Source organism: Tasmannia lanceolata, unplaced genomic scaffold, assembly GCF_043159265.1.
Source record: "Tasmannia lanceolata isolate RefF3 unplaced genomic scaffold, GAP_Taslan_0.1 ptg000006l, whole genome shotgun sequence".
Classification (NCBI taxonomy): domain Eukaryota; kingdom Viridiplantae; phylum Streptophyta; class Magnoliopsida; order Canellales; family Winteraceae; genus Tasmannia; species Tasmannia lanceolata.
The window spans coordinates 45,601,097-45,668,761 of record NW_027518683.1 but is presented as its reverse complement, the minus strand read 5'-3'; the positions used below and the strand labels follow the sequence as shown (position 1 = coordinate 45,668,761).

The 67,665-nt window shown below is 40.5% G+C and overlaps 2 protein-coding genes across 4 annotated transcripts; both read right to left on the bottom strand.

The window, feature by feature from the left end:
- Nucleotides 1-16,410: 16,410 nt before the first annotated feature.
- Nucleotides 16,411-29,825, bottom strand: LOC143880364 (uncharacterized). 3 transcript variants are annotated; one of them, XM_077383282.1, is made up of 7 exons: nucleotides 26,470-29,825; nucleotides 21,502-21,590; nucleotides 17,319-17,554; nucleotides 17,189-17,234; nucleotides 17,035-17,110; nucleotides 16,751-16,823; nucleotides 16,411-16,647 (listed from the first exon to the last, which is right to left on the bottom strand). In XM_077383282.1, exon 1 carries the CDS (start codon nucleotides 29,814-29,816, stop codon nucleotides 26,661-26,663), a length of 3,156 nt encoding a protein of 1,051 aa, XP_077239397.1. In that variant the 5' UTR covers nucleotides 29,817-29,825; the 3' UTR covers nucleotides 16,411-16,647; nucleotides 16,751-16,823; nucleotides 17,035-17,110; nucleotides 17,189-17,234; nucleotides 17,319-17,554; nucleotides 21,502-21,590; nucleotides 26,470-26,660. The 3 variants fall into 3 exon arrangements, with proteins under 3 accessions (XP_077239397.1, XP_077239396.1, XP_077239398.1); XM_077383281.1 differs by lacking the exon at nucleotides 16,411-16,647 and having other exon boundaries at nucleotides 16,697-17,110; XM_077383283.1 differs by lacking the exon at nucleotides 16,411-16,647 and having other exon boundaries at nucleotides 16,697-17,110; nucleotides 17,319-17,410.
- A 249-nt stretch (nucleotides 29,826-30,074) lies between these two features.
- On the bottom strand, nucleotides 30,075-30,890 carry LOC143879086 (putative disease resistance protein RGA3). The gene has a single exon (XM_077381276.1). It carries the CDS (start codon nucleotides 30,888-30,890, stop codon nucleotides 30,075-30,077), a length of 816 nt encoding a protein of 271 aa, XP_077237391.1.
- Nucleotides 30,891-67,665: the final 36,775 nt, after the last annotated feature.

Sequence of the window (67,665 nt, the reverse complement as noted above, 5' to 3'; positions counted from 1 at the left end):
TTCGGCATTCTGGGAAATTTCGCAATCATTGGCACTCTACATTGTAAGCGCAATTTCCTGCGATCCATAGGTATGATTCATTCCCCTCAAGCTTTTACATGGTATTCTCTTTCAAATTCATGGTGTTCATGGCGCTGCTATGAGTGTTTATTTGTTCTTGAGGCGTTATGCTTGCCCTGATATCATGAGTTGCAAGTCTGTCTTCACAGTTTCTAGAGATTATAGGAGGACATACCCTAATAGTTTTATTTCAGTTTGAATATTTTTGAGCTCTCAATCTTGGAAATCTATCATTGCCTACCTGGTCATCTTTGCCGTTTCCCTTGTGCCAATTTACAAAGAAATATGCCAAGTAATCTCACTTCTTTATGTAATTTTTGGATCCATGTTGCTTGAATATTTAAAATCGGGTTCCACTTTCCTTGTAACTTGATTTTCTTTAGGCCCGAATCTTAGGGCTTTCCTGATCATGTGTTGCTTTGATATTTTGAACTAAATTGAATTCATTGCTATTGTGAAACATTGGTCAATGATATCTTGGACTACACCCAACCGCCATTTTCATTTTAGCCCATAGCAACCTCTCCATTAGCAGTACGGGCATTACCTTGTTTTGTTGGGCGCATCAACTTCATCTGTTTCCAGTTAAAATGCCCATGGCCCATTGGTCCTGTTCTCCATCTACATGTTTCCCTTGGCGTTTATGTTTATGTTCCATCTTTGTTGGGCTCAGTCTTCTCGTACCTGTATAAGGGTTTCAAAAGGGCCTTCATTGTAGCTCGGGTTTCATTGTTTGTTTCAGGATATGAAAGAGGCTATGACGGAACGTATCTTGAGCCAACCCCTTCCCTTCCTGCCTTAGAGTCTTCGCAGGTTAAGGGATTTCTTCCTCTTTAGAGTCAGTCCTAGAGAGTTTAGGAGTCGGTTTTACCATCCTAGGGTTTAGGTGTCTGTCCTACCCCTGTAGAGTTTAGGATTCTGTCCTATCCCTTCATAAAATTTAGGATTCCGTCCTTCCATCTTTCAGAGTCAGTCTTCAGCATAGGAGTCAGTCCTTCAGTCTTTTAGGGGTCTGTCTTATCATCATAGGGGTTAGGATTCTGTCCACCCTCTCATCAAGTCATGTGATTTTGTCCGCTCCTGCAAGGTATAGGATGCTGTCCAACCCTTGCAGAGTCGTGACTCTGTTCATCCCCCCCCGCAAAGCATAGGATGCTGTCCAACCTTTGCGGGATATCAGGAGCCTGTCCTCCCCTTGTGATGATAGGATTCTGTCCTCTTGTGTCGAAAAAATCAAAAACATCTGAAAAATAAAAAATCCCAAAAACTCGAGTCATTAGGAGTAGTTAGGAAATCCAGTTCCGAACTACGGATGGCTTGATCCCTAACTGAGGGGTACGTAGGCAGCTCAGGCGTGCTGCTGGCATCCTGAGTGCAGTCAACCTTTTTTTTATCCCCTTTTTTTCTCACCTCTCCATCCGAACTACGGATGGCTTGATCCCTAGCTGAGGGGTACGTAGGCAGCTCAGGCGTGCTGCTGGCATCCTGAGTGCAGTCACCATTTTTAAATATTTCCACAATTTCCAAAAATTTCCAATATCCAAAAATATCTTTCAAGCTTTTCCCAAAAATACAAAAAACAAAAAAAATGGGCAAGGATGGTGATTGCCAGGTCACTCGGAGCCCTCTTTTCATTCCATTTTCGGTTTTCATCGTGATTTTCCGGTTTCCATCGGTTTTCTGACGTTTTATCGGGTTTTGGGACGGGCGATGACGTAGCGTGGCCCCTTTACAGGGATTGTCCTCGCTGAGCCCAACGATAGGTCATGACGATCGCGAGACTTATCCGATCTTCAGCAGATTAGGATCGCTGGGCTTGATTCCTTTGAATCGCCCTCTGAGCCTATCGTATGTCTCATTTTCTTTTACCTGGCATTTTGGGTTTGCGCATACCGTCTATTTTCCGATCCCTTCTTTCCTTGCATCTTTTAGTTTATCGTGTGTTTGTATTTGGTTCCTTGTGTGTTTATTTTCAGCTTGCTTATTCTTTGTGCGCTATTTACTGTTTTTTTTGCTTACCATATCTGATATTGCTTGTTTAGTTGTAGCTGTGCATGCGGATGTTATTGCTTTCCTAGATGTGATGGGTTAGGAGTAGATGCGGTGAGTTAGGATTTGGACGTCTATTTTCTTTTGCCCATCCCCGGGTCATGCATGCTTAGATAGACGTTTTCTCGGGGATGCTCGTTCCCATTTCACATGATTTTCGCCCAAAATTCTTCAAAGTTAATAATAAATGGCATAAGAGACCAGGTGCTCGCACTTGGGCGAATTGGGGGCGCCTAACCCCTTCCCCATTCGTCATCAGGCACGGACCTTTTATATCTCTGGTTATCTGTTGCGACAGAGCACAGCATGGGATCCAGGGCCCACTTCCTTGGATGGCGACTCTTTCTTTGTTTAAGGTGCGTCTCGAATCCGGGCCGGTCCCCGAATCGAGAGGTATCTCACTTCACATCGCCGCTCATGCTGTGAGGGGCACTCTTTCGAGAGTTCCTTGGCGGAGCTCTCCTTCACGTGGATGATCCGGAGACTCGCGAGGGGGGCACGTCCCCCCGCCTCTCTCGGATCGGGGTCCACAGTTGGTACTCTCTCTCTTTCAGTTTGGAAAATCAGCAACTAAAACCCTAAATTTTTTTTAGAAATCTATGGTTTAAAGCCCTAAAGTTTGGTTATGTTTTTTAGAAATATATGGTTTAAAGTCGTAAAGTTTTGTTTGAACCCCTAATTTCTTAGAATTGTATGGTTTAGAGCCCTAAAGTTTGGTTTAAACCCCTAATTGCTTCCAATTTTTTCACAATTTTTTTTCGACCCACAATTACGGGCAACTTCTTCCCGCCAATGTATTCAAATGATACCGCATCCTTTACAAAGCCGTCGACGTGTAAGATAAAAGAAGCTCTTCGTTCTACCGTTCTTCTGTTTACACAAAATTAAACCATTGTCAAAATAACCAATTGAAAAAAAATCATTCCAATTAACAAGTAAAGCAGCCATTTTAGAATTATGCACAACTTCAACCACTACTAAATCTCCATAAAACAACATAAACCACTACTAAGACAATTCGGGCCACTTTTAAACACTCTAGACCACTACTAAGTCATGACAAGGAAATATGAACCACTGCTTACCCTATATAAACCACTTATAAATTCTATAAACCACTGTTAAGAAAATATAAACCACTTATAAACACTCTAAACCATTAGTAATCCTAAATAAACAACTTATAAACACTCTAAAATCACGGGTAAGTCTATATAAACCACTTATAAACACTCTAAACCACTGATAGGGTTATATAAACCACTTATAAACACTATAAACCACTGATAAGCCACTCTAAAACCACTGGTAAGTCTATATAAACCACTTCTTACCCTGTATAAACCATGTATAAACACTCTAAACCACTGATAAGCCTACATAAACCACTTATAAACAGTCTAAACCACTGATAGGCTTATATAAACCACTGTTTACCCTATATAAATCAGTTGTAAAAACTCTAAACCACTGATAAACCTATATAAACCACTTACAAACACTATAAACTACTTCTTACCCTGTTTTAACCATGTATAAACACTCTAAACCACTGATAAGCCTACATAAACCACTTATAAACAGTCTAAACCACTGATAGGCTTATATAAGCCATTGTTTACCCTATATAAACCAGTTGTAAACACTCTAAATCACTGATAAGCTTATATAAACCACTTATAAACACTATAAACTACTTCTTACCCTGTATAAACCAATGATAAACACTCTAAACCACTGATAAGCCTACATAAACCACTTATAAACACTCTAAATCACTGATAGGCTTATATAAACCACTGTTTACCCTATATAAACCAGTTGTAAACACTCTAAACCACTTATAAGCCTATATAAACCACTTATAAACACTATAAACTACTGCTCACCCTGTATAAATTATTTATAAATCCTTATAAACCAATTATAAACACTCTAAACCACTGGTAAGCCTTAATAAACCACTAATTACGATTATAAACCACTACGGAGGATTCTTAACCAAAGAAGCTATATAAACCACTTATAAACACCCACTTCAGTACCGGTTTATGGTAGTGAAATACTGGTTAAACTTAAGAAATTAGTGGTTTACAGAAAAATAACAATGATTATAAAGTGTTTAAAGTAATTTAAATAAGATTAAATAGTGATTGAAGGCTTTCTGCAATGGAAGACAGTAGTTTAACATGGAAAACTTTCATTCAAGTTTATAAACATGCCTTATAATCGAAAGAGAGGGGAGAGAGGTAAAAATACACACATTTCCATTAAATGGAAGCTTTCTGCAAAGGAATGGTGGTTTCTAGTGAAGATTTTTAAGATTTCCAAATCCAATAACATTTTTTTCCAATATTTGTTGAAAATGGAGGCGTTCTGCAATGCAATGAAGGGTTATGAAGGCTTTCACATCTAAAAATGAGGTTTTCAGCAATAGAATGGAGCTTTTGGCATCTAACAATGGAAGTTTTTGGGTTTCAAAAATGGAGGTTTTTGGTTTTTTCATAAGTACGTTTTTTTGGTAGGTGGGAGGAAGAAGAAGAAGAAGAGGGAAAAAGGTGAGTTTTGGGATTTGTTTTTTCTCTAAATGTAATCATTTCAAAAAGGTGATTTGATAGGGGGAGAGAGAGAGAGAGAGAGTCAAGGGCATTTTAGTCATATGCACTCTTGATTGGTGATTTAGAAAACACCCCTCTTGAAATGTCATAGTCAGTAGAAACCCCTTCTATTTGGTCATTTTCCCAAATTCAAATCCATGAAAAGAGTAGATCTTTTGGTCATTGTCAAATCACGTTTGTAAAAGTTTTATAGATGTTGACTAGTCTTCAGTGGTTGGGTCTAATCCTTGTGAGTACGGCAAACAGATAAAGACCATTTTATTATTTAATACAATTTGGCCATTGGATGAGTGACATTTGGCAGTTTGGGCAGTTTGGTCCGTGTGTCAGTTGGTTTGACTACGTGATTTGATTAGACCAGTATCATCATGTATTGTATTATATTGTTCAAAATAAATCGTTCTTTCGATCCATTATATAATATCTACTGATACTTCCTTCATGAAAGGGAATGGCTCGGCTAAGGTGGGATAGCCAAATCAGAAAAAATCAGCAAAAAGAAAATAGATAAACAAAGATAAATGAGTTAAAAAGAAAAAAAGAAACGAAAAGGGAATACTTTTTAAGTATGACCTGATCCTACCTAATATGTCTAATAGAATCAATTTGATTCCTACTTCATGCATTTTATCTACTGTATTGTATGATCATTTTTTAAATGGACCATATCGTGGAACGATAAAAAAAAGGATATTCACATCCAATCGTGGATGATTCAATCATTTCGACAGAGGATTCCATAGGAATGGTTTGGATAAATAGGATTCATGGTATCCTCCCCAATCTTTCTGATTGTCAAGAATTTGAATATAAAATGGACGCATTTAATAAAGAATTAGTTTCGCCAGACATTGATCATTCCTTGAACTCAATCAGTGAATTAGCTAAAGAATCAAGACCTAGTTTGAATTTGAAAGGACTTACTTTATTGGCCGAATAAAAAAGACTTGACTCGGATAATAAAATGAGACGCTTGAAAGGGGGTAATTTATAACAAAGTTTTCGCATTGTTGATTCCTAGGTGTAGTGCTTCTTCCTCTATGCCCGCCTATTGGTCTGGTCCTAGGGGAGTCGGATTTAGTAAGATAAATTCTCCCCTCCCTCCCCCATTTCCTTCTCCCTCTCTCTCTTCCTGTCTCTCCTGCAACACTTTTAAAACCATTACTTACGCTGCCTCTCCGGTGGGTAGGGGTGCAACTCAGGCCGGGTTGAGGTCAACTTGTCCCAAACCAGACCGGACTGAAGTTCAACCCGTCCCAACCCGAGCTTTTAAGTTTTAAAAAAATGATAAAAAGTGTCGGGTATCACTCGGATTGGGTTGCCCAAACCCTCAACCCAACCCGACCCGACCCCAACCCGGATTGAGAAAACTCAACCCGAGTCCGAACCCGACCCGAACTCAACTTGACATTTTTTTTTTTGTGTTGAACCCGACCCGAGTTGCACCCCTATATTGGTGGGGCCCAACAATTGATTTGTTTAAATCTATGAACAAAGTAGGCCACACCCGTACTTATTCTTACAGCCAATATCTTCTTTCTAGGGCTGGCAATTTCACCCGAAAAAGCGGGGATCCGCCCCGCCCCGCCCCGCTATGCCCCGCTAATCAATGCCATTTTTTTTGTAAATTTTTAAGTGTTTTTTTTTTAAGGAAAACTACTAGAAACTCTGTGGATCGGCTACAAGATTCTCCCAAACATAAACTTAGCTTGTCTTTTCCTTTTAATTAGCTTCTGAGAGCATTTTGGGAACTATAATAACCTTTTCACAGATGTTGAAATAATAAAGACAAGCTGAGACGCTGAGTGTATGCAATTATCAAAAAATCGTAGTGCCAACAGGCCCAATATCGGTGACGAAAATAAAATAATAAATTGTATTTTTATTTTGGTTAGGCACTTAGGGAGTTAGGGTTTCCTTAATTCCTTCCCACGAAAGAAACGGCTTAAAACTGATCTGAACGATCCTAGCCCCACAATAAAAATATACAATTTATTTGTGGGAGATGATTTTTCGCCCCCTAGTTGTGGATCAGCTAATCTCAAATCTAGCAGGCGGTGGCCAAAGTGCCAATTGCCAAACCATACCAACAGCTCGGATCACCTTGCGTGTGTGCCACGTACCACATTACTACATTAGGTCACAAAAAACAACAACCCAGGACATGACTCGCTGCGGATGATCTGGATTGTTCATTTGCTAGTCCCTAATTTGGTATGGTATTGAACGGCCAAAAATCATCCCAAATTAGATGGTTCTATCATTTCCCCAGTAATTAGATTGAGATGTATCATTTCCCCAGTAATTAGATGGTATGGCATTGCAGGTTTTGATTTTCAACAAGAAAAATTTAGCTACTAGAAATTTGTTTGTCAGCATTAGACTGAATTGCAGTTAAAGAAATAAGTCATTTGTTGATTTTGTTCTCTTCTCCATTCTCATTTCTCATGCTCATCTGGGGGTTAACATGCTATACAGAATGAACTAATGAACATTATTTTGCGTGTGTGAGCGCCCACTTATGGACTTTTAAAGTTCATGTCTGTAATGGACGTAGAAAAAAGAAGCTCCGTTTGCTGGTCCGGTTGGGTTCCAAAGAGGGGGCGGGGAGGGGCGGGGAGGGGAGGGGATTTTGCCCCCGAAGGATGGGGGGAGGGGAAGGGGAAGGGGAAGGGGGTTAGATATTCCCCGCGGGGAGGGGAGGGGGATTCCCCACCATCCCCGCAGAGGGGAAGGGGAAGGGGAGGGGGAAAATTCCCCGCAGAGGGGAAGGGGTAGGGGACCCCAACATCCGGCCCCGACCCGCCCCGTTGCCAGCCCTACTTCTTTCTTTGAACACGGCCCAACAACAATGGATGGTTTAGATCTCCGAAGAAAGAAGACACCATAAAAATGTCTTTTTTTTTTTAAATATTCACTGGTATTACTTTGCTCGAAGATCCAAACTGTTCATTTGTTGAGACCCGCAAGCCAAAAATGAATAAAAAAATCCCCAGCATTATCTTACTCTTCAATCCGTTATCCGTGGTGTTTCATATACAATGTCGTCGTCTTAGATAGGAGGGATAGGATCACCGAGATGATCTTTGGGGAAAACCTATTTACGTTGAAGCTCGACAAATGAACGGTTTGGATCATCAAACAAAGTGGCCCAATGAATTTTCTAAAATATACATGTTATATGATGTATGCATGTAAGTGAGGTGGGCCCCAATATATATTGGGTATTCCATGGGCGAGCAAACATCCAATGGAACTGATTTATTAGACCGTGACCCATGAATTAGTTCCATTGGATGATCCTAATCCTCTACTCCATAGATAAACTACACCATATAGATATATTGATTAAAGTGGTAGATCATCCGATGATTTTCGTGGTACAACTTATTTACGTTGGGGCCTACCAACTGTATGGTTTAGATCTTTGAACAAGGTGGGCCTTACTCTATTTAAAAAATACATTTACCTTCATAGACACACCATATAATGCATAGTTATTAGTAAATTCATTCGGGCCCTTATTCCAATATCCAAACTGTTCATTTGATGGGCCCAATGTAAATAGGCGTTTCCCTAAGATCATCTCGATGTGATGATCTCAACGCTCCCATATGTAGATGCTGATCTGGAAGTTTGAATCATCCGAGAGAGAGAGAGAGAGAGAGAGAGAGAGAGAGAGAGAGAGAGGACTGGATCACCGGATGTACAAAAATGTTGGACCGTCTGTGGCTTCACACCCGGTAATGGGAGTGAATTTATCCCACATGGGGTGATTTTATCACCGCCTCTTGTTTAAATAATAAAAGACAAAATGAGTTAGTGCAATTATCAAAATATTGTAGTGCCAATATCAGTAGCCTAAAAACATATATGCAAGAGAAAAAAAAAAAACTATGGTACTGCCAATATTTGTGTTAGTTGAGCTACTCGTTTGGTTGGTGCACACCACAAGTGACATACCCACACGGTGCACAACGGTTTAATTAAGTTGAATCTTTTCTTTGTTGGGATTGCAGGAAAAAAAAAATTCTTCTAGATTTTTTCCGTCTTCAAGATTAACAATGAATAGATATAGTTATGACATATTTGGAGGGATATCGTTAAAAAATTGAAGGTCCATCTAGATAAAACTTGAAGTGCTGTGGATCAAGTTACCTTTACATTTGTCATCAAACAATTGAAAAATAAGAATTCTTGCTGTTGGAGTAAAGGATCGTCAACAAGGGTGTTCTAGTGCGTTGTAGTTTCTTATCCAAGACTTGTATCATTTGATTATACCATGTGAATCTCTAGAAACATGTGAAGTGTGTGGCTAACCCAATCACGAAAGTTTCATAAGGGGACTGGAGCAGGATTTTTTGTGGACACCCTATCTATGTGAGGGCCAATCAAATGAATGGTTTGGATCACCCAAACAATGTGGGCTTCCACTGTATTTTAAGCTAGTGTGTAGAAATCGTTTTTATCTTTTTTGAAATATTTTTCTTTTCCACACTTTTCGAGAAAAGTCCTGCAATCCAAACGTGGCCTATAACTGGAAAAGAGATCACCATGCTTGGCTTACTTTTTGAACTTAAAATTTGGAGGGTTCAAGTGAGCCAAGATCAGTCCCTTATTTATTACATCAATTTCCAACTATCTTAAGAATCGTAGTATTCTTGTTGACTATTCACAACATGAAATAATATTCCATGGAAAAACAGTTTTTAGGGAATTTTGTTGCTATCTCTATAGTCAGTTCTCTCTCTTTCCTTCCTTCCCAGCCCACTCACACAATTGGGGCCATGAAAATTTTATGGAATATTTTTTTCATGGTTGCCAACACATGGCCTAGAAAAAGGGAGCTTGGCAATGGAAATTCCATGGAATATATTTTTTTACTGGTTGCCAAACATGGCCTAAAAAAGGGATCTTTCCAAGTTGGGGGAGATGATCCCTTCCTGGTGGGGGAAGGGATGTATCTAATCTTACAAGAAAACTATCATAATCATGTGGCCTTACTACTTGCTTTTACGCGCTTTCGGTTAAGATGCTCAACAGTTGGATTAAGCTGAGTATATTTTTAAGTAAAAAGAGGAAAAAAGAAAACAAAAGAAAACTTTCCAAGTTGGGGGAGATTATCTCTCCCTTCATGGGGCAGCGATGTATGTAATCTTATATGGGAACTTTCACAATCATGTGAACTTCTTAGTGTATTTAGTTAAGATTCACGCACTTAGTCTTTCACTGCAAAAGATAGAATTTTGGACATATTTGTGGTGACTCCACTTATAATGTTCCTTGTTGATTCTATGCCCTGTTTGGATTGCAAGATTTTCTGGAAAAGTTTGGAAAGGAAATTTTTTTCTAAAACTTCATACATTTTTACATGTATAAATAAATAACTAACATTAAACTAATCCTATGTAATTTTTATCTAGTGGGACGTTCAATTTATGATGATATCTCTATAAATAAAAAATGATACTATTTCCCTCTAAATTGAGGAAAGTAAATATTTTTCTAATAAAAAATTTCCATGGGAATTTTTTCTTTCAATCCAAACGGGGACAAAATGGGTTGGTGACGCTATCTTGTCCCTGGAATACTAATAAAAGTAGGGTGATGATAAATTCGCACCCCTAAAGGATAATTCTCACCCCTTTAACATGAATTCGCACACCCAAAATAATTCATGTTAAAGGGGTGCGAATTATCCTACAGCGGGTATGAATTTATCATCGCCCTAAAATTAATATGAGTCCTTTTGCATGTCAGTTGCCGCATTAGTGACATTCACGCGTTATATGAACCGACTTAATGCGTGATTGTGTTTTACAGAGGATTTGCTAGGGACCATTGCAGAAGGCATTTTGCGCCTCGGCTGTTGCCTGCAGACTTAGATTTTGTCTTATTCATTTAATTCATTTGAAGTGGCTGCTCTCACATGCAACAGCCCAGGTGTGAAATGCATTCTGCGATGGTTGCTAGCAAATCTAGTTTCATAGAGGCTTTCTAGTTTCTAGTAGTTTTAGGAAAAGTAGTATGGATTATTATGAATGAGATACACACCCATATATCATCACAATTAGGTGCTTTATTTAAATTAGGTTTCTCATTCATAGGAGATGTATTTTATATTGTTAGGAACACCACCAAAAATGTGTTAGGATTTTGTATTCTTTTATCTTTGAGAATCTAATAAACAACTACAACTCTTAAACCATGGTAAAGTGATAGTTTTATCATTCCTTTTGGCTCAGTTTAGTTGCAATCCATGGGGTGGAAGGTGAAGGACAATAATGTAGTGAAAAAGAGATTGGAAGTTGCGTAGAAGTGGAGTAGAAGTGAAGTGAGTGAAAGTTAGGGGCTTTTTGGTTGCTGAATGGAAAAGGGAAGGTGAAGTGAAACAGCCATGGGGCTCCACTATCATTCATCACGATAGTGGTTGAGGCCCATGGTTTTGGTAATGTGTTACGTGCCTAATCGGCCGTAACGGAAATAAATAAAACGAAAATAGAGAAAAGATGGGGGCGAGAGGTTGATTCGAGGCAATCGGACCTCCTAATGGCTCAAATTGAGAGGAGCCATGACTCTCCAAAACAAAGTCTCCTTTGTTGTTGTAAAAATCTTATCTTCTTTCATTTAATTGAAATTAAGAATTTAAATACAAACACAAAGAGAGCTACATCATCAACCCATTTACCCCAATAACATGACATATAATTCAAACTAACACCCTTAACCGTAACATAAACAGCCATCTAATAACTACTTGTAACGACAACACATACACCATAAGAGGTACGTATCATTCCTCCCCCCTACAAACGACCTTGTCCTCAAGGTCGAACACGTTAATCCACTGGGATCCCAAATCATAATGGAAATTATTTTGCTGAGCAACTAAATTAAAATTGGACTTCCATCTTAAAAAATAACGGTTGTGATCTTGGGAACTCCACTTTTAAAATCCGTCGTGATAAAGCTCGAAAAGAAGTATGACTTTTCATCTTTTTGGGCATCAATTCTCGGAGTTCTTTGCGCATTTCCTTGATCTCCATTTTGATTTTCTTCAAGCTTTCCGCAAATTGTCAGTGTTCTTCGATCATTTTCAAAGCCAGTGCTTTAATCTCTTGCAAATCTTCACATATCGATTCCTAGAACTCCGAAGCAGCTATCGCACAAGATCGACGGCTCTAATACCACTTCTTACGTGCCTAATCGGCCGTAACGGAGATAAACAAAAAGAAAATAAAGAGAAGATGGAGGCGGGAGGTTGATTCGAGGCAACCGGACCTCCTAATGGCTCAAATTGAGAGGAGCCATGACTCTCCAAAAACAAAGTCTCCTTTGCTGTTGTAAAAATCTTCTCTTCTTTCATTTCATTGAAATTAAGAATTTAAATACAAACACAAAGAGAGCCACTTCATCAACCCATTTACCCTACTAACATGACACATAATTAAAACTAGGAACAATTACCAAAGGGGGACAAAAATTAGGCAGAATTATCAACTGGACTCAGGCTTTTTAGAAATTACCAATGGGGGACAAAATTTGTCTTGTCATTAAAAACTGGACGAAAATGCCCTTTTCTTAAGCAATACGTTTTGCTTTTCCACTTTTCCCTCTTCTCTCTTCTTTCCCTCTATTTTTTTTCACTTTTCCATTTTCAACTTGTTTTTTTTGCCCTACCAGTCATATTCTTCATCATTTTAGCCCCCATTGGAGGAGGGAAAGCTCAAAAACTTGAAACGTGAGTTCATTCCCATCTCTCTCTATATCTAGGTTTTGTTTTTCATTTGTTTTAGGGTTTTGTATTTCTCCTTCTCCCTTTCAATGGAGGATGAGGAAGATGAATCGTACGGTAGAAAGAAAAAAACGTAAAAATGAAAGAGTGAAAAAAAACAGGAAGTAAAAACGTGTTCATAAGGGACTTGATAAGCCCATTCGGAATTTGGTAACCCCATTTTGATACTGGATAACCCCAACTCCAGAGACGTGAAAACTCCCTTCCAAATCTCCAGTACCCTTGGGCAATTTTAAGGGACTTGATAAGCCAATTCGTAAATTGGTAACCCTATTTTGATACTAGATAACCCCAATCCCAAATACTTGAAAACCCCTTTCCAAAACTCTAGTGACCTCTGCCAATTTTTAGGGACTTGATATGCCCATTCGGAAATTGGTAACCCCAATCCTAGATATTTGAAAACCCCATTCCAAAACTCCAGTACCCTCGGCCAATTTTCAAGGACTTGATAAGCCCATTCAGAAATTGGTAACCCCATTTTTTATACTAGATAACCCCAATCCCAGAGACTTGAAAACCCCATTCCAAAACTCTAGTATCCTTGGCCAATTTTCAAGGACTTGATCACCCCATTCGGAAATTAGTAACCCCATTTTTTATACTAGATAACCCCATTCCTAAAGACTTGAAAACCCTCTTCCAAAACTCCAGAACTCTCGGCCAATTTTCAGGGACTTGATAAGCCCATTCTGAAATTGGTAACCCCATTTTGATACCTAATAACCCCAATCGTAGAGACTTGAAAACCCCCTTCCAAAGTCAAAACGTGTTGTATATGTCAAAGGGTATTTTCGTCCAGCTTTTACTGACAAGACAGATTTTGTCCCCCATTGGTAATTTCTGAAAAGCCTGGGTCCAGTTGATAATTTTGACTAATGTTTGTCCCCCATTGGTAATTGGTCCTTAAAACTAACACCCATAACCCTAACATAAATAACCATCTAATGGCATTCCACCCCTTGCACTTTCCAAGTTAGCTTTTAAAGGCTGTTACAATTCTAAAGATACACCTAAACAGCTTATTTGAAAAACGCGGTTAATAAAGTATGATGTCATATCAAAACAAGGGATATTGCCGATTTCATTTCCCTTGAAAAAGATAAAAAATAAAGTGATATGATATATTTGTCAATTTTCTCACTTGGGACAGCCCCCCTCCAGCGTAAAGTCATACATACGCTGTAGGAGGGTGTCCCAAGTGAAAAAAAAAAGGTGAATATACAACTTCCCAAAATAAAACCATGCATTTTAAAGCTTTGAACTACACCCACAACTTGCTAGGTTGATGGTGAGAGATTCTTTCCTTGTGGATGAAGAGAAGCATACCGACAGCTCTAACATTTACGTTTCTTGCCGACTAGTTATGGATTTACGTGCTTCCTCACTTTTAATACCATCAAAGAAAGGCTTAGAATTCTCATATAGAAAGCGAGAAAAGAAATTTAGAGCTTACTCGAAAGGAAACGGATTCCTACTCATCTCATGCTCTTTTTTCAAAGGAAAGACATGCTTGATGTTAAGAGAATATTGATTAAGTTCTTGATCCCATGTTCGATAATTGTACTTTGTGTATCGAATCAAAATAAAAAGATAATGTAAAATATAAAGGGTATTGGGAATCCGAGCTTTGCGTTTGTGCTATGACAAGCAAAAACCGGAAAATAGCCCAAAGTCTAATATAGATTGCCATCCTAGAGAGAGAGAGTACTCATTCAACTTATTCAGCTTGCTCCGTCTGGTTGCCGAAATTTTTTTGGTTCTTGGGATTTTTGTGGAACAAAAAACTTCCTGCGAGATTTTGGTGGGGAAAAAAACTCCCTGGAAGTATCCAGGTAAAATAAAAATCTCATGGTTGGATGACCGGACTATGGTGGAAAAAAAAAAATGCTTTGTTTGGTTGCTTGAACTGTTGGGAAGAAAAAATTTCTTCTACAAGCTTATTTTTGGTTCCTGTGATTATTTTGGTTCCTAGGAGTATTTTTTTTCCCATCCTGGGGTTTCGTGCGGGGTTATTTTGGGCCACCCACCAAATGTGGGTTTCGTGCGGAAATTCCACAAAAGCCCCAAGAATCAAAAACAATTCCGTCAACCAAAGGTAAAGTTTTTTCAGTGTCAAAAGAAATGAGCTAGTGTTTTCTGATATCCCATATTTAGCTAACAATAATGCCTCATATGGCCATTATTTACCTAACAATAATGTGGCTAGGGTTTCGTGTGGTAAAGAAGAGTACTAATTCAACTTAATCAGCAGATTTATAGCCGACAAATGGTGGTGGAAGGAATTGTTCAATGGTCACTCTTATGGCAAACTTGATTGGGATACATTTGAAACAGAATGATGGGACACATCATTGGAAAGATTGCGTTTAGATTGTGCCTTGACCTTTGAAAACATAGTAGCAAACTTTCATATTAATAATAGAAAATGGTTGGTTTTTTTTAAAAAAATAAAAATCAAGAGACTGAAATGCATTTACAAGAGACTGAATTGCATTTACAACACTGCATTGACTGTGGAAAAAATGGGTGGATTGTCACTTCGGATCCAAGTCATCATCCGCGCATTTTCAAACAGCCTTGAATTTTATCACTGCTATTAGCCAGCAAAAGTTCCCTCCCCTTAAGATCTTAGAGATGGCCAAATCCACATTGTCTACCTCAAAATTTCACTATAAAAATTTGGTCGACCGAGTCCCACCACAGTAAAGCCAGCTCTACGGCCCACATAATGGCTTTTATTAGCTGTCGTGTGATCGAAAACTTCTCATCATTACTCAAGTAATGCGATCTAACAACGTAATCAATGGTGGCGATCAACTCTATGGTCCTGTGTGATATAAGAACATCACAAGACAACTAACGTGGTTTGGTCACTGACATCTCAAATGTATTCTACACGTAGAATCCTCTTTTCATGCATGTGAAATTTGTTAACAATACCAATAACGACTCCACAGAAATTTCGATTAAAGGTTTCACTACTACATCGTTTGTTTCGTACTCTCACTAGATCAAACGTTCAGAGAAGAATGTGCAACTTAATATATAAAAGTATGTATAATTATTTCTTGGCTGCACCAATTGGTCTAATGGTTGAACCACAACCTGTAATTACAGGCTTCATAACGATGAACTTTCTCATGTATATGAATAGGCCTATCTCTTGGTGATGTACAGCATACGCTGTTGTTTGATGCTGCTCTCCCTAGACATCTATAAGCAGGATTATAACTAGTTGTGCCTGTTTTATACAGAAAACAAAATCCATTATTGCCCTCAAACACCACTAGGTTGCATTCGTCTACCATTCTCTGCCATAATTTTGTTATGATCCTAAGTGGTATAAGCGCCCAGGGTTCCATTACGTATTGGTTAGGTACATATCGTATCATAACTCCTTTCACAGGTCGCCCCTTCCATGACTCGAGCACAGCCATCACAGAAGGGGTGACCTATGAAAAGAGCTACCTAAAGCAACAGGAGTAAAAGCCATCGGCTGTCAACGGAAGGGGTGACTTGTGAAAAGAAGAACCAGAGTGAAAGTCATAACAGACTGGGCCGCCACAGAGTGAGCCAGGGTCGTGGGTGGCGGTGCGTGGTGGAATGCTATGATCCTAAGTGGTTTAAGCACCTAGCCTAACCAGTTCCATCAGTCCTGTGGCTATTGGCATATTAGTTAGGTACCAAACAAATTCTTTCGGTTTTTTTTTTTTTTTTTTTTTGGCCCTTTTTTTGTGTGCAGGGGAAGAGAAAAACAAAAAATCATGTTAGACAAACACGACCCACAAAGCCCAACTCTCCATATCCCTTCGAAATAGAGTATGAGAATCAGATTTCTGTCCATTTTTTTTAAGCTTGGCAGAGTTGATTCGGTTGATTCTGATATGTAGGGTGAGAGATCAAAACAGGTGAGGTACTCCCATGGATAAACAATAAGCAATTAGATGGGGATCATGTTGTGTTTTAAAGAGGTCCTGAACTTCTTAATGTCGTTTCAATTATTAAAAGCTGCTGTAAATCACAAAACACACAAGATATTTTCTACATACATAGTTGAACCGGAGAGATGCAATCTGTGGAACTGCAAATTTACGCTGACATGATAGCCAGAGAAAGCAAAGCCTACCATCACCAAATACACAAATTCAGGATGAAACTGATGAGTCTACAATTTCTAAAATTTATATGAATAATTATACTAAACAGAGAATGCCAAGACACTTACAGGCCTTTAGAAATTAGTCTCCAATGTGAATCACCATAGAAGCTCACTCTACACAAATAGATTGTGAATACCGCTGCCTTTGTCACAGGATGTTGGTTCATAGGCCATAAATGTGCAAAGGTTTTTAAGCTTATTTTGTGAACATCATTTTATCAGATGAATACACAAATAATAAATTGAGGGGCCATCATTAGGCCCTGTTTGTTTTGGATTTTGAGTCCAAAACTGATTGTTGGTCTCAAAATTACCTTAATTTTGCACAAAGTGAACAAAAACAGTCTTACCAGGAGCTGAGTGGACCGATCACTTAATGGAGAGATACGCAAATAAGATTGATAGCAGAATGAAGAGCGCAATAATCTGCATCCAAATTACTAGAAAATTAGATGAGATTCTACGTTTACACCATAAGGAAGATAAATTGGCATGAGGACTCACCAGCACTGAGTTGTATGTCGGTTTGTTCTCGGCTAAATATGATCTCCTGGGAAAACCCAAAAGGCATGTTCATACAAAAAAGAATGATTTCTCATGAAGAAGAATTATAAATATTTAAATAGAGACTTACCTCCTATGTAGCAATCCAGAGTTTCTGCACGCTTTTTGTATTGTTTCAATCTGGTTCACTGTTTTCAAGGCATTGGGATCATTCTTGTCGATCTGTAGTAGCAATTGCATAAACCATATCATCGTTTGACATTGTTAGTCATCCCCCTCAAGCAGCAGTTGGATTTTTTTGGTATATATTTTACACAAACCAGCTCCACCAACTTTAGTACTATCGTAATTGATAATGAAGGCCACCTGGAGTTTTTGCTGGGAGTTTAAATTTCCTTTGCCTCAACCATGAGTCAGAACGTATAGAAGTACTAGACATGAACCATTAGAAGAATATTGAACATGTAATAGTAATACCTAATTTTGAGAATCTCGGTATGGATGAGTTGTTTCCTGCTGTTATTATTACATATAACACTACAATTACATGAAAATAAGAGAATTGTTTTCGATTTATCAATATCTATTTGTAAAAATTAAATCATCTTTAACTGCTCTCATAGATAAATGAAATTTGTGAAGAGAACAGGAAACAAGAGAGCGAGATACAGCCAAGGTGGTAAAAGAGCTAAAACATCATCACTAGATTCTTATTGTATAAGAGAGACGAAAAGTGGCACAGAAGCAAATCCCATACACAGACTACGGAAACGATCAAACTCTGCTAAAGTTTTCGTCTTGCATAAAATGAGAGATCGATGCCAAAATTCTCAAATACTCTTGATTAGATGGACAAGAGAATCTTCCCTGCAATTGTAAAGAGAATTTTTATATCCCTATCAAGCCATAAGGCCCAGAACTTAAACCAGTCATATCCAATAAAATGCATGTGAACATCCACATTGCACGATTACCCAATTATAGGAGGATGTTCCACTTCCACATCAATCCATCATAGGGACAGCCCAAAACAACCACCGATTTCAACCAAGCTTCGTTTTCTTCCTCTAAGTTCTGTGTTTAGCTATACCAACAGCTAAAGTGCCAAAGAAAACAGAAGAACAGCAGCAACACCAGGTGACAAGCTGACCCCAAGAAAAAAAAAGAATGCTAAAAAAAGTGTTCTACAAAAACAGAAAACACAAAGAACATACAAAAAAAATCAGCACACAACACCAAGGGCAGCGAGTTTCCCACAATTAGCTCAGTCATCTCAACTTCTTCCAAGTTCTTCAGAAAAATTGTACCCGACTCTAACCCATATTTGCCAGAGTGGGAAGCGAATGCAAGAAGCAAAAGCGGGAAGCGAGGGTTCTAGAAAAGAGAAAACGTGGGAAGCAAAAAGTTCTTTGCTCCGTTTGGTTGCTTAGGGTGCCACGGAAAGTAGTGGAATATGAAGTCAATAGAAGTCAAACGGGAGGAGATAAGCATTTTGATTTGTCTAGAATTACCTCGGAAAATAGTGAAGCAGTGTTTGGTTGCCCGGCATATCCTCGGAAAATAGGAGAATAAGTAGGGGTGTCATTACCAATATAGGAATAGAGGAAAGAGAGAAGGAAGAGAGAGAGAAAGAGAGAGCATCATTCCCTAGAAAATTCAACCAAAATTCTTTAAGGATTTGCTTTTAGAGGGGACAAGGAATCCACATCATCACACAAATAATTATTACATGGGAGACATCCAAGGGAGTCCAACGCTATTTTGGCAACCAAACATGGAATGGCATGCCAAATCCAAACCAAATTCCGACGGCTGCTGAGCTTTTGTGCAACCAAACGAAGCACCTAGGAAAGTAAAGAAAAAATGAGTGTGATGTGTCATTGAAAGTCAACATGAAGCATGCAATAAGCCTCATTGGAAGCGAACAAGTACATAGAGTAGGATAGTAGTAGGTTAGGGAGGAATGGTTAATATAGGTAAAGATTACAAGTTGACGAAAAGACTTTGCATCCAAGGTTTTAAAATTCAGTTTCGGTTTCGGTTTTGGTCACCACGAAAACAGAAATGTTTCAGTGTGAGCTGGAAATTTTGGTGGAAATCTTATAAAATCACATAAATGAATGGAAATAACCAAATGATAGAATTTAAAGAAGAAACTTCAGGAAATGGTCGAAAAAACATAAATACACACTTAGAAACCATCACATAAATAAGAAAATCACCCATAATGGTTTAAAAACATCAAACACCTCGTGACATGCACCATCACGTTTGTCTGATAATTTAGTGCATACCAAACTTTCATGTAATTCATATAAATATTATATAATACATGCAACATATTTTGCACACGATTCATAAAAATAAAATTATATAATAATATATACTGATGTAGTATAGTATACCAGTATACCACTAATACACTCACGATTGTGGCCTATATTTTTCAGCCGTTTTGGTTTCGGTGGGGATGGAAATGGAAACATTTCGGTCGTTCCATGCCGGTTTCGGTGGAAATTTAAAACAATGATAGCAACTAATTAGAATTACAAGTTTTAGGAATTTATAATTTCACATGTTTAATTTATGTATATTTAATGTTCAGTTTTTGGAAAAAGATGAACATAATTTTCATTTGAAACATCAGATGTTTTTCAAGTTTAAATGCATTATTTTTTAAAGACACTCCTTTAGCATTATCAAAAGAAGAAAATATTCTTTTAGGAAGAAATAATCACCTAAATAGGAAGCGTACTCTTAGTTAAGAGAAAATGCGTAGGAAGCGTGCTTTCCCTAAATTTGGGAAGAGAGAAGAACTTAGCTTCCGAAGCTAGTTCGCAACTAGGAAACTCTCTTTTCTGGAATACGCCCAAAAAAAGTCGTAAGAGTAAACACTGCAGTTGTGTCGGAAGGAGATGAAGTCAGTTATGACTTATAAGCAAGGTTTTAAATTTCGACCGAAATCCGAAATTTTGGGTTTCGGTCGAGAACGAAACCGAAATCGCCTATACTCGAAACGGTATTAAAAATTTCGATCGAAATTTCATCTTCCCCGAGATTTCGGCTGAAATTTAAGGGATTTCACCCAAAAATCTGGATTTTGATATTTATTTAATATTATCCCAAAATTTCAGCCGAAATTACCAAAATTTCGGGGAAATTCGATCGAAATAAAATACAAGAAAAAATAGCCGTTCAATTGGTTTCGTGGATTTCACCTGAAATTTCGGAATTTCGGCCAAAAATTTCGATTTCGGTGAGGACCGAAATGCTTACGAAACCGAAATTTAAAACCTTGCTTACAAGAGGGAAAAAAGGATCACTGCTACAACCAACAAAGATAACTCCTCTCTCTCTCTCTCTCTCTCTCTCTCTCTCTCTCTCTCTCTCTCTCTCTCTCTCTCTCTGTGTGTGTGTGTGTGTGTGTGTGTGTGGTTGTGGTGGGGGGCGGCTCGAAAGGCTTGGTGTTAGGGTCAACAGATTTACTCGGAGAACTTATTTTCATGAATTTTTAACTATTTTTCTTAAACCTAAAAATTCCAATGACAATTTTCCGGTAAGTAAATAGTGTTGGAATATGCAACCGAGTAGCGTGTCAACTAGGATCCAGAAGTTCAGCAGGTCAGAGTCAAGTTTCAATTTTCCAAACCTCTCATATTTATAACAGTTGCATGTACCAATAGCTCTTTAGATATCTTAAATAAACATGGCTATAAGCCTATAACCACTTGTAACATTAGCCCTCTACATGGTTTTCTAGATATGCATTTACGCACATATCTGTGTCTTCCAAAAATGATGATTCAAACCTTTACACCTCTATATCACTATCTTGGTCATATCATTATCTGTCCATTGGGATCCAATTTTCTTGGACATTACTACCTCAGATGATTACTCTGCATGTACAGAGTAAGTCCCACTTCTTCTTGTGGTTATAGGTTGAACAAAAGCATCTAATTCTCAGCTTCTCCAGCTAATAGATAACCAATAAATATGATCAAGAATTTAATTTTTACATCCTATTAGTCGTTTGTTAACTGGTTTGGATATGTACTGCATGGGATAAACTAAAGATACATGTACTGTTTTCAATGCAATATTGCGGAAACTTGGGTCGTGGTCTGGATGGTGGTTTGTTGCAAAATTACCACAAATAAGAAACTGGAGCTAGATAAAGTGAAATAGCCAGGAAGATAAATGTCCAACAAAGAAGTTAGCAGATGAGGGACATATATAAGCTAGGAATGGAAAATGTAGCTCTGTTCGAAATGATATAATCTATCTACTTTAAAGTTGCAGGAATGTTATACCTTGGACTTCAGCATGCAAGAAAAATCAAAGAAAGCTCCATAGACATCTGACATTGTTCTTGTTTGGTCAATAACTTTGGCAGTAAGACCTGAAAAATAGCCATGACAAAAAGAAGAAATTGTTAGGTGTAAATCTATCACTTGCCTTCCAAGTTAAGTATGGCATAAATATCTCGCACTGAATTACTAAGCATCAGAATATCTAGATCTTCTTACTGATGTTAGTCACAGTTTTTATTTTCGTTAGGTAAGCTGGGATTGAATCAATGACCTCAAAGATTTGTCACAGTTTTAGAAATATTGATCTCAAGGCCCTCAATGAGGCAAACCCTGTCTTCAACTGTTCTTTATCCTTACTTTCAGAGTACAAAAATTCCAAAATTATATATCCTACCCTGTTGGGGTTGTTGTTCAGTGTTATGTATTAATAATTGCAGAAGAAATGCAGCTGTTGTCCCGACTGGAACATTATTTAAACAACACAAGTAAACAGATAGCATTGTAACAAGGAATGAGTCCTGGAGGATAAACTATGAGTTTTAGATGTCATAAACTCATAATGCCAATTTTATTAATGGGGAAATCTGTCAATCATCAAGAAACCTTAAAGTATACTTCTATCTCATGATCTCCAATATGATACCTCTATCTCATTATGCACAATATCATATGGTTCATTTGTAGCAAGATGTAAATAGAATACAATTTCTTTTTCACAACTTTGATCTAGGTATTTCACTTAGTCTAACAGTTGAACCTCGCAATCCCTCCGAGAAGATGCTTTTGTCTGCATGGTTTTGTTTTGTTTTTTGTTTTTTGTTTTGAATGGTTGTCTGCATGGTTAGATGGGCCTTCAACAGCTCAATAAAAGGATCATATGAAATATAGGGAAAAAAAGAGAGTTCATGACCTATATTATAAGCATGGTTTAAAATTTTGGTTTCGGTAACCGTTTCGGACCCCACCGAAAACCGAAATTTTGGCCAAATCCGAAATTTGGTAATTTGGTTTGAAATTCCGGACCGAAATTCCGAAATTTTGCAACACTTTTTTTTTAATAAATAATGCCATTTAATTGAAATTTCGGGCCGAAATTTGGTAAATGGCGAAAAATGAAATTTCGGAAAATTTTGGTTTCGGTCGAAATTTAAAACCATGATTATAAGTACCACAAGAAATACTTTAACTTCCCGTAATAAGTAATCAAATATCCGTTGACCACCTTAACCCTCTCACCCATAACCCTTGATCCTAGATACAGTTCTCCTTCCCCATAGCAGACCTAACCCTAAATCAAATCCCATAACTCACAGTCCATTGATAACATTTTCTGCAAAACAGTAACCCTTATCTGCACCCATCCCTTCTCTTTAGCCTACTGACCATCCTAGAATTTCTAGCACAACCTATATTTTGCACCAGTTCAAAGATCTAACCCTGAATTTAATCGACGATCATTAAGAACCTGTAAAACTTTCTGAACCTGTTATAGATTCCAACAATATCAGAATACATTAACTTACCTACTGCAAAATTGTTACAACTCGAGAAAAAAAATCGTTACCCAGCAGATCATACCAACCCTGTCACAGACCAAAAACCCTCAATAAACCCTTGCTCCCTCTAAACCTAATCATACCAACTGCCTATTATTAATCATGTAATCTCACCGTGATTTTACAGTCCACTCTTTAGGAATGCACAACCTGTAAACAAGGTTAAATTTCGGTTTCACAATACGTTTCGTTCCTCACCGAAACCCCGAAATTTCGGACGAAATGTATCGAAATCAAACGTCATATTTTACCCCCGAAATTTCAGGATAATATTAAATACTAATTAAATCCAAGATTTTTTGGTGATATTCCTTAAATTTCGGCCCGAAATTTCAGTCGAAATTGTGTAATGTTTCGAGTTTACCCCATTTCAGTTTCGCTCTCAACCGAAACCCGAAATTTCGGATTTCGGTCGAAATTTAAAACCTTGCCTATAAACTGGTAGACCAGTACCCTGCGTCCTTACACCCATGTTATTCCCTTAGCCTATATTTAAATCGACCACTCCCCACTATTCCTATTAACTGTAGTTAAAGTTTTACCATTCTAAAGCTCATAACAGTCCACGTAAAAGCTCTTAAGCCTGCAACAATTCCCCCATAACAGGCCTAATCCACAACTCGGAATTTGACCTTTATCTCAGAACTGCCAAAAATTATCCAGAACTTAGATCTGTCCAGATTTGCAATATTTGTCATAACAGTCCATTTCCAAAGCTTGATCTTTATTCTAGTTGTGACGGTGAAATTTGGTATGTACTAAATTATCAGACATGTGTGACAGTGCATGTCACTAGGTGTTCAATGATTTAAAACCATCACGGATGGTTGTCTTGCTTATTTGATGGTTTCTAAGTATGTATTTGTGCTTATTCTAGAACTTACTGAATTTTCATCTTTAAATTCTATCATTTGCATCTATTTCCATATGATTCCGTGATTTTACGGGGATTTCCACCGAAATTTCCAACCAAAACTGAAACATTTCCGTTTCCATGGCAACCAAAACTGAAATCGAAACCGAAATTTAAACCTTGCCAAGAAAGATTTTGGCAGACGGGTAAGCGAAATTGATGACGATCATAGGCTTGTTGGCCTAATAAATGGCATATTTGCCCAATAGGACTTTTAGTGATTTTATTTCCATGCTATTTAGCTTTTAGGAATTTTTATTTCCATTGCCTATATATCTATAAATGGGACCTCAAGTATTAGACACATTGGTTTTTAGGAATAATAGTGAATGAGATTTCTCCCCTCTAATTTTATCTTCTCCCTTCTTTCCCTTTCTTCTTCTCTTTTTTTTCTCTTTTCTCCTATTCTTCTTCTCTTTTCTCCTCTTTCATCTCTTTCTATTCCCTAGCATGCACCAAATTGGTATAAAAAAGAGAACTCGAGGTGTATATCACGATGACGAAGCTAGTAGAGAACTCAAGGACGAGTTCTTTCCAAGAAGGGGAAAATGATTAGGATTGTAGGCATGTGGGGCCCAATAAGTTGCATATTTGCCCAATAAAACTTTAGTGATTTTATTACCATGTTATTTTATTCCATATTACTTAGTTTTAAGGGATTTTTATTTCCATTGCTTATATATATGGGGTCTCATGTATTAAACATGTTAGTTTTTTGGAATAATATTTAGATTACTCCCCTCTAATTTCCGCTTCTTCTTTCCCTTTCTTCTTCTCTTTATCCTATTCTTCTCTTCCTCTTCTTGTCTCTTCTCCTATTTCTCTTCCCTGTCCTGCACCAGAAATGTGTCCTAACTAGTTAGCAAGGCTCATCTTAGGATGTTGCTGGTACTCATGGTTGGACCAACGATAATACTCAATTGCAGTGCCGTTCTGATGACAAAAGATTTGGTAGCTAGCTGGAGGTCTAGAAAGATAGGGTGAGGATGATGCTGACCACTTGGGAAAAAAGGTTGCAAAGTAGTATGTACTGGTGGTGTGGGAAGTAAGCCACGCTAAGGACCACCATAAGAGGGACAAGGTGCATATTGTCCGGACTTGTCCGGATTAGGGTGCACAGCAACACCCTTGCCCGCGTCCACAAGTAGTAGATGAACCAACATAATAGTATATCTCAAAGGAGTCTGGAGCCAAGGGCTGATGCCTTCTTTGACTGAAGAAGGCCATCACATTGGAGAAGTACTTGCAGATCGGAAAATGATGGTGCATCAAATCGAGTCCACAACATGTACTAAAGAGATCGTACTCATCACTAAATTTGTTCAACGTGAAACGAACTTCAACTCGCATAAAGTGGTTGTTTGATCACAACAAATTGGTCAAACAGCTAGTTCGTCTTCAGAGGATACTCGTCAGTCGATAGAGAGCCTCTTTTACAGTGTTGAACCTCTGTCCGAAGGTGCGTGATACAGGCTTCGGGTTGCTATGCAAACGAGCCTTCAAGATATTGTTTTGTAACTAGCTGCTTCTGCAGCCTTTTTGTTTAGAAAATATCAAAGAGAGAGCTTATGGCTGATGGTGACCGGATTTTTCCAAAGAGGGGGTGGAAAAGATGAAAAGGCGGCGTAGAAATATCATTTCCCTAAATAGATTGTTTTGTATAAAGTTTGGTCTAAATTCGAGAAAATGAACATAAGTAGAAAACACTGGACAAGTGATCTCAACAGAAGCAATAAGAGTACTGATAGGAGAAACAAAAGGTTTAGAAGAAGGAGCCACACTCCAGGGTAGGTGAAGCCTTGTGCAGAAGCTCCAGCTACTTAAGTAGGTACTGTTGAGAGAGAGGCATAAGCTGAACATTTGGAAGGACGAGTATAATAGATCAGTCTATCACTGGTAAAGAAGCAAAAAAAAGAAAGGGAAATGATGTATTCACTCACTTTTCTTTCCTGGGCCACCTCCCTGTAGAGTAAGTACACGGGAGGGGGTTGCCCAAGGAACAAAAGGGGCAAATATATCACTTCCCAAAAAAACAACAAAAATTATTGAAACATAATGAACAATACAAACATCAAAGAATTGAAGCAGAACTACAACCCAACTGCCAAGAAAATAATGTCCAAAGATAGGTTTCTTACCGTGTCTCATTTTCACTACTCCTCTAAAGACTTTAACATTGTTATAGCACATATCAATTCCACTTGCAAATGACCATACAAGGAGATTTCCAAACCAATAAAGCACAGACAATTGCAAAATAGCCATGGAAATTCAATAGGACATATTAAAATTGATAGCCATAACAAAGTGCAACCAACAAACAAAAATTCTATTTGGATATCGACATGTTCTCACGTCTTAAACCTAGCTATGGCAAAGAATAAAGAAGTAAGCTATTACAGACAAAAGGGGTGAGAGTATTCTCACACAAAATTATGTAGCAAAATTAGAAAAACATTTGTAGACTTGAACAATTAGTTAGCCAGAGATGAAAATTACTGCAGTGTTGTTATTGCAAGAACATGTTTTCAAATAAGGTGATGAGCATCAGATATTGCATTCTGCAGGCTTTCTCAGGGAACCTGCATTTTGTCCCAAACGATGGAAACCAAATATCATCCAGGGATAAACTTCTACAAATTTTAGCCAAAATTGTATGGCAGTCTACCAACACAAAATTGTATGGCAGTCTACCAACACCACGAAATAGCTTCTCGGTACGTGCCATCTGTAATCAAGTTACAATGTTGTATCTTGGGCCAATCTTGGTCGCTGTTCTTTTGACATCGTTCCGTCAATTTAGGACATCCAAAAATATACAAACTTGTAAGTGTAGTGGGGAGGCCATCTTCTGGCAAGGATGATATTTCTGGACAATTCCAAATAAATAACAAGTCAAGGGATGTGAGGTTTTGCATCCGATTGGGTAAGGACTTGAGATTTTCGCAATGTTGGATGGAAAGATGGACGAGAGTTGTGGGCAGCCCATACTCATTGTTGTTATCATCAGGGAACAACGAAAAGAGTTGAGGACAACTATTGATTACCAATTTTTGGAGAGAGGCGAGGCTTTGCATCCCCTTGGGCAAGGACTTGAGGTTAAGAAAAGCAGAGATGTCTAGAGTAATGAGCGTGGTGGGCAGCCAATTTTCATCATCTAGAAACAAGGAATGGAGTTGAGGACATTCACGGATTACCAATTCTTCGAGACTTTGCACCACCTTGAGCAAGGACTTGAGATTAGGACAAGTGTGGATTTCTAGAGTATTGAGCTCGGTGGGCAGCCCATAGTCATTATTTTCATCATCTGGAAACAAGGAATGGAGTTGAGGACATTCACGGATTACCAATATTTTGAGAGAGGTGAGGCTTTGCATCCCCTTGAGCAAGGACTTGAGATTAGGACAAGTGTGGATTTCTAGAGTATCGAGCTCGGTGGGCAGCCCATAGTCATTATTTTCATCATCTGGAAACAAGGAATGGAGTTGAGGACATTCACGGATTACCAATTTTTTGAGAGAGGTGAGGCTTTGCATCCCCTTGGGCAAGGACATGAGATTGTCACATGAAAACATTTGAAGGTCTTGAATTGTCATGGGCAGTGCTGACTCTTTCGAGAAAAGCGGGAGTTGAGTAGCAATGGATAACTCTACAAGGGAGGTGAGGTTTTCCAGCCGAGTAGGCATGGACTTGAGATTAGGACAACGCTCAATTTGTAGAGATTTGAGCGTGGTGGGAAGCCCCCCCTCTCCATATCCCAAGGACTTTAGTTGTGGACAACGAGAGATTTTCAAACATTGGAGAGAGGTTAGATCTTGCAAAGAGACCTCCTCGAGAAAACACTCCAACTGATCACACCGTCCTATGCTTAACCTCTGAAGAGAGGTAAGGCAAGGCGTTGTCAAGCTTAATAGCATCTTCACGCCACAACTATAGAGTTCTAAGTCACAAATAGATGGGAGCCTAGGAAGGGCACTCAATTCTCCGTAACCATTTATATGTAACCCTGTGACGGCAGGAAGGTCAGCGGGCAACACCTGCAGCTTGGGGCAGTTATTTAAGTAGAGCTTACAAAGAGAAGGTAGCTGGCAATCAAGAGGAAAGAGATGTTCGCAATTTCTACAATACTCAACGGTAAGGCAAGTCAGATTGGAGAGATGTGACATCCAACTTGGAAAACTGACACCGCTGTAGGATATTATACGTAATTTTTTGAGGTTGGCATGGGGTTGGAGGCCTTCCAATACCCCATCATCATTGACTCTTCCATCTTGTGAACTGTCAGATCGGTGCCATTTCAAACTCAACTCATTAAGGTATTTCTTATCTTTCAAATTGGCTTCTTTAGCCTCCTCTATGTTTTGCACGTCCTCGAGACCCGAAATCTCAAGTCTTCCTTTAATGTTCCTCATGTTCTTCAACTCTCCTATCTGACAACCACTCTCTTTGCACACCTTGAATTCCTTCAATGTTTGGAGCGAAGTTAATTTTCCAATTCCTGGCACAGAAATCGAGCCCCACCGGTTCCAACTTAGAGCAATATGTCGTAGATTAACTAGATTCGTGATACCTTTGGGTAGCCCTTTAAGACTCCAGCAACTATCCAGGCCTAGCGTTTGCAAATTACAAAGACTGGTTACTGATTCAGGCAGCCTATCTATCTTCGTGTAAGAGAGGTCAAGGTCGCGTAGATGTTTCAAATGGCCAATCGAATCGGGTAACCCTTTAAGATTGTTGCAACATCTCAGACCTAGTGTTTGCAAATTACAGAGACTACTTATCGATTCCGGCAGCCCATCTATCTCCGTGTCAGTGAGGTGAAGGTAGCGTAGATGTTTCAAATGGCCAATCGAATCGGGTAACCCTTTAAGATTCTCGCAAAATCTCAGATCTAGTGTTTGCAAATTACAAAGACTGGTTACTGATTCAGGCAGCCCATCTATCTTCGTGCCAGAGAGGTCAAGGCAGCGTAGATGTTTCAAATGGCCAATCGAATCGGGTAACCCTTTAAGATTCTTGCAATAACTCGGACCTAGTGTTTGCAAATTACAGAGACTAGTTACTGATTCAGGCAGCCCATCTATCTCCGTGCAAGTGAGGTAAAGGTAGCGTAGATGTTTCAAATGGCCAATCGAATCGGGTAACCCTTTAAGATTGTTGCAAGAACTCAGACCTAGTGTTTGCAAATTACAGAGACTACTTATCGATTCCGGCAGCAAATCTATCTCCGTGCCAGTGAGGTCAAGGTAGCGTAGATGTTTCAAATGGACAATCGAATCCGGCAACTTGTCGAATTTAGACCAACTCAAATCCAATACACGCAGGCATTTCAACTCCATCAATGCATCATTAAGAATCTGGTTGTCAATGGAAGATGGAGCCTTCAGTCGTAAAGTGCGCAGTCTCTTAAATTTCTTGAAGGCCTCCAAAGACATTGAACCCTCGTTGACGTCAGTCCATGATAGATGACGCGCCATTTCAGGGATGCTTCGTGGCGTACCGTCTTCCATTTTACAACATTCATCACCTGAGACAGATTCTGCTAGATCATGCATGAGATCATGCATCACATATTCTGTAGTCTCCCCCACTGAAACAGAAAATTGAAAGAAAGACTTTAGTAATAAATCATCAAATATCTCAGCACCAATATCTTCTAGGAGAGTGCTTCCTTTGGGTTGAATGAAGCCCGCAGCCATCCACTGTCGGACCAACACATCCTTCTTAAACCAATGATCTTTAGGAAATGCGGCAGAGTAGGCAAAACACTGCTTTTGATTGGTTGGCAGGTAACGATAGCTCAATCTTAAAGCGGGTAATATATCACTTTTATCATCCTTCCACATTTCGCTTGTCAAGATGCTTTCCCACTCACTTACATTCCTCTTAGAAGACAAGATGCCCCCCAATGTCTTTACTGCTAAAGGAAGACCATTTGCCTACCAATTTCCTCCAGTTCCGGATGGGCATTTGAAATCCCTCCCCCAAATGCACGCCGAGTAAACAATTCCCAACAATCATCATCTGGTAAACCCTGCAAATCGTGGGAAGGAATTGTGGCCATCGTCCTTGCAACCCTTTCATCTCGTGTAGTCATGATAATTTTACTTCAGTACCTCTTGGAGATGCCCTTGGATGGCATCCAGTGCTGAGAGATGACATTTGGATTTAGTTGCAGATTCAATGATATCATTTGTTATTCGCCGTACATCAAAATTGTCAGACACACAAGCCCAGGCTTTTAGCCCAAAATGCGTCTTGACCCTGTGATCGTTGTAGACGAATTGAGCAAGAGTAGTCTTCCCAAGCCCACCCATGCCAACTATTGGAATAACAGACAATTCATCATCCTCATCTGATACCAGCAATTGTATGATTTTGTCTCTGTCTACTTGTCTACCAATAACATCAGATTCGTCTATGAAAGAGCTAGTTTCTCTTTGGAGAGGCCTCCCTCCATCTGTCTTATGGAGATTGAGGTATCGAAGTTCATTTGCCATCACATCGAACCTCTCTCTAATCTCCCTCATCTTACGTGCTATGCCACGTTTGTATGAAAGTGGGTTATTAGAACTGAAAAAAGAGGAGATGGAGTGGACTATCTTCTGCCTCTTGCTTGTGTGAATTTCGCACATCAAAGCAGATCGTCGTGCTTCGGTCGCAACATCATCCAATAAGTCATCAGCATCATAAGCGATATTCTTGAGCTTTCCAAGCCATTTTCGAACAGCCTCAGAACTAACTTGCTTCTCCTCAGCATCTTCAACCACGCCTTGAATAAGTGTCACTGTGCTCTCTAACTTTTCAAGCTCCTCCTCAAAACCCCATACTGATTTAATTTCTTGTAATGCCGATTCCTTCAGATTGACAATCAGTTCATCAAGAACAGTGGATACAAATACTTTTGCGATTTCTGCCATACTCTACCAAAGAAGAAAATCCGAACCAGACGTCTCAGACTCAGTAGAGATGGAGAAAATAATGAAGAGAGAGAGAGAGAGAAAGAAGAAGTATTAAGTTTAATCAAAAGTAATGAAGCCCACGCGGGTTAGTCAGATATGTCGGTGGAAAGTTGAGCCTGGACAACGACCATAAGTCTAGCCAAATCAATGGGATGATCTCGGCCCTTCATCTATGATGTCTCGTAGCTCTCACTTAACCTTCCCCATAGAAAAGTCTTTACTTTACGCATGCCATGTTTGGGAGGGATGGGAATATGGGATGGGACAACCTATCATGTGGATCACATATTAATGGTGGTGTATAGTGGGGCCCACCTATTTGTATGATCTGATTCATTCATCTGTTGAGATCCGTGCAGTTGATTAGACTATATCCGAAAAATCTTCTGGCTGGATGATCTTAACCCTCCAATATATATATTAAGTGTGAAATGGACAGGTAGTTGAAAAATAAGGATAGATTTTCCTTATCCCTATTTTACGATAGAGATTCCATTCACACGATACGCAGACTAGTCAAATTTGTCGGCCAATGTATATCGTGGGATCATCCTAACCATTCAAACTATGGAGGCAAAAAATGGACTAATTTGTGAAGGTTTATACACGTCCATTTTACCTCCACAAATCGTAGGGTTGGGATGATCCTATGGATCTGATTTTTTGTGGACACCCTATCTATGTGAGGACCATTCAAATGAATTGTTTGGATCACCCAAACAATGTAGGCCCCCACTGTATTTTAAGGTAGTGCGTAGGTAACTTACCTACACAAGTGTGTAGGAAATGTTTTTTCTCTCTCTCTCTCTCTCTCTCTCTCTCTCTCTCTCTATATATATATATATATATATATACTAGTAAAAAACCCCGTGGGATGCACGGGCCGTCAAAGAACTGTACGGACCACATCATAGGTTGATCCAAACCGTCCATGTGATGGAACACAACATAAATAGGTTGTGCCCCAAAACTCATTTCCATAGGCTGATCCTAGCCCTCCAATCTATAGAGATTTCCATAATATCTTATCCCTCTTAAATCGGATGGTTAAGATCACCCTATGGATTTTTTATTAAAAAAGCATAAAGGAGGGGGTAGGATTGAAATTATTTGGCTTTAATGGGTACCTTTGTTAAAAAGCATAAAGGAGGGGGTATGATTGAAAATATGTGTGTTGAATGGGTGCCTTTGTTAAAAAAAGTCAAAAAGAGTGATGTGTAATTCTACAAAAAATTCCCTTATTTTCTCTTCTACTATATATATATAATATATATATAGGATTCCCCCACTCACATCCCTCCCGCCATTTTACTTGGGACAGCCCCCTCTAGTGTAAAAGAAAGGGGTGAACGTATCATTCCACTTTTCAAAATAAGAATAAGTGCTTTTTTTTAATGGCTACAAAACCAGTGCTTATGAAAATAGTCTTTATAAGTAAAAAGTTTATTGAAAAGTGGGTGTTTGCAAGGTGGTGTAGAAACGGACATATATGTGAGGGATGATGTGAAATCTAGACTATTGATTATGTTAAACATCACAAGGCGATCCACATGGTCCTAGTCCCATCCCAAATGCTCGCCCTGTGGCTATGATAAAAAGACCACAGTTGCCGGAAACTCCTTGGGCGGGTGGGAACCGTTTCCCCTAAAACGTGTTTCTCGCGGTTGCGAAACCCGTTTCTCCTAAAATGAGGGAAACACGTTTCGGAAACGTTTCCAAAATATGATACAAAATTGGAGAAATGTTTCTGAAACACATGGGAAGCATATGGAAAACTTCTGTAAATAATGCATAAACGCGTGATAAACGTATGCAACACTCGTAGAAAACGCATATGAAATGTGTAGGAAACATGTCTGGAACTTATGAAAATCATTTTGGAAAAGACACATCATTTCCTAAGATGTTTCTCGTACGATTTTCTATTGTTTCTCATTACTCGTTTCCCCTGTATTTTTTTGCATGCGTTTCCTGTTTCCGTTTCACATTTCATTTCCCGAATTCTATTTACCACCCTGGTAACTATGAGAAGGACTACAAAATGAACAGCTTAGGGTGCGTTCAGCAAGGCTTCTCATTCTCTCCCATAAAATGGGGGCAGATTAATGAGAATCTATGGAACCAACTCCGCTCCGCAGAATTTGATACTGTTCGGATCGGCGAAACACAATCCTCATGGTTGTGGAGGGAAACAAGCAATAGAGTTCTTGCAAAATGCTTAAAACCGTTTCTTCTTCAACTAAAACTCTAATTACAAATTTTTGCTACTCTTTAAATAGAGAAATACATGAGAGAGGAAGTTCAAGCTTGCCCACTAACTAGTTTAGGGACTTACAAACATAATAAATAGCCTAGGAACTCAAAACATTGACTAGTCAAGGCTAGCAAAACACATTTTACTAAAACTGACATTACTTTCTAACCACTGCTCCAAATTTTGACCATGAGTACTTGTTGGAAGATCTCAAAAAGACCTAAAACTTTGTAGTTTACCGTTTTTCATAATTCTGTCATTTAATAGCCCAAAATCGTGGTTGAAAATGGTCCAGAGGCTTGTAGTGGGAATTGCACCTACATCATTCTCCCCCGGTTGAACGTCAACTCGTCCCTGAGTTGACCTGGTCACTTCCATGGTAAGGAATAAGATAAAAAAAACATTGAAAGTAGTTGAAACGCCATAATCTTCGGGTGATTGAACTCGAAACAGACCATCCGCACGATCTTGAAGTTCGCCAAACTTTCATTGTTCAAGAAGACTCGTCCTCGAGTTTTGAAGTGTCGAATAATGTTAATCATCTTAAACTCTTGAGGAGCAAATCCTACTACTTAATTCCAAAGGCAAAAATAGAATATGTCTCCATTTTGAATATGCTTGAATTCATGAATAAACACTATAGCCTTCGATGTCGGATCGAATAAAAAAGGATCAATGTAATTGGATGAAAAAATTGATGTAATTATTTTTCATTCACCCATCTCTTCAATATCCATCGGTTCACCTAATATGTTGTCAAATCCAATCCCTTTGGTGATGAATTCATTAAATTGTTGTTGAAGTTCCATGTGCTCGTCATTAACTTCAACAACGAGTAGAGCACAGGACATGCCATTTTCCTTGGACTCTTGATCAAATTCGGTCTTGGAAAGAAAAAAGTTACTCACCCCTTGTCAGGTTTGAGTCCCTTTTCCATTCTAGAGGGAGCCAAAGTCACCTTAACTCCATCCTTAACAAAAGAGTAGGTGTTCTTGAAACCATCGTGGATGACTTTGCGATCAAACTCCCAAGGGCATCCCAAAGCAAATGACATGCATCCATAGGTAGTATTTCACACCAAATTTCATCTTTAGACTTAGAATCAATGGAGAAAGGAACAAGGCAACGCTTTGAAACCTTTACCTCGTTTTCATGACTAATCCAAGATAGATTGTAAGGATGTAGATGAGGTTCGGTCTTGAGGTTCAATTTCTCCACCATCACCTTTCCAATAATATTTTCGCAACTACCCGGGTCAATGATAACATTGCAAACCTTGCCATGAGAAGTACAACGGGTGTGAAAAATATTGTGGTGAAACCAAACATCTTCCTTAGAACGGTCCATATTCATAGACCTTCGAACCACAAGGGCCTCCCCTTAATCGCTATAGGTGACCTCCTCTTCATCTTCTTGATGCTCGGTCGTTGGTTGTACATCATCGCTCTCATGTAATTCACCATCCACAAGAGTGATAACTTTGCGATTGGGGCACTCCGATGCAATGTGACCAAATCCTTAGCATTTGAAACATTGAGGAGATGAAGGATTAGGCCGTTTAAAAGATGGAGTCAAATCACGATTGGACAATCGTGAGAAGTCATTAGAGGGACGCAATTGAGATGTACTCCTCCAGTTAGGAGTAGACTCATGACCTAGATTCTGAGTTCTAAAAGAACCGTTGGCCCTTGATCTCGCCGTAGCCGGTATTACTTTTCCACTTTGCTTGCCAAGCGAACATCATTGAAGGACCAATAAGGTTAGAGTTGCACCTTTTCTTTAATGTCATGCCTCAACCCTCCTAGTTAACGAGCAATTGAAATGCAAGTGTGACAACCCAAGAGGGGGGTGAATTGGTCAATTAAAAATTATTGGCTCAATTAGATGGATTATTAAAATTACTTTACTAATTAAGCACAAATTAATCTAACCCTTGTTCAAACAACCAAGATAATCAATTTTAGGGTTTAGATATTCCTATCATGTGTATTTTACTAACCCTAGTTCAATAAATCATAAATACAAGTTAGGGTTAGAGTTTACCAATCACCAAGTGCAAAGAAGGGAGAAGAGAGAAGCCATGCCACAAGGAACACACAATTTTATAGCGGTTCGGCCTATCACAAGACCTACTCCACTCTTCCAAATTTACCTCCTTGGGTGCTCCACTATAGTTGAGATTCTTCAATGGTGAATCTCCAAGCCGTACAAACTCCAACACCAATTCCGAAGGGGACAAACCCTTTCTGCACGAAGCCTTGCGATGGGACACTCCCTCTTACAACTGATTCTCCTTTCTTACCAGGCCGAATCATAGACCCTCAATACAAATGAAGAAACAAAAATAAAACTCTATCTTTGTCTCTTGATAGGTGGATTACAAACTCTTAAGCTCACAATCACTCCAAAGAATAGATAAAATGTAAAAGCCCTAATGGAGTTCCTCTTGATAAATGTAGAATTACAAGTTCAAAGCATAGAAGAGGATACAACCTTGGATTTGAAAGTTTTAGCTCAAAAGAATCATGGAATAGGGTGGGAGAATGGGTTGTGATAAATTAATAGCTTTTGGGTTATATTTTGCAGGCTTTATGATCAAACTTTAGGGAAGAGAGGGATGCTATGGGGCTGATTTTGTAAGGTGAAAACAACTAATAAGCTAGGTTTTGGCTGATAGGTTTTGGTGAGTTTTGAACATGGAATAAGAACCTAGTATTAAGAAGAAGAAGGGAGAAAGGTGCTCGGGTAAGATGGGCTCTCAAACAAGCAGCAGATGGCTTGTTTGTTACGGCAACGATAGCTCCGGCGGACTTCGCAGCAACGGCAACAGCAACTCGAGAAAGGCAATTGAAATTTTTATTCACAAAAAGATAATGAAAAAGATTACATGAATGCCAATTTATAGGCTTTTGAAAAGACTATTCCTAATCAAACTAGACTTCCTAATTCTACTAAAACTAAAAAACATGAAAAGGCAAGCAAATCCTACTTTTCCTAAAAAAATCTCAAATATGCTAAAATCCTCCTACACATGGATGTCCAACCAAGATGGGAATTTCGTCCACAATAAAACTCAATCCTAAAGTATCTCTACGACTTCCTAAAACTTCTCTCCTAGATTAACTCAAACTACTAAAAATACTCTCAAAATGACCAACTTAAATTAAAACTCTTGAAGCGTCAACCTGGGCCGTTGATCTCCGCAATCTGTTGAGATGCACCTGCATCATACCGGCCCCTTTCTCGAAAAGAACTCATCCACGAGTTCATCAAGGTTTATAAAAACATAGGAAGTTAAAATTGGTATGTCGGATGTGGTTCTCGCTCCAACTTCGAATTGGAGGCCTTCCCAACGAATTAAATACTTCCACCGGGCAATTATTCTAACATTCTTCTACTGGCTGTGGGATTTGATTTGATCAGAAAATATGCCCTCAGTATAGTCTTCGAATTTTGGTGGCGAAGGCATAAAGTAGCTTTCACTTAGATCTGGATCAAGTAATTTACAATCGGCAAGGAGGGGCGGATCTTCTTTCATCTCTGTGGTATGATCTTTTGGTGCCAGCACGCTTCTAATTGATTCATTATCAACAACTACATCAATTTTCTCTTCTTCTTCAAGTGAATTCTCAATGAAATTTTCTAGCCTCTACGGATCTTCGATGATGTCAACTTGAGCTTGTACTTTAAGTGTCTCTTGTTGGCTTTTGAGTTTCAATAACTCTGTCAGATTTTTTAGTTTGTCGCTTTGATCCATCTTTGGAGCTTGTCGTAGTGGAACAAGAGAATGTGCCTGGCCAGCAATCTCTTTATATAGTTGTTTAGCCTGGAGCCTTTGGAAAGCTTTTGGTGTAAACACTTTCAAAAATTGATCACGAAATTTTTTTTCCTTGGTGCTTCGCTAAAGAATTCTCGAGACCAATTCATAAGTTTCCACCAACGTTTCCCACGTCCTCTGAAAGTATCTTCGATGCACTCAATTATCTCTACCTGATTCAGATCTTCTTCTTCAATATACTCATCGATGGTGTCGATCCAATCAAGACACTCGTCTTCATCTTCGTCGTAGAAGAAGGGTATGTGAGATCCGGAGGTGTGATAATATCGGGCTTTCCTGGGCATCTTTTCTTGTCCAAGATTACAAGAGAGATAGAATCCCTTGTTTTCTTAGCTCTGATGCCAAATGACGGGCGGATATAGCGGAAGCTTGGAAAAGGAAAAGAAAATAAAGAAAATGGGTTGTGCTGTCAAAACTCAAGAGGTTTGGGAATATGGGAAAGATGGGTGACTAGTTGGGAAGGCGAGAGAGAGAGAGAGAGAGAGAGAGAGAGAGAGAGAGAGAGAGAGAGAGACGAAACATGTGAGATTAGATGACTATTCTGTGTCTATTTTAGTGACCTATTTAAAGTGCTAATCGGATGGGTCTCAAGGGACAGAGGATAATAAGGCATGAGGTTAAGAATCATGGAATATGGTGGGAGAATGGGTTGTGATAAATTAATAGCTTTTGGGTTATGTTTTGCAGGCTTTATGATCAAACTTTAGGGAAGAGAGGGATGCTATGGGGCTGATTTGGTAAGGTGGAAACAACCAATAAGCTGGGTTTCAGCTGAAGGCTTTTGGTGAGTTTTGAAGATGGAACAAGAACCTAGTATTAAGAAGAAGAAGGGAGAAAGGTGCTCGGGTAAGATGGCCTCTCAAACAAGCAGTAGATGACTTGTTGGTTACGGCAACGACAACTCCGGCGGACTTCGCGGCAACGACAACTCGAGAAAGGCAACTGAAATTTTATTCACAAAAAGATAATGAAAAAGATTACATGAATGCCAATTTATAGGCTTTTGAAAAGACTATTTCTAATCAAACTAGACTTCCTAATTCTACTAAAACTAAAAAACATGAAAAGGCAAGCAAATCCTACTTTTCCTAAAAAAAGTCTCAAATATCCTAAAATCCTCCTACACATGGATGTCCAACCAAGATGGGAATTTCGTCCACAATAAAACTCAATCCTAAAGTATCTCTACTACTTCCTAAAACTTCTCTCCTAGATTAGCTCAAACTACTAAAAATACTCTCAAAATGTCTAACTTAAATTAAAACTCTTGAAGCGTCAACGTGGGCCGTTGATCTCCGCAATCCGTTGAGATGCACATGCATCAAAATATGACTGAGCATTTTTTCAATTGAGACAATAGGTTAAAGTTGTGAAGGGATGAGATGAAAAAAAGGTCTTCGGCGGAGGAACATGATTAAGATTTGAAGGTGTAAACAGCTAAAATTCTAAAAACAAAAGTTGCTTTAAATCAAAAATTAGAAAATCTTGGAAAATTTAAAATTATTATAATATTACTAAAATAAGTTATTTTCTTCCATTTAGTAAAATACCTATTTAAGTCAAAGTTGAAAATTTTCCTTTACTCTTTATTAGCCAACCATGTCTTTCTCTATTTTATTCAAAATGTCTCTCCTTTTTTAGCAACTCAAGCCTTTCCATCCCTCTCTATCCAAAAAAAACACCAAACAATATCCAAAAAGGGAACTCCCTCTCCAACATCTCTTTCTCCCCCTTCTCTTCATAAAAAGACAAACTCTCTCTCTCTATCTCTCTCTCTCTCTCTCTCTCTCTCTCTCTCTCTCTCTCTCTCTCTCTCTCTCTCTCTCTCTCTCTCTCACACACACACACACACACATATTTTGCAATTATTTCTTTCTTAAACAAAGGGATCAATCGTTTGGATCTCCAGAATTGGCAATCGGTATCGGTATCAAATTCCAATCCAATTCCAATTTCCTCTGTAAACGGATAATGATTCCAATTCTATTGTTTGTGTAAGGGCCGGAATTTATCTAAGGAATCAATCGTAATTTCCATTCTAGCGTTTAGTACCGTCAAGACTCCATACCAACGCCAGAATGGAATCAAATTTTCAATAATTATTTCATCATTCTAATGAAAGGTAAATAAAGTTGTACAAAATTTGGGAAGCCATTCTGGAAAAGGAGAAATTATATGGTGGCCGACCGACAAGTCACGTGAAGGTGGTACGATGGAAGTACCATCCTTGATATTTGATCCAACAGCAGCCTCTTAAAAAGTGCACTGCTGTGGACCCCAATCCTGAGGAGGCGGCGGGGAATGAGTCCTCGTCGGTCATTTGGATCTCCACATGAAGGAGTGCTCTACCAAGGAACTCTCAAAACAGTGCCACCATAGCATGAGTGACGATAAAAATGAGATACGTCTTGCTCCAGAGCCGAGGCTCGAAACCAAGACGTACCTAAAATAACTCAGAGTCGCCATCCAGGGAAGTCGGCCCTGGAACCGGAAAACAAATCCTCTGTGCAATGGATAACCAAAAATATATAAGGGCTCGTGCCTGATTATAGATGAGGAAGGTCCGAAGAGCATCTCAATCCGCCCAAGTGCAAGTACTTGGTCTCTTATGCCATTTTTCAATTAACTTTGATGAATTTTGGGCGAAAATCATGTGAAATGGGAATGGGCATCCCCTAGAAAATGTCTACCTAAACATGCATGACCCGATGATAGATAAAAGAAAACAAATAAGTCATAAAGAGAAATGATATTAGTGTCATCTGACATTAGAAAGAACAATAGACTTCGATGTCTCTCAAAAAGGCAGAGAAGACTAGAACCCATCTAATATCAGATAACCCTGCTATCTATCTCCATACATCATATCTAACATCCATACATAAAGAGAACTAGTACCGGTATCATCTGTCATTAGAATGATCACTAGAATCCACCGTCTCTCAAAGAGGCGAAAAAGTCTAATGTCAAACCGATTACAGATAACCCTGTTACCAATCTCTAAACATACATCTAATCCTAACTCAACACATCTAAGAAAACAGTAAACATACACATGCATAGCTATAGAAACTAAACACGATGTACCTGCACAAGAAACAAACGTCAGTAAATGATAGTAAAAATGATAATCAATAGTAATAAAAACTATAGCTAAACAAATGAGCAGTAAACAGTATATAAGCAGTAAAGAGCTACAGCTAAACATGTGAGAGCTACAGCTAAGCATGTAAGTAAAACTAATGAAGAGATGATCACAATCAAAAGTAAAACACATAATCATAGTTATAAGCTAGAAACAATGATAACAATAAACACAAATCCTAAAACACTAATAACAAGCCCTAAAACTCTAAACTTTCCGCCCGATTCTTTGGATGGTCTGGTTTTCATCCAAAGCCGCCTACGTATCCTCGCCTCCACGAGAATCAAGGCAACGTAGTTCTTCGCGCCTATTCTAAATTATGATGCCTAAGACATCTAGACGACTAAATTAGAGTCGAACTAAAAGACCAAACTGGTTATTAAAGCTTCTTTCGCGATTATTTAAGTTCAACTAAATTATAAATTTTAGGACTCCTTATATGCCCTAACTAAATGCAAATTTTTATCCTTAAGCTAATGCAGGTGGTTCATATATCCTATGTGCACTAGGCTGTGTGTCTTAAGGAAAACAATGGGCTATCTAACGCATCCTAAATCTAGTCATCAGTCAGCGATATGGATCGCCAACTGACCAGACGGAAGCGTTCCTAGCTTGGACAAACTCCTAACTCTAATACAAACACACAACAATCAAAACGCTCTATCTAAGACAAACTTCTAACTCTAAAGGAAGATCTTTTTGAAAATGAATTTTGAAATAGTTTTGTGTTTTTTTAAATTTTAAATGGTTTATTTACAAAATTTGACTGGACTTGGGATAAAAATCCCGAGCTACCTACGTACCTCGTGGAAGAGGATCAAGCCAACGTAGTTCGGAAACAAACTTTCCTAAATTACCTCTAAAAAAACTTTGACTTTTCTGATTTTAAATGTTTTGGAGGTTTTAAAATGTTTCAATGTTTTTGAGATTTTTCTGATTTTCAAATGTTTTTGAGCTTCAAATTTCTAATGTTTTTAGATTTCAAATTTCTGATATTTTGAATTTTAAATATTTTAACCCTATTAGCCAAAAGGAACAAAATAAGAAAACACACTCTGTAATCCAAATCGCGGCAGAGTACAAACACCATAAGGTAAAACTCCCAGAGCTAAAAGGTAAAAAACTGAAAAAGTAAACCAGTGACCCAACTATGAAAAACGTGGAAAGATCCCAACTATGGAAGGCTCTAATAAGACTAAGCTAGTCTCTAAAAGGGAAAGACATATTTATGGCAAAGGATAAACTATTAAACTAATGACACTAAAAAGGAGGTGCAAGTAAGTCACAGACTCTCTAATAATGCTACCAAAATGTGGGGCAAATAAGTCGAAAGATGACAACAATCTATAAGGGGATGCAAATAAGTCAAAGAATGACCAACACTCTATAAGGGATATAAATTAATCAAAAAGTGTCTACTAAACACAGAGAAGATAAACAAGGAAAATCAGACAAAGCATGTCTCCAATGAAGGTACAACTAACTCTAATGAGACAGTGTATGTCTCCTATAGGGGCTCCAAGTAACTTTATCATTGCCTCTCTAATGATAAAGAGGGATAAGGTTTCTAATAGACTAAATTAGTCTTCAACTAGTAGGGGGTACAAGTTGGGGTACAACTTAGAGAGGGTTCTATATATGAGGCCAAGCATGCCTCCTATGAGTAGCTTTCTAATGTGACCAAAGTAAACTCCCTAAGGATAGGTTCTAAATGAGGCTTGTCTCCAAAGGAGCATCACCTCACGAGACAAAGTTTGTCTCCTAGTGGGGCTCTAGATGACTCCTTCATTGCCCTTGCAATGAGAGGACAAATTCTAAGAAGGTCTAAAAGACTAAACAAGTCTACTAAATAAAAGAGAGGAGTGCTACTAGGACCGAGCTAGTCCCCTAAGGACGGGCTTGGGCTAACGCCTTCATCGCCCTTCATTAGCTACCTGTATACTGACTTGAAACCATCTAACGCCTTCTTCTCAAAATTAATGGCCATTCTTTATGAAAACATTTAATAAACAGTATACAGGTAGCTAATAATCTCTAATACAAATATTATTCTATGAAACCAGGAAATGAATACATGGCAATTTAAAGCGTAGACACCAACAAACAGACTCATTTTATATCAGTTATTACTATGTTAACATGTAATTCTCGTACAAGTCAATTCTTCAATGATAAAGATGAAGAACCCATAATTGTGTAAACCCATCTATAAATTCCATGCACTTGCAAAATCTTTCAGATAATACCGTCTAAATCAAAATGAAACTTGACACAAATAAAAAAAAAATTACACACCCACACTAAACAAACAGAAGAACACATCCTTAAGGAAAAGACATGTACATAACTATGATATTTAGTAATTTCACATGAATATGGGGCCAAGGACAGATATAAACTAGGTTTCTAATCCAATGAATGGAAGAATTTTCACAATTCTTATGCAACCTGAATCATGTCAACCTACATTCAGTTCTTATGAACTTTAGCACATAGACAAATGAATATGAATGCACAACAGAAACACCCCTGCTTCAACCAGGGAATTCACGGCAGAAACATAATATGAATGTAAAAAAAATTATGAACTTTCTTATCACCTTGGGCCATTTTAGAACTACCTGGGATATCTAAATTAGGTGCTCTTGAATAGGGCTGCAACTCGGGTCGGGCGGGTCGGGTTTTGGAGAACCCAACCCTACCCGAGAAATATCTCGGGTCGGGTCGGGTCGGGTTTTTTTCCAGAAAACCCACGATTCCCAAACCCGGCCCTACCCATGATAAATCTCGGGTCGGTTCGGGTCGGGTCGGGTTTTTTCACGTTGACGCAATTTTTTAAGGAAAATTCTTGTTTGGCAAGGCAACTCAACTCATAGAAGCAGAAATTACACTCACATTACACTTGGATCAAACAATGATGTAATTACACTCACATCACACTTGAATCAAACAATGTTGTATTAAACAATGCTGTAATTAAACAATGTTGTAATTACAATCAAACAATGCTGAATCAAACACTTGAATCAACTCAACTCATAGAAGCAGAAATTACACTCACATACAGTAATAGTGGGTGCGTGGGTTTTCACTTTTAACTTTTAACTAACAGTAGAAAAAATGTACATACTATAACTTATGTAACTCGGGTCGGGTCGGGTCGGGCCCCTTCAAACCCGGCTCGACCCGAGATTGATGCGGGCTTTTGAATGCTCAACCCGGCTCGACCCGAAACCCATGAAACCTGAACCCAACCCAGGCTATTTTCGGGTCGGGTCGATGCGGGTCGGGTAAAACCCGGCTCGAGTTGCAGCCCTACTCTTGAACGTCCTTTGCCAATTAAAATCAATAAGTGTTCTCTTGGTGAATTTCAAATGATATGAAGTCAATTCAACAGAGATTTGCTTTAAAGAAGAAAACATCACAATACTCTATTGGATTCAAGGCCTACGCTACTACTCTGTATTTTCAGTCCTCCTTACTACTCGTTACTGCTTTCTTAACATATTAATGATGATTCTAATAGAAAAGAGAGTGAATGGAAGTGCAACAAAATGGAAAAGATGGGTTGTCAAGTTCCATGGTGGATGAAATCTATGAAAATCAACGATGGAAACAATAAGAAATGGAAGTGATGTTAAATCTAAAAATAGAGGAAAGCCAAAGTAGTAATAATGATAAAATTGAAACAAATTAAAGAAAATGACTACCATGATGAAGAAAAATCTGCTTAGTATTGGTTAAAATAAAACAATAGATAAAAATGAAGAAAACCAAAGAATGAGATATCAAGAATGAAAATGGACTAGTAAAAACTGAGTTCTCTTTCTTTCTTCTTCTTTATATAAACTCCAAGAACCTTCTTATTATACTATCTAATAATGAAAATTAGTCAAGATCATCACAGCCGACCATAATATTTATCTTATATTAACTTTCTACAAACCTAATAACCTAATTAACCTAGCCACTTGTTATTCAGCCTACGACAGAGCTTGATATTTTATCTTTTGAAAGGTAGTTAAATGGCCTTGACAACTCTTTAGTCACCAAAAGAACAGAGGGTTGGTGAAGTTAATCAATGAAATGGTATCAACACTATTATGTTTTGATACTTCCACCCAAACACCTCATCTTTTAATGGCTAAAGGGCTGTCAAAATATCATTACAGCTCCAAAATATTATAAGCCAATTGAAAAGGGAAAACAAACTATGGATGAGTAACTATCTAAACTAAAGTGTTGGCACTGTTTCTTGTATCAAATAGAAGAAGAGAAATCTCATTTAAACCAATGATATCACTACAGCCATGTTTCTATAATTGTACTTACAGGTCTTTTTCTTTATTATTTGAAAGAAAATTAGATATTCTAACAGTTCTTGGGGTTGTCACCATCCAATCAATGGGAAGCAAAAGGGGGGCAAACTGAGTTGATGTGATTCTTAAAACATAACAGTCCCTACATCAGCGTGTAGAGAAACAGTCACACACACACACACACACACACACACACACACACACACACACTACTCTATTTTAACAATCACCTCAAACTCATTTTATCTTTCCCTTGATCCAAGTATAACTTTCCTCAAACTTACATGATTCAAACATGGTCCAAATTATATGAGTTGAATAATAGAACGACATTAATGCTACCCTGCTCAATAATTTCATTCATTCACTTCATGTTTATAGCTGTGGCAGCATCTATCTAGATCAACAAGGGATACATGATATACAAGAGGGTACTACAGTATGTTAGTATCAAAAAGTGCTAGGGCTGCTATTATCAAAATGAAGAGGTGGCTGCCACAATCAAAGTGTGTGGGGGCTGCCATTATCAAAAGAGTATGGGAGCTGCCATTATCAAACTGAAGAGGGGGCTGCCATTGTTAAAAGGGGTTAAGGCTGCTATGAAAGAATGATGTTACTGACGGCATATACTAAAAAAAATTTGCATTTTGCTCTTCATGTCTGAAGCTCTAGTAGCCCTATAAAAGCTTTTATAAACCATTCAATAGAAAATGAGTGACAAATTAGTGCAAGTGCCTAAAAAGATTTCATGACATTAACAGAGCTCAAGAAAATGACAGACAACATTTGATATTTACACATGATTAATACTTTCTAACCAAAACAATCATTCAAAACCTTTTCCAGTCATAAATAATGTGAACCACATAAAAGGATGACATAATTAAAAATGGTCAAACCAAATACAAAAAGTCTACCTGGACCCAAAGTAAAAGGAAATAGGTATCTAAATTATGTAGATGGCTATAAGCTGAACCTTTGACTTTAATGAAAACATTTATGGTATATGACAAAAGATCACTGAATATAATAAAAAAATCATTTGAGCAAACAATTTGTAAGTAACGACCAATAGCATATTATTACCAAAATATGATAGTGCAAGCATTTTTCTAAAAAATAAATCTCATAAACTTAACTTGTTTAAGCAAATCATAGGTATTTTTTACAGATCTTATGGTATACCGACAATTTTCTAAAGAAAAAAATCATGAACTCAATATGACAAACACAGATCTCACCATTTTTTTAGAGTCAATTAATGAAAATGTCTAAAGAAAATATAGCAATATACAATAGAGATCCATAAGAATTTATATCGATTCATGTATAAGCAAATATCTTAATAAACAACAAATCACTTACCTCTCGTCGAATTAATCCCTTTCGCTTCTACTTCCTTCTTGAGTATAAACCTCCAGTATTAAAGACAGCAATCGAAACAGATCTACACCATAACAAAGGGAGATTGAACTGATTTGATGAAAACAATCAGATTTGTGCTCAATCAAGAACTAATTAAGGAGCTTAGGGTTCAGATTTTAGGTTTAAAGAACACAAAGCTTCGGATCTAAAATTCAAACTAAATTTTGGAGTTTCTAGCTAAGAAAGTAAAAGATCTAGAGCTAAAATGTTTGGATCTAAGGTTTATGAGTGAAGAAACAGGGTTTCATAGTAAAAAAAATCACAGATCTAGGTTTCCAAGAGGTATGGCTGAAGAAGAAGAAGAAGAAGAAGATAGCACAAGGTAGAAGGCTTGACCGGAGTACGATCGGAATACAACCAGAGTACGGGCAAAATGGCCGGAGGAATGGCCAGAGAAGAAAGCTTGATCGAAGTTAGGGTTTATATTTTCCACTCTTTTCTCTTGAGAAAGAGCTCTGCTAGGGTTTCAATTTGAGCCCTAAAAATTATCACAAATGAAACCCCTCTCATCTATTTATAGATTTTTTCAGAAAATTTTTAACCCCTTCAAGTTGTTTTAGGACACCCCCATATGTGATATTTACACTTGGTTCTAAAATGATAGCGTGGTCCACTGGAAAAGTGTTTAATGAAAAGAAAAAGTTAATTCGCGCCCTTTTAATTGTTCAGAGACACCCTCCTACTACTATTTGGACAATTAATTAATCTGACAAGACAACCCTCAAACTGGATAAACTACCCCCAGCTGCTACACTATACAAAACCACACTACCTATCTCGCTCATTTCACTAGGCAAACATAAACGGATTCTAACGAAAATATAAAGGGACCTAATTGGGACCCTAACCTATTATAAGAAGAAATTTGGGACATTATATCATTAATTTGGAAAGGTTTCATTCAAACACACCTAATTAGGGTTCGCTCAAAATGAGGTGTCTACAGCTGCAGTTGGATCAAATATCAATGATGATACCGATTTGAAGGTACTTGGCGGTTGGGCACGCTAATAAAACTCCGAAAAAAGAATCGGTTAAAAATAATAAATATTAACCAAACATGCCACTAATGGGGATCAGTTCAACAAATTTTTGTAATGGCTTGCACAGGCCTACAAAGTACAAACCACAAACGTTGCCAAATTATATATGTAAGATTGCAGTTCAACATGAAACCAGCTGACTACCAAACCCACTAACCCTTATTAGCATATGCACTCAAAGTAAGATTTTCTCGATTCCGAAAAACAAACTACAAGTGCATGTTGCTCATACTGCAAATGTTGACCAATGTTATGAATCCACTTGTTCTCTGTGTAGTAGATAGGGAGAGACCCATATCTGCGTTTCAACAAAGAATTACAGAGACACTTCAAAAACTGAATGAAAAAACATAAATTTCAAGAATATAATTGAAAAACATAAGTTTCCCATTTGACAACTAATTGAAAAACATGAATTTCTTCCCTGAATTATATTTACATGTAATCAAGAATACAATAAAACAAAATAAATTTTCAAAAGCCACTTTCTCTATCAACAAAATTTCTAAGAAAAACGAATTCAAATCAAGAACAAAAAAAATTCTAAACCAAATTTCTAAGGATACAGTCTAACTCGTCTGTGATTTGACGGAAAGAACAATGAAAAATCCATAGAGAGAGAGAGAGAAAGAAGCCCATTTTTTATTAGAGAGAGAAAGAAACTCATTTGTGATTTGACCAAAGTACAGAGGATGAGAGAGAGACATATCTATGATTCGAATAAAAAATAGAGCTAGAGCGAGACATCTCTGGGTTTCAACTAAAAAATAGAGGGGGGAGAGAGAGACAGACAGAGAGAGAGAGAGAGAGAGAGAGAGAGAGATTTGTGTCAATTTGCATAGAGAAGAAGAGGTGAGGAGACGAGACAGAGGAGATGAGAGAGGTAAGTCAGTGAGAGAAAGATGTATTTTTATAATTAGGAAATACCTAATAATAGATTAAAATCGATTTGAGATTTGACGCAACTTTTTTCGCTGTTTCCCGGAATCAGAATACCACCCCCTTGGGTGGGTATCAAAAGACCTAAAATTCCACCATTTATTCCGCCGGGAGTCAAAACTCAATCCCCAATTCATTTGGAAAATTCAGCCAAACACATGAATTGCCTCGATCGTTATCAAATACCGATACCGATACCCCGATTCCAGTGATCCAAACACACCCTAAAAGATTTCACATTCTCTTTCACCTTCTACAAGGCTACTCTTCCTCTCTTTCACAAGAGACAAAAAAAGATCTCTTCTTCCAAGAGACCCACTCTCTATCTCTCCCTCTCCAAGACTTCATCTCATTTTCTCAAAAGAAAAGATAAAAGAGACAACAGCTCCTCTCTATTTCATCTCCAATTGTTCATTTCATTCACTTTTTACAATTTTCCATCTTCTCCGGGGCAACACGCGCACATCCATATCAATCTTCACATAGGGCTCCCGCGGCCCACCCTCACATCTCATCCGCTTTCATCGAGTCGATGATCAACGCTCGGATCGGGAAGTATTAAATGTCTTTTATCCATTTATGTTATCATTATCTCTTGCTTGCTAATAATTAGTTATTTCATTCAATTAATCATAGTTAACATTTGTTTAAAGTCCTTCTAAATCTTATTTCTCTTTTATTTCTTTTATTTGTGATTTTATATTTCATATATTAATCAACTATATTCATGCTTACACAAAAAAAAAATACAATTTTTGAATTTTTGTGTTTTCAATTAGGCACACCCGAGCTCCCCACAATCTTGATATTTTTCGTTTAATTATTACACTATTTATTCTAATAAGCGTGTATTTATTTGCTTTCTCATTACGCTAGGCATTGCATAGTTATCGGTAGTCACTTATAACATATTTTTCTCACACAAACATTTTGATCTCTCACAAGTGCACAACTCTCAATTAATTATATATGGCCACAATAGCTCTTCCAACTCAATTTATAACATCCACATCTCATGATAATACTTTTGCATCTCTTAAAGATTGACTCATTGCACTTGAAGCCGAAAATAAAAAATTGCGAACTCTTCTACAACTACATGAAGCCTCGAATGACGCTCTTCTAACACAACCACAAAATGTTATGCCGAGCATTGCTATAGAGACAAACATAGTATCTCCACCTCAAACTCTCACCACCTCACAAATCGCCTCTAAAAGAATACTTGAAATACCCTTACCCACAACACATTTATCTGTTGAGCATCTTAAACAACCTATTAAAGATATTATAAAAGAACAACTTGCTAGCCATAATCAAGATGCTCAATCATCTTTAATTCATGAACTTTGGTCACTGCCATATCCTCCTTCTATAGCATCGATTTCCTTTCCCAATAATTTTACCATACCTCAATTCACTCAATATAATGGAACTAGCAACCCACACCCCCACTTAAAATCATTTTTAATCAAATGCATGCCTATTCAACATAATGATGCACTTCTACTTCAAGTCTTTCCTCAAAGTTTAATCGACCTTGCTTTCACCTGGTTTATAAACCTCCCTAATCATTCTATCACTTCATTCGCCCAATTATCATGTCTTTTTATCTACCACTTCGCATATAACATAGATATTAAAATTACGCTTGACGATCTCTTAAACACTAAATAAAAAGATGATGAAACATTCACTAAATTTTACGCTAGGTGGTGAACAATATCCAACTGTGGGACCTGATCCCGCGAGGGGGGGGCGCAAACCGCCTCTCTCTTAGTCTCTCGTACCCACGCGAATGACGTGTGCTTTTTATTATCGATATAAATCGTCATTTCCGTGAACTTGGGATCACAAAAGAAATCTGAATTTCACGCAAAAGATGATGATCAGAGTCGCCACGTAGGTAAGAAACCTAGGACCCATAAGTGACACTGCAATGATTTGCGATCCCAAAAGTCAAGATTCGTTACCTGATTACGAGAATGGAAGGTATGGCGAATTACCATTACATGCACCATTCTTGCCTGATAATTCGATCTTCGATTCCAAAGATTAACTCATTTAAATTTCTTTTAAAATGCTCATTTAAACTCTCTTAATGTGATCTATGTGATATGCATCCTTAAAAATCTAATTTTAATGTGGTCCCTAGATGCATCTTTTGATTCTCTTAAATTGGTTTGATTTAATCTATGTCAAAGTTCTCCTAGAATCTAGTTTCATGAAAAATCCTAAGTGATTTAATTAAGTTAATTTAAGGTTTGAAAAATGATAAAGAAACAAACAAAATAAAATCCTAAAAACCCTACTAAAGTGTGTAGGGCCGACTCGTGCAAGGAATGCCATCCAAACATCCAAGCTGCCGACATACCCAAGCCTCACTGGGATCAGAGTCGACGTAGTTCGGTGGCCTAAACTATGCTACATGCATAAGACATCTAAGACATCGATCTAGAATTGACAGACTGTTTCAACAGTTTAGGAGAAATTATTTAATTCAAGTTGGGTAGATTTTATTATCCTAAGACTCCATTTAAGATGTTATATGGTCATATCTAAGTGCAAAGCATTCCTTAGAGTAATGCAGGTGAGTCATGCATCCTAGGTTAACTAGGGTTGTCCAATAGGGAAAATAGGATTAACTAGTGAAACTAATATAAGGGTCAATTGCTAATAATAGCAACCGGCCGTGATGAGGCTGGACTCCTAACTCTAGGACACCCTAAAACCTAGAACACAACGTGACGTAAGTGTTCTTAAAGGGGCTCTAAGGGTTCCTACGAGGTGGGACCGCAATCCAACGGTTCCAAGATCAATTTGAACTTGGGTTTGCCCAACCCAAATTTATTAAGTTAATGATTTTTTTATTTTTTAAGGATTCCCAACACCTAAAATTCAGGAAAAATCTAAGGCTCTAAAGGTTGATTAATTCCATGCTTAGGTTGAATTCATGGAAGGGAATCGTGTTTTCTACCCTTACGCTTTTCGGCAAATAAACTATGATATATTGTCGCCTGGCATTTTTCTCAGAATTTTCTTCCCATATGAAGATACATGATGTGTTTAACGTCCTCCATTTGACACCTTATATGGGAGATTCCACTGATGATGATACCTCGAATTCAGAGACAAATTCTTTCAAACAAGGGGGGAATGATGTAGCCCACACCCATGAGGTTGACAAGTTTGAAGCCCAGATGAACCATCCTGAGCAAGTGAGAATGTCAGCCCGCATCCAAGCCCAACACAAGGCCCATATCCAACTTGAATCCATTGAGCATAAAGACCACCATGGACACGCCGATCAAACATATGTAATAGAGTATTAGTTGAATATTGAATGAAAATTTGCTTAGTGCATTTTCCCTTGAACCTTGAAGAGTTCATCCTTGAAACCTAGAAGAGTTTCACTCCTTCCTTGAAGAGTATGAGCTGTCCCTATCATTTGCATCCTTGAAGAGTTGCAACCATCAATCTAGAAGAATTGAAGTTGTTATCTTTCCTATCATATCCCACTCTATTTTCCAGAATCCTGTCCATTCGATTTTGTCTACTTCAAGTAATTTTTCGAACATCCTATGATGATAATCTGAGAAAATATTTGTCAGTAAAGTTGTAGATCTTTCCGTTCTTGAAATTTTGGCGTTTGAATCAAGTTATTCCGATCTATATCAAGGGAGATACGCTCATTTTGTTGAGCTTGCATAAATCTATTTTTCTTGTATCCGAGTTGTTGAACATTTGAGTGTGTCTGTCACTCTCCCGATCCTTAGTCCAAGAAGCCTAGGAGAGGCTTGCATCATTTTGGTATCAAAGCTTTGGAGGAGAGGACAATGCCTCCAAGACAAGCCCGACGTCGAGGTGGTAGAACAATCCTCTTGGATGAAGTACACGCACTTGCTGAAAACTTGCAGCAGCATATGCAACAACAAATCAATGATTTGACTCGAGAAGTTGAACGTCTTCGTGCTGAAGCAAACAATCATCCACCCCATTCTAGATCCGGAAGAACCAATGGTGATTCTTCTTCTTCAGAAAGTGTTCAATCTTTACGACAAGGAAGGCGGCCCCACTCCACACACAAGGTGTTCGAGAACCGGATTGGGAAAATGAAATCAAGAGAGACATTCCAGGATTTCTAGGAACTGATTCCCCTGATGAAATCATTAATTGGTTAACACTTGTGAATGAAGTTTCTGAGCATAGTAATGTCCCGGAAAAGCGTCGTGTTAGCATCATTGCCATGCGATTCCGAGGCAAGGTTATAGCCTGGTGGAGAGGTGAGAAGTAAACCCGCCACTCCGCCGGCAAAGATCCTATTACTCGATGGAGAAAGATGGAGGACAAGATCCGCAAGTACTTCCTTCCCAAAGGTTATAAGAGAGATCTGTACCAACGGTACCAAAATTTGAGGCAAGGAACGCGAACGGTAGACCAATACACCAATGAATTCAAAGAGTTGGTAATTCGTAACAATATTCAAGACCCGGAGGAGCTGCTCGTGAACAAGTATTTGGGAGGCCTTCAAGTTCATATCTAAGACACCCTATGTTCTTGACATCTGGGATTTGGGAGATGCACACTAAAGAGCTCTCAAGGTGGAGCGTTCGCGCTCTCGGATGCCACAATCCACATCTTTCACAAACCGAACAATTCAAGGTTCGGTTGGCTCCACCAAAGCCAGCAACACAAGTGCACACCCCCACTAGCATAAACAATGCCCCTACTCAGCCTAAGGTTTTTAATCAGCCCCCTCCTATCGGTCAAATCTCTACAACCGGTATACGTTGCTATTCATGTGGTGAGCTAGGACATCGTGCTAGCAATTGTCGGAAACGACAAGCGGGTAAAGCATTACTTGTGAAAAATGAATATGATGATCCGGGTGAGGAAGACGCTGATATTGACCCAAAGGATGATGAAAGTAACTCAGGGGATGAGCAAGTGCTTAATACCGATACCGGTGAGCTCCTTATGATGGAAAAAATTTTCTAACTCCAAAACAAGAAATTGGAAATCGTTGGCTACGTAACAACATTTTTCACTCGGCATGCACCGTTTCTGGAAATGTATGTCGATTAATCATTGATTCCGGATGTTGTGAAAATATAATTTCTGAGGAGACAGCAAACAAGTTGAAATTGGAGTTGAAAGAACATCCAACCTCTTACAAGAAGTCTTGGTTAAAGCGAGGTATCGAGGTAATCGTTTCCAAACGTTGTCTTGTCAATCTTTCTATTGCTTCCATCTACTTTGACAAGATATGGTGTGATGTTATACCTATGGATTGTAATCATATCATCATTGGTCGTCCATGGCAATTTGATAAGAAAACAATCCATGACGGGTATCGCAACACTTACTCTTTTGACTATGGAGGAAAGAAGATTACTTTATCACCTAGTAAAGAGCCAATTCAAACTCCTTTGGTTGAAAACTCCACATCATCTAATTTTCTTGTGATGAAAGATGTAAAGAGTGTTATGGAAGGGGTTAGTGTTATATACATCTTACTTAATAAGTCCGATATTGGAGATGTGGTTGCACCAATCATTCCGAACCAAGTCAAGCCTCTTTTGGAAGAATTTAAAGATGTATTTTCATTAGACCTTCCCTCTGGCCTTCCCCCCTTGAGAGACATTCAGCACCAAATTGACTTGCTGCCCGGTGCATCTTTACCCAACCTAGCTCACTATCAGATGAGTCCGGTGGAGCATGAAGAACTACAAAGGCAAATCGTGGAACTATTGAACAAAGGTTTCATAAGGGAGAGTCTTAGCCCATGTGTCGTTCCAGCCCTTTTGGTGCCTAAGAAATATGAAACTTGGAGAATGTGTGTTGATAATAGAGCCATCAACAAAATCACCATCAAATACCGCTTTTCGATCCCTCGCCTTGATGATCTCTTAGACCAACTTTCCGGTGCCACCATCTTCTCAAAGTTAGATTTAAAGAGTGGATATCATCAAATCCGAATCAAGTCCGGAGATAAATGGAAGACTGCATTCAAGACCAAAGATGGACTATTTGAGTGGCTAGTCATGCCATTTGGATTGTCCAATGCACCTTCCACCTTCATGAGGTTCATGACACAGGTTCTAAAGCTGTATCTTGGATGTTTTGTTGTTGTTTATTTTGATGATATTTTGATTTATAGCAAGACTACTAATGAGCACTTGCAGCACCTTCAAGATGTGTTACGCTTGCTAAGGCAAGAACGCTTATATGCAGCCCCTGAAAAGTGTTACTTCATGGTGCCACAAATCTTATTCCTTGGATTTAACATTTTAAGAGAAGGGATTTCAGTTGATGATGCCAAGATCAAGGTGATCCAAGAATGGCCAACCCCAACAAACGTGCATGAAGTTCGAAGTTTCCATGGCCTAGCTTCCTTCTACCCACGATTCATTGCACACTTTAGTTCTATTGCTGCCCCACTCACTTCTTGTATGAAGAAAGGTGTTTTTGAGTGGACCATTGAAGCCCAAAGAAGCTTTGAACAACTCAAGGAAAAGTTATGTACAGCCCCGGTCCTTGCGCTTCCCAACTTCGATCTCATTTTTTAGGTTCATTGTGATGCATCCGGAACCGGCATAGGAAGAGTTCTAAGTCAAGGAGGATGTCCCATTGCATTCTTCAGTGAGAAATTGAATGGTGCCAAGATCAATTATAGTACCTATGATTTGGAGTTTTATGCCTTGAACATTGGAGACAGTATCTAATTCATAGAGAATTTATTTTGTACACTGACCATGAAGCATTGAAGTACATTTCAGGTCAGCAAAAGCTCAATTCTCGGCGTGTAAAATGGGCAGATATGCTCTTAGCCGAAAGAAAAGCTTGCTCAATACCATGCGCACTACTGTGCTCGGCTTTGACTCCTTCCAACAACTGTACATGGATGATGAATATTTTTCCAAACTCATATCAGATGCTCAAGATAATAAGCTTGCTGACACACCAAGGAATGGATTCCATATTTGTGGTCATTGATAGAGTTTCCAAAATGGCACATTTCATACCTTGCCGAAAGACTATGGATGTCTCGCGCATTGCTAGCTTATTTTTCAAAGAAATCTTCAAAATGCATGGAGTACCAAATACCATCACTTCAGACCGAGACACGAAGTTCCTTAGTCACTTTGGCGTCAATTATGGAAGAGTATTGGGACCACACTGCATTATAGTATTGTGTTCCACCCTCAAGCTAATGGGCAAACTGAAGTTGTTAACCTATCATTGGAAAATTTGTTGATAACCTTGATTGATGACAATCCCCGTTCTTGGGAAGACCGCCTATCACTTGGAGAATTTTCTTACAACAGCTCGGTGAACCGTTCTACAGGTTGCAGTCCTTTCTTGGTTATCTATGGGCGACAACCCAAGTCAGCACTAGATCTTGCACCTATTCCATTTGCTGAAAAGCCCATTGCCCAAGTTGAAGATTTTGTATCTCAAATGAAGCTTATACATGAAGATGTTCATCGTAAGCTGGAAAGTAAATCTGAGACCTATAAGAAGGCTGTTGATAAGAGGCGTCGTGAAGTCATGTTTGAACTCGGAGATTTTGTTTGGGCTTACTTGCCACCGGAACGTCACCCCGTTGGAAGCTACAACAAGCTTAGTGATAGAAAGCTTGGTCTACTTGAAGTACTTGAACGCATCAATCCCAATGCATATCGTCTCAAGCTTCCTTCCCATATGAAGATACATGATGTGTTTAACGTCCGCCATTTGACACATTACATGGGAGATTCCACTGATGATGATACCTCGAATTCAGAGAAGAATTCTTTCAAACAAGGGGGGAATGATGCAGCCCACACCCATGAGGTTGACAAGTTTGAAGCCCAGATGCACCATCCTAAGCAAGTGAGAAGGTCAGCCCACATCCAAGCCCAACACAAGGCCCATATCCAACTTGAATCCATTGAGCATAAAGACCACCATGGACACGCCGATCGAGCTGGATTCCCGCATTAATGAGTCTGATCACTTTTGGGAGCCTATGTTTTGACCTCTAGATGGACGAATCAGAGACAATGCTTAACTAGGAAGTTGTAGGTCTTTGAATTATCTTTCCAACGGATATTCATGATCTTAATTTGGCTCAATGGTTGAAGAGTTATGGCTATTTTGGTAGATTGTGTTTGCTAGCTTTGACTAGTTAATGTGTTTAGAGTTCCTAAGCTATTAATGATGTATGTGAGTCCCTAAACTAGTTAGTGGATTACTTTGAACGAATTTTCACATGTATTTCTCTATTTGAAGAATATCAAACATATGTAATAGAGTATTAGTTGAATATTAAATGAAAATTTGACTTGAAGAGTTCATCATTGAAACCTAGAAGAGTTTCACTCCTTCCTTGAAGAGTAGGAGCTTTCCCTATCATTTGCATCCTTGAAGAGTTGCAACCATCAGTCTAAAAGAATTGATGTTACCCACCTTCCTTGGCAACCTTGAAGAGTAGCCATTGAGGTTGTTATCTTTCCTATCATATCCCACTCTGTTTTCCAGAATTCTGTCCATTCGCTTTTGTCCACTTCAAGTAATTTTTCAAGCACCCTATGATGATAATTTGAGAAAATATTTGTCAGTAAAGTTGTAGATCTTTCAGTTCTTGAAATTTTGGCTTTTGTATCAAGTTATTCCGATCTATATCAAGGGAGATACGCTCATTTTACTGAGCTTTCATAAATCGATTTTTCTCGTATCCGAGTTGTTGAACATTTGAGTGTGTGTCTGTCACTCTTCCGATCCTTAGTCCAAGAAACCTAGGAAAGGCTTGCATCAATATACCACTATAATATTATTTATTTTCATGTACGCTCATATGAATGAGTCTTAATTTTGCCTGAGTTCCTGTTATAATTATCAATTCTTACTTATTTGTTTCTTTTCTCATGAACTCTCTTGCTCTTGCATTTCATTCATTGTCTTTGCGTCGTACACCTTTCTCTTTCATTCAAATACTGCAAATTACACCCTCAATTTTTTTTCTTTTCGCGAGTCATAATAGTCACCTCTCATATAATTAGGGGCAATCTTATTACAATCTTTTGTCCAATTTATTTCATTTTACACTTTTTCCTTCACTTTTCTCACTATTTACTTACATTCTACTTAATTTGATATCTTATTTTTCTTATACATCTGTAAACTTTCATCATATGGTTTCATAATTTTGCTTTGCATTGATTAAAATTTATTTAGCTCCATTTATGTCGACTTTTCTTATTCAGTTTCTCATTATAATAATGGCATTTACAAGGCAAGCATAAAAGATCGAGACAATTCTAATAGTTGTTCTCACCTTTAACGCTCGTCACATCAATTGAAGATTACAATTTACTGGATGTCCATGTGTTGTTGCCCCATTTCCTTCCCATTTCCTTTTCACTCGATTAATTCACATTGCCTACCAATTATTCATTTTACTTTTTATTATTTCCGCGCCCTCTTTTCTTTGTTACCCCATGTTTGCACATGGGGCATCCAAGAGGGGCATCTTAAGGGCGTCACTTTGCTCTAACCTTATTTTATTCAAAACAAAGATTATAATTATCTCTGTGTTTACTTCTTTGCCACTTGTTGCATACAACAAGCGACAAAGAGGGGCAAATGTAAACACCTAAAATTTTAAAAACAAAAGTTGCTTTAAATCAAAACTTAGAAAATCTTCGAAAAATTAAAATTATTATAATATTACTAAAATAAGTTATTTTCTTCCATTTAGTAAAATACCTATTTAAGTCAAAGTTAAAAAAATTCTTTAATTCTTTATTAGCCAACCATGTCTTTCTTTATTTTATTCAAAACGTCTCTCTTTTTTTACCAACTCAAGCCTTTCCATCCCTCTCTTTCCAAAAAACACCAAACAAAATCCGAAGACAAGAGAAATCTTCTCCAAAATTTCTCTTTTCAAACGCAAACCAAAAAGGGAACTCCCTCTCCAACGTCTCTTTCTCCCCTCGCTCTTTAAATAAACACAAAAAAATCTCTCACTTACACACATACTTTGCAATTATTTTTCTCTTAAAAAAAGAGATCAAGAGACTAAAAGATTTCACATTCTCTTTCACCTTCTACAAGGCTACTCTTCCTCTCTTTCACAAGAGACAAAAAAAATATCTTCTCCCAAGAGACCCACTCTCTATCTGTCTCTCCAAGACTTCATCTCATTTTCTCAAAAGAAGAGATAAAAGAGACAAAAGCTCCTCATTTCTATTTCAACTCCAATTGTTCATTTCATTCACTTTTTACAATTTTCCATCTTCTCCGGGGCAACACGCGCACATCCATATCAATCTTCACACAGGGCTCCCGCGGCCCGCCCTCACATCTCATCCGCTTTCATCGTGTCAATGATTAACACTCGGATCGCGAAGTATTAAATGTTTTTTATCCATTTATGTTATCATTATCTCTTGCTTGCTAATAATTAGTTATTTCATTCGATAACTCATGGTTAATGTTAGGTCAAAAATCGGTAACAGGTTATGGTAGGGCCGGAAGGGCTGATCTGGCAGGCCACAGCTGAGGGACTGATGGAGTCCTGCACTGCACAAGTGAGTCCTGCGCTGCACAAGGGCACAGAAAAGAACACAAGGGGTCAGAAGACCAGCCCTGAGTGGTGCTCCGGACGGGCGCTTCGACACTCAAGTCAGTAGGAGCAGGAGTGCAGAGCAATTCCGAACTGAAGAGCTTGGGGTTTTGGATTTCAGATCCCTCACCTTAGCACAAATGAGGGCTATTTATAGTGACCCTGAGCCACCTACCAGGACAGGTGGTGGCACCTGATTGGTCCAGGTGTCATACCTAGTGGGGACAGGTGTTGGCTTTGCAGTGGTCCCTGTGAGGGCCATGTGTCAACAGCCAATTGGTTGCTGAGTTCGGACCCATCAGTGCTGAGTTCGGGCCCATCAGTGCTGAGTTCGGACCCCATCAGTTGCCCCCTGGTTCTTCGAGCCATGAGAGTGGCTGGGAGAAGCAAAAAGAAGGTCAAAACAGCATCTGGCCGGCCTTAAGACCTCTGGGCAGCTCAGGCCGGCCTCAGAATGGGCCAGAAGCTTGGCCTGATGGAGCACGGCTGGACAGGAGCCTCTGGGCTACCAGTCCGGCCAAAATTTGGAGCAGAGTCCTGGCCGGACAGGCCTCAAGGGCGTCATGGCCGGGCAGACTTGGATCCTACAGATTCTGTCCGGCTAAGGAGTTGGATGGACAGCTGGGCAGATATATTGCTGTGTAACGATTACTTGTCCGGCTAAGGCGCTGGGCGGCCAGCCGGGCAGGTATTTTGTCGTCAAGCGAATGCGCCATATCCTGTCCGGCTAGGCTGTGGACGGCCAGCCGGGCAGGTCTCTTGTCGTCTAGCGATTTTGTCGCGTAGCGATTGCGCCATATCCTGTCCGGCTAAGGCTGTGGACGGCCAGCCGGGCAGGTCTTTTGTCGTCTAGCGCTTGCGCCATATCCTGTCCGGCTAAGGCTGTGGACGGCCAGCCGGGCAGGTCTTTTGTCGTCTAGCGCTTGCGCCATATCCTGTCCGGCTAAGGCTGTGGACGGCCAGCCGGGCAGGTCTTTTGTCGCGTAGCGATTTTGTCGCGTAGCGATTGCGCCATATCCTGTCCGGCTAAGGCTGTGGACGGCCAGCCGGGCAGGTCTCTTGTCGTCTAGCGATTTTGTCGCGTAGCGATTGCGCCATATCCTGTCCGGCTAAGGCTGTGGACGGCCAGCCGGGCAGGTCTTTTGTCGTCTAGCGATTTGTCGCGTAGTGATTGCGCCATATCCTGTCCGGCTAAGGCTGTGGACGGCCAGCCGGGCAGGTCTTTTGTCGTCTAGCGATTTGTCGCGTAGCGATTGCGCCATATCCTGTCCGGCTAAGGCTGTGGACGGCCAGCCGGGCAGGTCTCTTGTCGTCTAGCGCTTTTGTCGCGTAGCGATTGCGCCATATCCTGTCCGGCTAAGGCTGTGGACGGCCAGCCGGGCAGGTCTTTTGTCGTCTAGCGATTTTGTCGCGTAGCGATTGCGCCATATCCTGTCCGGCTAAGGCTGTGGACGGCCAGCCGGGCAGGTCTTTTGTCGTCTAGCGATTTTGTCGCGTAGCGATTGCGTCATATCCTGTCCGGCTAAGGCTGTGGACGGCCAGCCGGGCAGGTCTCTTGTCGTCTAGCGATTTTGTCGCGTAGCGATTGCGCCATATCCTGTCCGGCTAAGGCTGTGGACGGCCAGCCGGGCAGGTCTTTTGTCGTCTAGCGCTTGCGCCATATCCTGTCCGGCTAAGGCTGTGGACGGCCAGCCGGGCAGGTCTTTTGTCGTCTAGCGCTTGCGCCATATCCTGTCCGGCTAAGGCTGTGGACGGCCAGCCGGGCAGGTCTTTTGTCGCGTAGCGATTGCGCCATATCCTGTCCGGCTAAGGCTGTGGACGGCCAGCCGGGCAGGTCTCTTGTCGTCTAGGGATTTTGTCGCGTAGCGATTGCGCCATATCCTGTCCGGCTAAGGCTGTGGACGGCCAGCCGGGCAGGTCTTTTGTCGTCTAGCGATTTGTCGCGTAGCGATTGCGCCATATCCTGTCCGGCTAAGGCTGTGGACGGCCAGCCGGGCAGGTCTTTTGTCGTCTAGCGCTTTTGTCGCGTAGCGCTTGCGCCATATCCTGTCCGGCTAAGGCTGTGGACGGCCAGCCGGGCAGGTCTTTTGTCGTCTAGCGCTTGCGCCATATCCTGTCCGGCTAAGGCTGTGGACGGCCAGCCGGGCAGGTCTTTTGTCGCGTAGCGATTGCGCCATATCCTGTCCGGCTAAGGCTGTGGACGGCCAGCCGGGCAGGTCTCTTGTCGTCTAGGGATTTTGTCGCGTAGCGATTGCGCCATATCCTGTCCGGCTAAGGCTGTGGACGGCCAGCCGGGCAGGTCTTTTGTCGTCTAGCGATTTGTCGCGTAGCGATTGCGCCATATCCTGTCCGGCTAAGGCTGTGGACGGCCAGCCGGGCAGGTCTTTTGTCGTCTAGCGCTTTTGTCGCGTAGCGATTGCGCCATATCCTATCCGGCTAAGGCTGTGGACGGCCAGCTGAGCAGGTCTTTTGTCGTCAGATCACTTTGGAACTCGTGCCTTGCATTTAATGCGGACGGCGCATTTAATGCGTTAGGTGACGTGGCGCACTCCGGCTGGTGGGAGAGGGGCGGGATTTTTCCCGCTCATCCCAGCCTCTATATTTACCGGAGTTTTACTCTTCATTTTTTACTTTTCACCTTTTACTCTCCTCCTCTTCTGCTAGGCTATTCAAGTTTCTGCCCGCTTCGGATCGTTGAGCCCAGAGATCTTCGCTCAACACCTCAGCTCGGTAATTTCCTTTTTTAGCTTTCCTTTCCTTTTCTTCCCTTTTAATGTCTAGCAGTAGTTCCGAGTTGGACTCCGGCTCAAAGGAGTCCGGTTCGACTAGTAGTACTGGGTCCGGGGCGTCGGAGAGGACGAGGCCGGCCTCTCCTAGGGAGGCCGGTGCTGAGGACGAAGAAATAATAGTTGTAGACGAGGATAGTGGGGATGAAGTGATCATGGACTTAGATACAATCCCGGTCCTTGGAGACGGACCGGACCGGGCAGAAACCAGCGGCGATGAAGAAGACGTTGAGGCGGTAGTCCCTCGCTTGCGGCGCGCGCCCATCGAGGTGATAGCGGAGGCGCGGATGGAGGCCAATCCGCAGTACGACGTTGAGGCCCTGTACGAGGTGAACCGTCTGGGGCCGGATAAACTTTAGGCCGTCAGGGACAAATATTGTATCCCTGCTCGGTACGCTTTGAGGGCGGCCGTTGAAGGGGACCGGGCCAGCAACGATAGTGCAGATCTCTGCCTATACGAAGAAGCCTTCCGAGCCGGGCTTAGGCTTCCCCTGCATCCTTTTTTTGTCGCGGTGCTGAGGTACTACGGGCTGGCAATTACACAGGTCGTACCGAACTCATGGAGGACGCTGATCGGCTTCCTCCATCTTTTGGGAGTTCGTCTCCGTAGGAATCCTACCCTGCCCGTCTTTAGGATGTGTGCGCACCTAAAGAGGCACAAGGACGGCGGCTGGATTTACATCAGCCAACGACCCGAAGTGAAAATGATCACTGGCATACCTACTTCCATTCACACATGGAAGAACAGATTTTTCTACGTAAAGGACACCGAGCCGGGCTCTCACTGGCCGTTCTCATTGGAATGGAGAACGCCGGACACTCTTCTTCTTAGTAAGAAACCAGCCCTTGAGGACTACGACCACATGACCTTCGCTCTGATCAGAGAAGAGCTGAAGCGGGGTCAAACACACTGCTCGGAGTTCGAAGAGGAGGCCGATCTGGTAGCGCTCGGGGTCAGTCGTGCGACGCCGGCACGTACGTAGACTTTTTAGGCCAGCTTTTACTTTTTCTTTTTCTTTTTTGAACTGCTCTTCAATTTTTCATAGTTCTGACTGCGTTCTGTTCTCTCTTTCAGAAATGGTGAAGCAGATGTCCCTGCTGGACAAAATCAAGCAGACCTCCCAAGCGTCCCCAGCGCAGGAGCAGCCCCAAGCCAAGGGCAAGAAAAGGAAGGCGCCGGAGTCGACTCCGCAGATGGTCGCACTGGCTAAGTCTCTGAAAAGCAGCCGGGCGACGCATAAGCTTGCTGTGTCGAGCCGGGCAGATACCGCAGGACAGAGCTCCAGGTCTGCAGGGATGACAGGGCCGCAACACGGCGGGGCAGTTCTGGGCATCACTGCCTCCACGACGGTGGAAGGCGACAACGTCTTCCGCCCGAACTGGGCCGTGCAAAAAACGGACACCGGCCTGGGGGATACCCGGGTGGCCGTGGAATTGATGTACAAGGGCGTCCTCCCACGCGACCGGCGCGAAGTCGAGAAAGAGGTGCCGGAGACCTGCGAAGCGGCGATCAGCTCCGCCCTCTATCAACTCCAGGTGTACTCAAGGGACATGGCCAAGAAACGATATCTCTTCTCTGAGACGATCACAAAGATAGAGTCCGAGAAGGGCCAGCTCCAGAAGGAGAAGGGCGAGCTTACCGAAGCCGTCCAGATCAAAGAGGCCGAACTCAACAGCTTACAGGACGAACTGCAGAGGGTCAAGAACCAGGGCTTGCAGGATCTCCTAAATTCGATGGAGAGGGCGGGACAGAAGGAGAAGGCGGCCGTGGAGAAGGCCGTGAAGGAGACCGAGGAGAGGAAAGACGCTCAACACTTCGACTTGGGCCTCCAGGCCTATAGGGCGGGTTTCCTTCTCTGCTCCAAGCAGGTGAAGAAGATTCACCCCGGCGTTTCCCTGGACGGACTGACCGTTCCGTATGCACCTCCGGAGGAGGAGGATGATGAAGAGGAAGATGAACCGGAGTCCTCCCAGCCCATTGATGTGGATCCGGAAGTGACTGCGGCCGCAGTCTCCACCACTGAGGCCGGCCAGCTTGCAACCCCTACTCCTACAGAGGTCGTCACCGAGGTGGTGGCCGACGAGGAGGCCTGAGTGGCAGCCCTCTGGCTCCCATCTTTCTTTCTTTTTGTTGTCTTTTTGTAAATGGCCCATGAGGCACATACTTTGTAAGCCAGCTGGGCTAAAGGAGCACTTTTGTTATATGAATACAAACTCAATTTTTTCCAACTGTCTGTACGGCTGTCTTATTTGTTGTACTCAGAAGTTGCTTCCTTATCTTTCTGCCGAGCCGGAGTGGTTGTCTGTCATTGGCTGAAATGGTCTATAAGCCATTTTCAACGAGCCGGAGTGAACCACTTCTGCGCTCTAAGTCTGCAAGCACCGAGCTGGGAGCTAAGAATGCAAACACTTAGAATCTTTGAAGGTGGTTTCCACTCCCAACTGATGGCGTCCTCGGCTGGAACTGATCTCCAAGCCACCAGGATGAGCCGGAGTGGGCACTGCTGGCGTCCTCGGCTGGAACTGATCTCCAAGCCACCAGGATGAGCCGGAGTGGGCACTGCTGGCGTCCTCGGCTGTAACTGATCTCCAAGCCACCAGGATGAGCCGGAGTGGGCACTGCTGGCGTCCTCGGCTGGAACTGGTCTCCAAGCCACCAGGATGAGCCGGAGTGGGCACTGCTGGCGTCCTCGGCTGGAACTGATCTCCAAGCCACCAGGATGAGCCGGAGTGGGCACTGCTGGCGTCCTCGGCTGGAACTGATCTCCAAGCCACCAGGATGAGCCGGAGTGGGCACTGCTGGCGTCCTCGGCTGGAACTGATCTCCAAGCCACCAGGATGAGCCGGAGTGGGTACTGCTGGCGTCCTCGGCTGGAACTGGTCTCCAAGCCACCAGGATGAGCCGGAGTGGGCACTGCTGGCGTCCTCGGCTGGAACTGATCTCCAAGCCACCAGGATAGCCGGAGTGGGCACTGCTGGCGTCCTCGGCTGGAACTGATCTCCAAGCCACCAGGATGAGCCGGAGTGGGCACTGCTGGCGTCCTCGGCTGGAACTGGTCTCCAAGCCACCAGGATGAGCCGGAGTGGGCACTGCTGGCGTCCTCGGCTGGAACTGGTCTCCAAGCCACCAGGATGAGCCGGAGTGAGCACTGCTGGCGTCCTCGGCTGGATGTCGGCGTTTATAAGTGACTCAAAGAGGGACACTTGTTTGGCAAACTCATTCTATTCATTTCAGGATTTGAGCAATTACAGCAATTATTTACAGGCCTTCAAAGGCAAACAAATTACTGATAGTAGATCCGAAGATTTCTGGAATTCCAGGCATGCGGCAGCATCTGTTCGTCAAGGGACTCTAGCCGGTAGCTTCCTGGACAGATGACCTCTTTGACTCGGTACGGCCCTTCCCATGTTGGAGAGAGCTTGCCTACTCTTCTTGGCTGGGAGACGGCGGCTTTTCTCAGGACTAGGTGGCCGGCGCGGAATTCTCTTGGTCGGATCTTGGCGTCGTGATATTTGGACACTTTCTGCTTGTAGGCTGCAGCCCTGATCTGAGATTCCTCACGAACTTCTTCGAGTAGATCGAGGTTGGCACGGAGTCCGGTCCCGTTGAGCTGTTCATTGAAGTCGACGATTCTCGGGGAGGGGACGCCGATGTCAACCGGGATCACCGCTTCTGTTCCAAAGGAAAGATTGAAGGGCGATTCGCCTGTAGCAGTGCGTGGAGTGGTCCGATACGCCCAGAGCACATGATACAGCTCTTCAGCCCAGCGTCCGGCCTTGTCATCCAGCCTCTTCTTTATCCCCTGCAACAGGGTCCTGTTCGTCACCTCTGTCTGCCCATTCGTCTGAGGATGTGCCACAAATGTGAACCTCTGCTCTATATGCAGATCTGAACAAAACTTTCGGAAGTTCCTTGAGTCGAACTGCTTGCCATTGTCTGTTATGAGGACCCGGGGGATTCCAAATCTGCACACGACTGATTTCCAGAAGAAGTTCTGCACATTCTGCTCTGTAATCTTGGCCAGAGGCTCAGCTTCTACCCACTTGGTAAAATAATCAATGGCGACAACGACGAACTCACGGCCTCCAGAGGCCTGCGGAAAGGGGCCCAGAATATCTATTCCCCAAACTGCAAAGGGGAGAGGACTGATGATCGGGGCCATCAGAACGGGGGGCTGGTGGACGGCCGGAGAGAACTTCTGGCACTTCTCACATTTCTTCACAAAGCTCAGAGCGTCCTTCCTCAATGTAGGCCAGTACAGGCCTCTGAGGAGGACTTTGATGGCGAGGGCCTTGCCCCCGAGATGTTCTCCGCAAATTCCTTCATGGGTTTCCTGCAGGGCTAACAAGGCATCACTGGGGCGGAGACACTTTAGATACGGGAGGGTATACGACCTCTTATACAGAGTCTCGCCGTCCAGTGAAAACCTTGCTGCTCGCTGTACCACTTTACGGGCTTCTTTCCTTTCTTCGGGGAGCTCTCCGCAGCGCAGATATCTGACGATCTGATCCATCCAGGAAGGCTCATCGTCGATCTGCATCAGCTCGACGAGGTGGCCATCAATGCTGGACCTTTCCAGAAACTCCATGCGAATTTCTCTGAGAGCGGTGTATCCTGATGCTGCGAGCTTCGACAGTACATCCGCTTTTGCATTCTCAGTCCTGGGGACTCTGACGACCTCAAAGCTCTTGAACTTACCGGCGAGACTGCGAACTCTTCCCAAATATTTGATCATCCGCTCCTGGATGATCAAATACGTGGTCGTGGGTTCGAGTCCCACGGATGGCGCCAAATCTGTTAGGTCAAAAATAGGTAACAGGTTATGGTAGGGCCGGAAGGGCTGATCTGGCAGGCCACAGCTGAGGGACTGATGGAGTCCTGCACTGCACAAGTGAGTCATGCGCTGCACAAGGGCACAGAAAAGAACACAAGGGGTCAGAAGACCAGCCCGGAGTGGTGCTCCGGACGGACGCTTCGACACTCAAGTCAGTAGGAGCAGGAGTGCAGAGCAATTCCGAACTGAAGAGCTTGGGGTTTTGGATTTCAGATCCCTCACCTTAGCACAAATGAGGGCTATTTATAGTGACCCTGAGCCACCTACCAGGACAGGTGGTGGCACCTGATTGGTCCAGGTGTCATACCTAGTGGGGACAGGTGTTGGCTTTGCAGTGGTCCCTGTGAGGGCCACGTGTCAACAGCCAATTGGTTGCTGAGTTCGGACCCATCAGTGCTGAGTTCGGGCCCATCAGTGCTGAGTTCGGACCCCATCAGTTAACATTTGTTTAAAGTCCATCTAAAACTTATTTCTCTTTATTTCTTTTATTTGTGATTTTATATTTCATATAGTAATCAATTATATTCATGTTTACACAAAAAAAAATATAAATGTTTTGAATTTTTGTGTTTTCAGAAGGAAAACTAAGTTAGAATATATTAAAGATCCATGGATATAAACAGTGTTTTAGAATCCGAGATTAGGGTTTTAACATTGAGAAAACAAACATATTTTTAAATGAGATGTACAAGGGTGAGAAGAAGGTTTTGTTTCAACTCCGGTGCGACTGTAGTGTGTCTTCGAAAATCAACTTTGCAACTTGTTGTTTTTGTTAACAGCTAATATGGATATCACTAAAAAAACCAATTTTTTTAATCTCGACCCTCACGGAAAGACAAAAGGCTCATTGCTGGGTGAGTGAAACAACGCACTTGAAGGTCATATCTCACGAATTTGAGCTCACATTGGATAGAAGGGCGCCCCCATTGGATGCATGTCACCATCTTGCTCAAATCTAATCCATCTTTTCCTTCTAATGCTACATTCTAGAGTTATCATTACTCGTCGACTCTGCTCCTATCTAATGAAACACCTTTTTTTAATGAAACGAAGCATTTGATTCAATCACGTTCATTGATTTAGATTACAATCATTAGTCTACCAGGTGTTTATGAGAAACCTTGTCGGGAAGATCTTAGGCGGCCTTTCATCCATCAAGCCTCGCTTTAAAGTTTCACCAAGAAAAGCTAAATCATTGGTTTGTGTAGTCCTTTATCTTTGCATGGTTCGTTCAGGCTAAGGCCAAGACCATGTGGCTGACCTTATGATGTTATGCAAGGTCAATGGCCATGATTTCACATACTTTTTTGTAGACAAGTTGGGGTTTGGCGGACCCTACTAGTATATTAATTGAAAGAAGAGTATATATATTACCATTCGGAATAATGCTCTCCCGATCTATAAGTAGCTACAATGTTAAGAGGCAAGGAGGGATGATTGGGATAGGAATGTTGTCCCCTTTACAAAGGGAGTCCACTTTTGACAAGTAGTCCACTGTTGAGTTTGCTTCTCTTCAAATAGGAATGATTTTCCACCCGAA

What these genes read in the sequence shown, in the direction of transcription:
- LOC143879086 (XM_077381276.1), bottom strand. Translation starts at nt 30,890, where the DNA reads ATGGCAGAAATCGCAAAAGTATTTGTATCCACTGTTCTTGATGAACTG.
- LOC143880364 (XM_077383282.1), bottom strand. Translation starts at nt 29,816, where the DNA reads ATGTGGAAGGATGATAAAAGTGATATATTACCCGCTTTAAGATTGAGC.